This window comes from Humulus lupulus, chromosome 6 (assembly GCF_963169125.1).
Source record: "Humulus lupulus chromosome 6, drHumLupu1.1, whole genome shotgun sequence".
In the NCBI taxonomy this organism is placed as follows: Eukaryota; Viridiplantae; Streptophyta; class Magnoliopsida; order Rosales; family Cannabaceae; genus Humulus; species Humulus lupulus.
This window is the reverse complement of record NC_084798.1, coordinates 64,962,173-65,034,261: the sequence shown is the minus strand read 5'-3', so window position 1 is coordinate 65,034,261 and position 72,089 is coordinate 64,962,173. Positions and strand designations below refer to the sequence as shown.

Sequence of the window (72,089 nt, the reverse complement as noted above, 5' to 3'; positions counted from 1 at the left end):
ATTGACTGGGGCAGGAGGAATAGGCAAAGAGTTTTCTATATCAGAGATGGGAATGAAAGTGGGGTGATCAATAGTAGGCGACTGAGAAGGACTAGTAGTTGGAGAATTATTAGGGACTGGAGTTGAGGCAGGTGACGAGGTGGAACTAGAGGAGACTGTAGGTATAGGTTCAGGATGTTGGGGAGGAGGTGGACAAGAGTCGAGATCTGGGACTGTGTAAACATTTATGGGAGCTATGACTGTGGAAGATTGAACTGATGGAGCCTCTGGAAATAGTGATGAATAAGGGAATTCGGTTTCGTTGAAAGACACACTACGGGCAACATAAATTCGGCCAGATGGATTTAAACATCTATAACCCTTATGATGTATACTATAACCTAAGAACAGACACTTTGAAGATCTAAAGGATAATTTGTGCTGTTGATATGGAGTGAGAAGAGGATAACAGGAACAACCAAATACTTTTATAGTATTGTAATCGGGTTGTTTTTGAAACAACTTGAAGTATGGTGACTCATTTTGTAAGACAGGGGTAGGGAGTCTATTGAGAAGATATGTGGCAGAGACAAATGCCTCCCACCAAAATTTAAGAGGCATTTGAGCCTGTGCAAGGAGAGTAAGGCCAATATCGACTACTTGGCGATGCTTGCGTTCAACTTTGCCCTGTTGCTGATGCGTATGAGGACAAGAGTGACGCCTGGAAATGCCAAGATCAGAAAAGAGTTTATACAAGGGTTTATACTCCAAGCCAAGATCCATTTGAATTGATTTTATTTTAACCTGAAAAGTACGTTCAACATAGGCATTAAAGCTCTTGAATATTGAAGATACATCATATTTAGCATGCATGGGGAAAATCCACATATAACGTGTATAATCATCAACAAAGCTTACGTAATAACGATAGCCATCAAGAGATAAATGGAACGAGGGTCCCCATACATCAGAGAAAATCAATTCAAAAGGAGAAGAAGTTTTATTGATAGAAGATTTAAAGCTAAAGTGATGAAGCTTGCCAAGTTGACAAGCATCACAGAAGCTTACATTATTACATGAAACAGTGGGATCTACTAAAGAAAGAACTCGACTAAAGACTGGCTTGGAGGGGTGACCGAGACGTTGGTGCCAAATGTTTGAAGCCAATGACCTAGGAAGAGCACGATTACTAGTGGTGGTGCAGTTGTAGGCCGAGACATTTGAAAGAGGAATTGACTTAGAGGCATAGGTTGAACTGCGAGTGTCTTGAGGTGGTGGAGGTCGAATGCTAAGCTTGTAGAGGCCATCAGTTAAGGTACCCCTGAGTAGAACTTGATGGGTTGTCTTGTCCTTAATAAGACAGCAAGAAGAGTCAAATTCAAGGATTATATTATTATCCTTCGTAAACTGAGAGATGCTCAAAAGATTTTTGGTTGCATTTGGTACATGCAGTATATCATGCAAATGAAAAGCATTTTTTAAATGTGATGCAGTAAATGAAGTTGAACCAATATGTGAAATATGCATGGAATTACCATTACCCACTAGAACTTTTGACTTGCCCTTGTAATCTGTTTTGGTGGACAAATTTTGAAGATCAGAGGTGATGTGGTTCGTTGCCCCCGTATCAAGATACCAAGAATCAGGTGCATCTTCATTGTAATGTGATTCTGTAATATAGGCCTGAGCATTGTCCGAAGCAGAAGTACTCGGAGAAGTGGAGTCAGACGAAGTAGAGGGGTTAGGAGAAGCACCTGTAAAGTTCACATCAAACCTGTGATAGCACTTGAGTGCAATGTGGCCCATGCGTCCGCAAACTTGACAAATTGGCCGAGGACCACGATGAAAACGATTCGAAGGTGCACCACGAGTACTACGTCCACCAAAACGATTACCTCGACCCATGTTCCTGTTGTTGCCGCGCATAGAAAGACTTGCCATATTTGCTTGAACAGAGTCGAACATTGAAGAAGACTGTTGAGCCAAACGCATTTCTTGACTGTGAAGGCTGAAATGCAAGTCGTGAACTGTAAGGGTTTCACTCCGATTGGTAAGTATTGCAACTGTGGATTCAAACTCCGGGCCAAGTCCGCCAAGAGTATACAAGCAGAGGCTCTCATCCGAAAGTGGTTCTCCAGCAGCAGTGAGGGCATCGGCATAAGATTTCATCTTGAGAATATAGTCATCTATGGAGGAGGAGCCTTTCTTGGTAGACTGTAAAAGACCCTTGACTTGCAAGATACGTGCTTTTGACTTCGTGACAAAGATTCTAGCAAGAATGTTCCAAATCTCTGAAGAGGAGCGGCAATGGATGACATGTCCGAGCATGGAGTCTGTGATGGAGTTTAACAACCAATGCATAAGAAATTGGTCAGTACGAACCCACCGAGAATAGGCTGGATTTGGTTCAAGATCTGGGAGATGAGTGGAGGGTGGGAGATTTGTGCCAAGAAGATAACTATCCAGATTGAAGGCACGAACTGCAGCAAGAACGAGACCTCTCCAGTATATGTAATTTGTACGATCGAGTCGGAGCTGAAGCGGAAGAAGTTGATTACCATGGAGGGCTACTGGATCGGCGATGTTGGAAACGGATGGTTGAACGCCCGTGGACGGAGAAGAAGACGGAGAAGGATCATGAGTTTCCATGGAGCTCTTGATACCATGTAAGAGTTTGTAATAAACTGGAGAAAAGTTTTGACTAAAGTCTCAACCTCTTCAATGAGGTCAGAGAATGTATTTATATTGATTAGAAGTAAAAGATAACAAGAAAAGGTTATAACCGAAAATAACCAATTCAACAGATTAAAGAATTACAGGAAAAGAACAGCTAACTAATCTTTAGCTGACTTTGAGCTAACTAACTAACTAAACAACTGAAAAGAAGTTGTTTAAGTAACGGCTGAGGTAATGGCTCCAATAACACTAATGGCTTGAATGAAACAATGATCGGTGACTATTTGGGTGAGAGAGATGAATTTCCTATGAAAGTTATGCATGCCTATGTGGATTCTTTTAATTTTAAAGGGATAGATTTCGATGAAGCAATAAGGTTTTTCCTACGCGAGTTCAGGTTGCCTGGAGAGGCACAAAAGATCGATCGCATCATGGAGAAGTTTGCCGAATGGTATTGTAAATGCAATCCGAGTTTATAATGATGAGAAAGGAGGTTTGATGAGATAATGATTTTTATTATGGCTATAAATGCTTATGGTTGTGTCCAATGGTAATGGTTGTGTTATCAGGTAAATTAGCATTGGTGATGTGGCGAATAATTTCTTGATACGTGGCTGATGCTTGGAAACATCTGCTAGAGTATCGACCAGGAGACACACCAGAATCATGACAAGCCTATCTTTGCCACGACCAGACTGGTCGGTGGTCCCACTGGCAAAGCAACATTTGTGAGAAGATCTTTGTGAATCCTGAATTTATCTCATACAATCTTCCGAATATCCCACTATTCAGGGGATAATATCTGCAACAATATTCTGTAATCCTCTATGAGCCTATAAATAGCAAGATATAGCTCAAGGGGAGAGGACTTTTCTTTGAACTAGAAAAAACCATAGAGAGAGATAGAATTTCTCCCAAAACACTTGTATTGCTTTAAGTGAAGTGCTGAAACTCATTGAACCCAAGTTCTCTGATCACACTTCTGATTTCATATCAATATAATTCTAAGTGGACGTAGGTCATTACCAGATCCTGGGGCCGAACCACTATAAATTGCTGTGTTTTCTTTACTTTCGTCATTATATTATTCTCTTTATATTTGTCCATATCATTCATATTTTGACTCCGTGTCAGTTGGCCAAATCGTGGGTCAACATTCTGGTGCTTTCGTTGAGAGGACAATTCATTGCTGTTAAGAAAATTGATGGCGAAAGCAGGAAAGAAAGCTGGCCAGACTGCCGCCGCTGCACCGTTGAATCCACCACCTCCTCCTCCACCCGCAAGCATGGTGGAAGATGAGCCGCAACTAGATTTTGAAGAGGAGGAAATGGACGATGCGACGCTGAAGAGCACCCTGGGCGCGTTGCAAGAAGAATTGGCTAGTCTGAGGGCCAATCAAGAGACTGCCGCAGAAGCCATGGCAAGGCAGCAGCAGGAACTCGATCGTCAGCGGGCAGAGTTGAGCGAGAGACAAGCAGAGGTGGATCGCCGCCAGACTGAGGCCATGGCAGCCCTCGAAGCAGCCTTGCTGTTGACAAGAAATCAGGCCACACCTGACCTGAGAATGGGCCACCTCGGGAGGGTCCCAATCCTAGCCCACCAATCCATCCTTCAAGTCCGCAAAGGCCCGAGCAGCCTCAGATGCCCCATGACGACGTCCCACTGGACCCCGAGGCAAATCCACCATCCCAAGCTGCTCGAGGTAATCCCCCGCAGCAAAGGCAGAATAGGGTCGAGCGACAGCCTCGTAGTCCTAGACGCCGTGAGAATGATGGGCCACACCAAGCGAACAGAGGTCACTACCCTCCTGGTAACATGAGGGACTCGGAGTTAGGCTCTGCGGTCCGTGGACCCCCACGGCATGATAGTGCACGGGGACATCGCGACCAGCGCAGGCCACCCTCTAACGCTCGGGGCGTTTCTGCCAAGGACGGGAATAGAGGGAACAACCAATCTAACCACAGCCAATCAAGGTTAAAAGATGGCCACGGATACAACGAGGCTGACTCAGGCAAGGGCAATGCTGATGGGAGGAACGGAAATAGAGGTAAAAGCAGGAGCCAAATACCTCAAGGTGACCAACCAAATAGACAAGACGCTGGGGGGCAACCCAGGCAAAATAATGTCTTCAACCGGCTCGGAGGTAGCGAGCAACGGAGAAGGGAGGAAGACCTAAGGGACATACTCAATGATCGTCGAGAGAAGCATGGTGAGAACATCCCCCCAGCAGCAGAGACTGGAGCTATTCTTACTGCATTGCAAGCCCAGATAGACGCACTGAATCAGGCTGTGCAACAGTTGGTCGGGGGAAGAACCTCTTACATCGACCATGATAGAAGAAAGGGCACTCCTTTTGTCCAAAGGATAGCCAGCGCAGAGACTCCCAGCAAGTTCAAAATGCCTACGCTCCCGAACTTTGATGGATACGGAGATCCCGTCTTGCATGTGAATAAGTTTGAAATCCAAATGGACATTCAGAAAGTGTCCGAAGACGCTCGGTGCAGGATCTTTCCTGCAACACTTTCTGAAGCCGCACAGGAGTGGTTTTTTAAGTTCCCACCTGCAAGCATAGTTTCCTGGGAAATGTTCGTAAGGGAGTTCTACGGACAGTTCTACGCGGGTCGTGTCCACCCGACCGAAGCAAACCAACTGGTCGAGATCCGCCAGCAGGATGGAGAGTCAGTGAAGGACTACGTCCAACGATTTATGAGGGCGGCGGCTGGAGCGAAAACAGTGGGAGACGAAGGCAAGATGATGGCCATTACCGCAGGGGTAAAGCGTTGCTCTCCCCTCTGGAAGAGTCTCCGAAAGGAAGGAGTTAAAACGACCCAAGAGTTCTTGGATCGAGCCGATCGTTACATAAAGCTCGAGGAAGCCATTGCTGACGATGGGAAACCCTCGAACAAGGGTAAAAAGGCCGCCGAACCTTCCAAAGCCGCCAATGGGTCCAAACCTGATGGCAATGGCAAAGGCCATAAAAACGGCAACGGTAATGGCAAAAATGGTGGGAAACGGCCATATAACGAGCCTTCCACCTCTGACAATAAACGAGCAAAGGGTAATCGTTATGAACCTAGGTTCACTAACTACACTGCCCTCATCGAGTCTCGGGGAGAGGTTTACCAGGCCACAAGCTCTAGTGTGCCTTACAAGAAACCTGGGCCCATTCGAAAAGACATTTCGAAAAGAGACACCACCAAGTTATGTCGTTACCATAACGACTACGGACATGACACTAATGAATGCAACCAATTAAAAGACGAAATCGAGTTCCTTATAAGACAAGGACACTTGAGAAGGTACGTACGGGCCTCGGGAACTTCCCAACGAAAAGCTCCAGGTGGCAACGAGCAGACGTCCACACGATAGCGCTCACCACCATTACAGCCTGCCCCCGTAGCCGGAACGCTCTTAACCATCTGTGGAGGCCCGCACCTCACGGGAAATAGCGGAAAGGCCAGAGAACGATATGCTCGAACTCTACGCCACGACCAGGACATCGAGGTGATGACTGTGGAGGACCGCGCGCCAAAAAAGGCTCGCTCAGAGGAGTACGGGATAACCTTCTCTGAGGGCGATGCCCAGCACGTCCGGTTCCCACATTCCGATCCGCTGGTCGTGGATATCCAGATGGCCAATATGATGGTAAAAAGAGTACTGGTCGATACAGGAAGTTCAGTAAAAATCTTGTATAAGTCAACGCTGGAACGCATGAAGTTGTCCGTAAGGGACTTGGAGCCCTGCAATCAAACCATATACGGCTTCTCTGGAGAAGGACTCGCACCAACCGAAATGATCAAACTCCCAATAACAACGGGTACAACGCCTGCCTCAAGGACACTACTCGCCACTCTTGTAGTGGTTGATTGTCCTTCAGCGTATAACGCCGTTATTAGAAGACCCATACTGGTTGAGCTGAAGGCCATCATCTCCATGTGGCACCTAGCCATGAAGTTCCCAATGGACACAGGGGTAGGATGTGTTTTGGGAAACCAAAGGGAAGCCCGGGAGTGCTATAACGCCTCGATCACAAAGGCAAAAAGTGGAGCATCGAGGAGCGCTACCCCAGAACGATTGCAGATGACAGAAGACAGACAAGCCCAATCAGGTGGTAAAGTCACCAAATAGGGTGTTGCCCAAAGTGAGGATATAGATTTGGATCCTCGCTTTGGGGATTTTGAAGAAAATATAGGACCCATCGAGGACCTGGAAGAGGTCCAACTCGATGAAAAAGACCCAACCAGAGTCGTAAGGGTTGGGAAGAATTTAGAACCCGCCACAAAACAGGCACTGGTGAGATTCTTGCAAGAGAACCAGGAAGTTTTCGCCTGGTCGCATAAAGACATGGTTGGGATAGACCCTGCAGTAATTAGCCATGTCCTGAACATAAACAAAGCCTTTCCACCGGTGCAACAGAAAAGAAGGCTGCTTGATAAAGATAGATCAAAGGCCTTAAAAGAAGAAGTCGAAAGACTTAAAGAAAACGAGTTCATCAGAGTAGCGTTTTATCCGTCGTGGGTCTCAAATCCGGTGCTGGTCCCCAAGCCTAACGGCAAGTGGCGGACCTGTGTGGATTTTACAGACCTCAATAAAGCCTGCCCAAAAGATTGCTTCCCACTTCCGAGGATCGACCAGCTAGTCGATGCAACTGCAGGACATGAGATCCTCTCGTTCATGGATGCGTATTCGGGCTACAACCAAATCAGCATGCATCCCCCTGACGAGGATCACACCAGCTTTCGGACCGATACGGGATTGTATTGTTACAAAGTAATGCCCTTCGGACTGAAAAACGCAGGTGCTACTTACCAACGATTGGTCAACCACGTGTTCAAAGAGATAATTGGGATAAGCATGGAGGTATATGTGGATGACATGCTCGTAAAGTCCAAAAGGGCAGAAGGACATGTGAGGGATTTGCATAAATGCTTTGACGTGCTGAACAAGTATCAGATGAAATTAAACCCCCTCAAATGTTCCTTCGGAGTCGGATCAGGGAAGTTTTTGGGGTTTATAGTAAATTCAAGAGGAATCGAGGCCAACCCCGACAAGATAAAAGCCCTGATCGACATGAAGTCGCCGAAGAAAATCAAGGATGTACAAAGCCTGACCGGAAGGATCGCTGCCCTGAGTAGATTCATCTCAAAATCAACTGACAAGTGCGTTCCATTCTTCAATCTACTCAGGGGAAATAAGAAGTTTGAATGGACGGAAGACTGCGAGCAAGCATTCCAGACCTTAAAGGTTCATATGTCGCAACCTCCCATCCTATCAAAACCAATCGAAGGAGAGACTTTGTATATTAATCTGGCGATTACTGAAGTTGCTGCTAGTGCGGTACTAATACGGGAGGAAGAAGGCGTACAGAAAGCTGTTTATTACGTCAACAAAAGGCTCATCGGTGCAGAATTGAAATATCCACCGATTGAAAGATTAGCATACTGCCTAATTCTAGCCTCCAGAAAATTGCGTCCATACTTCCAAGCCCATCCTATCACAGTTCTGACCGACCAGCCCCTTCGGCAAGTCCTCCAAAAACCTGAGGCGGCTGGACGACTGTTAAAATGGGCGGTCGAATTAGGACAGTTTGATGTAACTTATTCACCGCGAGCAGCAATAAAAGGGCAAGCCTTGGCCGATTTTATTGCGGAGTTCACCGAACTCCCCAACAGTGAGCTGCACAAACAACCTGACGCGCCCATGCCTCAAAACGAGACTCCTTCGTGGAAGCTATTCACGGATGGATCATCCAATGAATCCCACGCTGGAGCGGGAGTGATATTGATAACGCCCGAGGGGCATCGATTTCACTGCGCAATCAGGTTTGACTTCGCAGCATCAAACAATGAAGCAGAGTACGAAGCGCTCCTCGCTGGACTAAGAATGGCCAGGGATATGAGTATAAAAGCGCTCGATATTTACAGCGACTCTCAGCTGGTCGTGAATCAGGTCCTGGGAGAGTATCAAGCACGAGGATTGAAGATGATGGCCTACCTTAACAAAACGAAAGATTTGCTAGCCCAGTTTACAAAGTACACCCTCCAGCAGATCCAGCGAGACCAAAATTCGAATACAGACGCCTTGGCCAAACTTGCAAGTGCTAAAGATGCTGACACCTTGAACATAGTCCCAGTAGAAAGATTAAGTAAACCAAGCATTGATGTGGTCGAAGCCAACATGTAAATTCATACAGAAGATACATGGATGGCTCCTTATCTGGAGTATCTGACAAATGGGACATTACCAGCAGATAGAAACAAGGCCAGAACCCTGCAAAGGCGGGCTGCTAGATACATAATGCTCGACGGTGTTATGTACCGAAGAGGATATTCAATGCCACTGCTCAGGTGCATTACATCAGAAAAAGCTAAGGAACTCATGAAAGAGGTGCATGAAGGCTTCTGCGGAGATCACGCTGGGGGGCAGAGCTTGGCGAAGAAAGTGCTTAGATAGGGCTATTTATGGCCAACAATGAACGAGGATTCAATGGAGTACGTATGAAAATGTGATAAATGTCAAAGGTTCTCCAAAATCCCACGAGCAGCACCAAACGAGCTAAAGCAAATGCAGAGCCCGTGGCCTTTCGCAATATGGGGAATTGACTTGATTGGGTCACTTCCAACAGGAAAAGGAGGAGTAAAGTACGCAGTTGTAGCAGTCGATTACTTCACGAAATGGGTAGAAGCTGAACCACTCGCAACTATCACGACCAAGAAAGTTCTCGACTTTGTCATCAAGAACATTGTATGTCGGTATGGTTTGCCCAGAAAGATAGTGTCAGACAACGGGACCCAATTTGACAGCGACCTGTTCACCGATTTCTGCGAGAGGCACGGAGTTATTAAGAGTTTTTCTTCAGTCGCGCACCCCCAAGCGAATGGACAAGTCGAAGCTGTAAACAAAACCCTCAAGGACACCCTGAAGAAAAGGCTTGAAGAAGCTAAGGGAGCGTGGCCAGAACAGCTACCTGAAGTCCTCTGGTCGTATAGAACATCTCATCGAACAGCGACGGGGCATACCCCATTTTCTCTAGCCTATGGATATGAGGCAATGTTACCTGTTGAGCTAGATCCCCCCTCACATCGGCGTTTGAATTACGACCAGGACGCGAACAGCCAGTTGATGATGGAGTCCTTAGACTCGATCGATGAGATAAGAGAAAAATCTCAACTCCGAGTTGCTGCTTACCAGCAAAAAGTCGCCCGGTACTTTAACTCCAAAGTTAAAGAAAGAAAATTCAACGTCGGAGATTTGGTGCTACGATGAGTTTTCTTAAATACCCCCGACCCCACTGTTGGCGTGCTCGGACCTAACTGGGAAGGACCTTACCAGGTTGAAGAAGTCCTTCACCCCGGCACCTACAAACTTGCATGCTTAAACGGAGATCTCGTTCCGCGCTATTGGAATGGAGAACACCTGCGCAAGTATTATCAATAAACAACCCTTCTTAAAGGACTGGCTTGTTTAGATTTTTCTATTAATTTTTACAAGTTTTGCAAAGAGGGTTAGCCACGATGTATGGCTAACTGCTCGTATATGTAAGATTCTGTTTCAGAATCACTCGTAAAGACATGTTAGTCCATTTTTAATACGAGATTATAAGGGACTGTGCTCAGCCAGCCATTCTTGCCAACCTATTGTGAATTTACATTTGCAAGTATTTGTTCATTACGTGTATTGTTTTGCTGTATCACAAGTATCATTTTTTCCGCACGAACAGGAATGTTCGAACAGGCCATAGTCAAGGCAAGTGACCAAGGACCTAAAGCTCCTCGATCACTTGGGGGGCATATAAGGCACATCGATAGCAAAGCATACCCTCAAGGTATGTAAACACATGAACAAAATGAGTGAAAGCATGCTACAGTACTTAGTGTATTTTTCAAAATTTGTGTTTGATAAATCATGGCAAAGTACTATGCTAAGTTCGGTCATACGGACAAATGTTATAATAAGTAAAAATATTATAGCACCAAGAGTTAAGCTTTTACACCGCAAGCATTGCTGCTTGGATGTAACTGTTCAAATAAAAAAGATTTACTGCCCGTGCAGCAAAGTTCAAAAAGAAACTAGTGTCTTTACATCACGACCCGTGGGTCACATGTTCAAAAAGAAAGAAAAATAGTTAATAAAAGTTAAGAGGCCTGGGGGGCAGGAGGGTCTTGGGCAGCATCCTGGTCAGTCACTTCCTCGATGGTTTCTTCTTCCAAACCAACGACGCTTGGGGTTGCAGGAGTCGCAGCTCTTGCCTCCTCTTCAGCCAGTTGAGCAGCGCACCGGGCCAACTCCGCAGCTCTGACTTCCTCTGAAAGGTAGCTAAAGTCAGCACCCTGATTGTGTTTCCAGAAGTTATAGAAACATCGGAGTGTGGTCCTTTTGTACTTTTCTAGATTCTTGGAGTTGTCAAGCTCCAACTGCTGCACCTTTCCCTCAAGAGTGGCAATAGTATCATCCTTAGTCTTGACTACCCCCTCCAGGTGCTTGATTTCGCGGAGATGAGTTTTGTTGTACGACCGGTACCCTTCCCTCAGCTTAACCGCTGCATCTTTTGCAGCTTCGGCCGCGGACAGTTTGGTCACCGCTGCATCCCTCTCTCGGACCATTGCTTCCAACTCCGTGGCATGCCTGGCCTCAGCAGCCGAAAGCTCCTCGGCTGCCTTCACCTGATATTTCTCGATAGCTTTTGCCTCGACCTGCTCGACAAGAACCTGAGCTCGGGTACGAGCAGTAGTGGCAGAAAGCAAGGCCTGTGCACAAAGAAAAAGGAGTTAGGACTTATCACAAGGTTTAAAAACTACAAGACTTGAAGAATAAAGAAACACTTACGCTAGAGATCTCGTTCAGAGCCCTGTTCAGGATCTGGTCGACCGGTAACTCTTCAGCTTGGAGCATGGCGGTCCCAATTTTCTCGCCTTTGCCTATGCGGTCAAGACAATCCTTGGCAGATCTGATGGCACGGCTCACGAGCCTAGCCCCATGGGCCTCTTCACGAGAAAGATGCTCCCTAGCAAGCACAGCTGGAGGATTGAGCCGAACAGGAGTATTTTGTTGTTCGGAAGGAGCAGGAGGAGGAGTAGGAGTTCGCCCAGTTGGCGCAGGATTTTGCCCAGTTGGTGTGCCCTGAGGAGGGTCATCTGGTCGACTCTTTTTGGCCGAAGGACCCCGACTGGATTCACCAGCCCTCTTTCTCGATCTCCGAGAGAGTTGGGGGACTTCTTCTTCTTCCTCGGCCTGGTACATGTCGAAGATGTTGGGAGTTGACATATCTGCATGAAGGTAAATGCAAGGGGCTAATAAGGAAAGAGAAAGGTGAAAGTAAGTAATACAACAGAAAGAAGATAGCAAAGTAAATACCTGAGCTACAACTACTGGTCGTTACATTATTGACTCTATTAATCATAAACTCATTTTCTGGCATGAAGAAGTCTGGCCCTAAATTTGGAGCATATGTAAAGTTACCATCCCCGTCAAACATATGATAGGGAATTGGCAAACCATTTAAAAGCGAAATAAAGTTACCATTGTCATCAGAGGACTCTCCCAAGTCAACTACAGGCTCTGTGGCCTTTTCTTTCCCCTTGCCTTGGGGAGCAGAAGGCCTTTTGGCAGAAGGGCTACCCGTGGGTTCCCTGATCGAAACTCCTATTGGCCTCCTCCTGGGAGAAGGCACAGGAGGTTGCTGCTCGGGAACCCCCTCGGCAGTGGCTTCGTCCACCACGGACCCTCTATTTTCATGGCGAGGAGCCAGGAGGCCAGACGACCTCAAGTTATTTTCAATGATCAGGGCCTTGACGCTTTTCGCTGCGTCAGACATCCTGGCCAGAGCATTGGACCTCAACACCATGTCTAGTGTTGGAGTCGGACGTAACCAGGGGCCTGAAAAACAGGTCAAAATTGAGAAAAAACTGAAAGAATATACTCTGGGGAAAAGTATCGACCAGCGAAAGGCAAGCTCTTACCTCCTCTCGCGAAGGCCAAGTTGTTACTGGCTATGTTCGGAGTGAAGAAGTACTCCTTATTATAATGCCCCACATTCGAGACATGAGTAGTACCACTCAGGAACGACCGGCCGGTTTCCTGGTGACAAAAGTGAAAAAAGCCCGTCCCGTTGTGCTGAGGATTGGACTTGAGGTCGAAGAGGTAGTTGACCTCATGAGGTGAAGGTTCTGACCACTTGTTAAGTTTGTACAGGACATAGAGTGCAGCCAACATTCTATATCCGTTGGGGGTTATTTGGAAGGGGGCGACGCCGAAATAATTGGCGACCCCTACAAAGAAAGGATGAAGAGGGAGATAAGCCCCCGCTTCAATGTGATACCGGGACCAGGCGCTGTGCGCTCCTCCTGGACGGTTAGCCCTCTGGTCCGCAGTAGGACGTGTAATGGTTACCCCCGTAAGGGGGAATTTTCTGAAGCAATTGGCGACCATTCGAGGGGTCATCGAACTGGCCGGGGGAGTGTACCACTCGATATCAGGCGGATTCCTATGACGAGGATGAGCCCTAGTTTGGATATTAGGGTCAGGAACAAAATTCTCTCGACCACTGGTCGAGGGAGCCCCCGCCTGCAAGCCAGGCTGGGCAGGAGAAGTAGGGTTACTCTCAGGTTCGAGCCTTTTCTTGCCAGGAGACTTTGAACGGGCCATTGGAGGAGAAGGATGTGGTCTGGAAGAGGCTCGTGAGAAAGGTATCTGGTGAATGCGATCGGTTGGTTGTTCTTCTCCCTCGAGCAGCTGGGCGAGAAGGTCGTCGTCGATGGGTCTCTCACCTCCCCACAAATCTGGCATTAAAATCTGCAAACAGAAGAATGGGGAGGTGAGGTCAGAAGAGTCTAGAAGGCTTTTAGAATAACGCTGGTCGAGTATAAAAGCTAAGCCTTTATACAACAGCATTCTAGCAAGAAACTAAGTCTTTCTAAGCAAACAGTTTAAAAGGCGGATCAGAGGGTGAAAGTGAAAAGTTTTCCTGAAAAGCTTTTTCGACTCCCCTTAGGGCAAGAAAAATTATTTTCAACTGGCTTAAAAATCAAATTGCTACTTCGATTTTACGTCCCAAAAAGCACTGATCTTGGGTTTTAAACCAACTCATAAGCCTACTCTGCCTACAAAAATATTCTATCTACGGGCGCTTAAAAAAAAAACAGAGGCCAAGAGACTCAAACAGTACGCCATCAAAAAGCATGCACCACGAGAAATTAGAAGCATGAATTTTCAAGAAACTTACCAGGGAAAATGGTCGTGAAGGTGGAAGTGAGAGCTTCGGGAGTCAAGGAGCCCACCGTCTGAGCCTTGAAAGTGCAAGAGAACGTTCGTCGGAGAAGGTAAAGCTCTGGTTTTTAGGGTTTTCGGCAGAGTAGTGGCGTGCGTGAAAAGGAAAGAAATGACTCTGGTGATCTTATATAAGTTTGTCTCTGATATTCAAAAGGCGTGATCATTAATTTTCCCTTTTCGAAGTATGGGGAAACGTGATGGGCGTCAAAAGTGTTTCTGAGGAACTGAAAAGCCATGATTAGACAGGAGTAGTTTGCTTTTTTCAAGAACGCACGAGGGGTCCTGACACGTCAGGAGGGGTTACCGAAGAGTCATACGTTCAAAGTTTATTCACTGTTCGTAGTAAATAAACTTTGGGGGGCAAATGTTATCAGGTAAATTAGCATTGGTGACGTGGCGAATAATTTCTTGATACGTGGCTGATGCTTGGAAACATCTGCTAGAGTATCGACCAGGAGACACACCAGAAGCATGACAAGCCTATCTTTGCCACGACCAGACTGGTCGGTGGTCCCACTGGCAAAGCAACATTTGTGAGAAGATCTTTGTGAATCCCGAATTTATCTCATGCAATCTTCCGAATATCCCACTATTCAGGGGATAATATCTGCAACAATATTCTGTAATCCTCTATGAGCCTATAAATAGCAAGATATAGCTCAAGGGGAGAGGACTTTTCTTTGAACTAGAAAAAACCATAGAGAGAGATAGAATTTCTCCCAAAACACTTGTATTGCTTTAAGTGAAGTGCTGAAACTCATTGAACCCAAGTTCTCTGATCACACTTCTGATTTCATATCAATATAATTCTAAGTGGACGTAGGTCATTACCAGATCCTGGGGCCGAACCACTATAAATTGTTATGTTTTCTTTACTTTCGTCATTATATTATTCTCTTTATATTTGTCCATATCATTCATATTTTGACTCCGTGTCAGTTGGCCAAATCGTGGGTCAACAGGTTGTATATTTATCAACAGTTGCATTGTTTGACTAAATTTCTATTAAAGTGTTAATAACTAACTGTTAAATCGTACCAAAATTTATTAAATACAAAATACTGTTTAATATATAGGTTAGATACTAGTATATATATATTTATATATATATATTTATATGCAACTCTTTAAATAGGTGATGTAAGAAAAAGTTCTTAGATATGTTTATTTCTACTAATCTATTATATCCACCGTTTGACAGGGATGGATAAAGTTAACATTCATTTTTAAACAAAAACAAGGATAAAATATGTGTATACAAAAATATCTCCTTTAAACATATTTACAAATATATTATATTTTTACCACTTATATAAATAATCGTATGTTTTTAAATTAGTTTCATTACTTTTTCACGCACACAATAGTCATTATTAATTTGCAAGTCTTTCTTTGTGTTTATTACCTTTAATACACACATGTGTATTCTATATAAGAATTATAGATTCCATCTAAATCACCAACTGAAAAATAAATAAAGTTAAATGCCCATATAGTGAGCTTTTGTTTTTACCTAATGTGTACGTAGAACTTGTTCGTAAGGTTAGTGATTTGTTTTTTTATTTTAATTTTAACTTAGATTAATTGGGAACGTACGAATTTCTTAAGTTTGTATACGCATAATTAGGTAGCAAAACATTTAAACTTTAGGCACAAATTATGTTATAAACAAGATAAACCGTTATATTATATTAAATATTAATCAAATAATGATATTTTATAATATTTAAATTTATATTAATATAATTAATAAATATCTATTTTTGTTATTTATACATTTTTTATATAGAAGAGATATATATAAATTTCAAATTTTAGAAAATATATAGAAATACATCTTAAAATTTAGAATTTTAAGAGGCAAATACATATTCATAATGTAGATTTTGATTGAAGTGAAATTTGTGCCATAAAGGCTTAGCACTAAATACTCGATCGTACAAAAAGGAATTTTTTTTGCACAAAGTTATAAATTAAACCTAGCATATTAAATCCCATGAAAAAAAGTAGCTTATTAAAAAATTAAATGTTTAATTTCTCTAATTAAAAATATAAGTGTGTACAATTATGTAATTAAAATCATAGTTTTGTTCAACTGATCAATGTAATGGTTAACGCAACTAAATACTTTTGATCAAAGCAGCGTGTTAATATATAGACTTTAAAAAACGTTTTAATTGCATATATGCATAATGAAACTAAACTCCCACAAAGGAACATAATTAATTAATTAATTGATATATATATATAAACTAATATACAATAGGAAAGCACACGCATGCTTTTATATAAACTAAGTAGACTCAACGTGTGATGCATGTTTTGAAATTGTAAACATTGTCTATAATTGTAATAAAAAATAGTTCGTTATTTTTTTTAAATATATATATAATAAAATAAATTATAGTTTTATAGTATATATAAATATTTTATATCAATAATATATATAGCATCTAAACACAATGTTGTCATAGATATATATTAACATGGATACATGACATATATTTAAAAATTATATATTATATGTTTAATAGAATATTAAGTTAAATTAAATTTTATTTAAGTTATAAAATTTAAGGTTATATTATTTTTAAATAATTATCATTGTAAAATATCTCAAAAATATCATATTTTAATTTGTTTAATTATTTATTTATTTAAGTTAGTCATGTTTACAATCTACAGTTAAATATAAAAATATTTTGTTAAATATAAAAATATTCCGTTAAAATTAACAGAAAAAGATAAAAACCTTTTTAAAACTAAGAATTTCACTTATCCACACTTTTTATATAAATATATATATATATATATATTTCTTGTAATAGCAAGATTCTTTGTGTTGATCGGTGACATGGAAAGAACAATTTGAAGTGTGTATATGTCAAGAAGAATCAATAGTTATAATTTTTCGAGTTGAAGAATGGTGTTTGGATTTTTTTTATTGTGTTATGTTTTTTTTTCTCGCGAGTCAATAAAAATTTGGCTTCGGAGGATGGTTGCATTTTCCAAATAGGATTTTCTTCCAATTGATATATTAAATTTGTTAACAGTTATTTTTTTCCTAGAATAGATTTTATTTCTATTCAGATTGCAAATGAAACACAATATAAATTGGAATAATCTCCTCCAACCAACAAAATTCATTGTCTAGCCAAATAACATGCTTAGCTAATCCATGAATCACCGTGTTAAAATTGCGACACACATGATAAAGATGCCCTTAGAGAATTAGACAGTAAAATTTTTATGTTAGAGCAAATTATACCAAGTTCGTTTTGGTTGGCTGAATTATTGTTCAGTGTCATTACAAGAGATGAAGAAACTATATCTGAAGGAAATCCTAAAATTTGAGCCCAGTCAAGTGCCACTAGGGCCCATTTAAGACAACTTTTAAAAAAGTTAAAAGTTGTTGGGGCATGATGCAAAATGGCCCTTAATGTTGTGTGAAAGTAAGTAAATGTCAATGTTTTTAATTTTGTAGTAAAATAGCCTAATCATCTATTTAATATCATATATTACCAAATACACCATTTAACAAATTACTATTTTATTCTAAATATTTTAATATTATGGTATATGTATATTAGTTTTGTTTAATTAGTTTTTATTTTAAAGTTATTTTGATTTTTTTTCGTTTTTTATGGGTTGTTGAATGATATACCATACCACAAAATATATATACTGAGTTGAAAAATAATATACCATCAAAACTTACAAAATTATTATTAAAAAATGTATACACTATGCTAACAAAGTTATATACTACCATTAAAATGTATATACCATAATACAAAATTATATACTACCACTATGTATAATAAAATAGAAATTAAATATCACAAACAAAAAATTATATACCATACCACAAAAAACATATACACTAATTGAAAAATAATATACCAACAACCTATAAAAAACTTAAAAAATCAATATAACTTTAAAATAAAAACTAATTAAACAAAACTAATATACATATACCACTATATTAACGTCATACAGTCCTAAATAAATAAATAAATTATAAAAATTGGCAATTTAGATAATCAACAATGTAAAATGGTCATTTATCTACAATTTAAAAAATGAGGACATTAGCTTCTTGATGGCTTTATTTTGGGTCATTTCCTATAATTTCTCAAAGTTGTAAACAGTCTGAAAACTATTTATCGAAGAATGTGTGGAGAAGCTATAGGTAGAAACCAACTTTTAGCTTTTTTCTAAAAATAGCTTTTTGAAAAAAAAAATTACAATAAACTTATTTACTATATATTACTCAAAATAAACAATATTTAAAATAAATTAATATTATAATAAAATAAACAATATTTAATTCTTACATATTTTTTTGTTCAAAAAATATTTTATTAGATATTATTTTATTTTTGTAATTTTAAATTAACAAACCACTTTAATATAGAGTTTAATACACTATAATAACATTATTTTTGTATCTCATATTATTTTTAAAATTATAATTTATCAAAAAAATATCAATTTCATGTTTAGGGAAAAACAATAAAAAAGAAAATAGTTAAATACATAAAAAGAGTTTTAAGATAACTTAAGTTTTACATATTTGTGATTATATCATGAACAAGATATAATATCATTATCATTATAATTTGAATCTTAACTACATTGACCAGTTATAATATATATATACAACTGTTATCCCCAAAATTTGAAAACGATGACGTTGCAATTGAAGTGACAAATGGCAAGGAATGGCTGGGTAATCTGGCTTAGGAGTGATCTGGTAGACCGGTGAAGATTTTTGACTGACCAGTCAAGTGTCATGACCGACTAGTCAGGTGCTTGTCCGACCAGTCATGTGCTTGTCCGACCAGTCAAGTGTTTGGTCGACCAAACAGGTGTTTGGCCGATCAGTCACTTGTCTTGGCCGACCAGTCACTTGTCTTGGGTGACTAGTGAGGGTTTGGCCGACCGGTGAAGTGTTTTGGCTCTCCAGTTTTCCTTCTGGGTGTGATATGGACCGACTAAACAGATCATTGCTACGCAAGAGATCCCAGTAACATCTTCAGCTAGAATCGGTCATACCTGGGCGGGAATCTCTCATATTTAGGGCTGAGCATAAAATTCGAAAAAACCGTATACACCGACCTTTCGAACACCGAAAAAACCGTCAACGGCGCAAACCACCACTGTTCAGTCGGTTTGAAAATTTTGTCCAGACCGACCGGCGGAACTGAAACCAGCCGAACAATATAATATATAATAATATAATATTATATAATTATTAATTATTAAAATTATTAAATAAAAATAAAAAAAATATATGAAATTATGTTCTATATATTTATGTTTTAAAAATGCACAAAAATATATTCCAACAATCCAAAAATTTTAGTTTTTTAACTAAAACTTTCAAAAAAAAAATATTTAAATTAAAAAAAAATAAGAAATTCGGTTTGGTCGGTTTATGCGCGGTCCAAACCGCAGTCCAAAACGGTCGGTTTTTTCTTTTAACTGGTTGGGTCAGTCGGTTTTTGGATTGCACCAATCCGGACTGAAAACCGAATTTTGGATTTTATGTTATGAAAAAACTACCCAAACCGACCAATGCTCACCCCTACTCATATTATCCCAAAGAATCGTATATTGTTGTATTTTAAATATTATTATTAATTAAATATTGTGAGAATAACAGAAAGGACCCGGTCAAAGGGAATATCTAATGTACGATCTATGAGCCTATAAATAAATGGCTCATGGTATCATTCAAGTTCATCTGATCTTTTTCGACTAAGAAGACTCTCTCGTTTTGAGATTTTGGGGACTGTTACTTGGGGCATTCTTGGGCCATTTTCTAAGAGAGTTTAGCGAGAGAAACTATGTATTTTCCTACTTACACTTAAGAAACTCAGTTGGCTCAAGTTCATCTGATCTTAAGTGTAAGATATATTTCACAACTCCAAGTGGATTAGGCTATTACCAATAAACTGGGGATGGACCACTATAAAATTATCTGTGTCGTATTTTTCTCTTGAAGGTTCATTGTAGTTTTTACGTCTACTCGTCGTTGGCCAAAATCGTGGTCAAAATTTTGGTGCTTTCATTGAGAGCCTAAAAAGAAGAAACACACGAATATCATATCGAAATGGTGCCCAAGAATACCAATGTGGCATCCAAAAAGTCAGGCACGTCAAAAGAGCCTGCTAGATCAAAAGATCCGGGACCGCAGAACCCAGAGACTGAGCACAGGGTGTTTCTCGAGGAGACTACTCCAGAAGTTGAACAACTCCAAGAAGCAATAGGCGCTTTCCAAGAGGAGATGATGCAATTCAATGCTCGGCAGGAGTCTTTCGCTGAAGAGATGGCCAAGCAGAGAGCTGTGTTAGAGCAGCAAAGGCGCGATATGGAGGCCAGAAGCGAAGAGCTCAGACAGCGACAGGAGGAAGTCGACCGGAGACATCATGAAGCAGCACTTGCTCTAGAAGCGGCTACCCAATTGGGCCAAGCCAATGCTCAAGCCGCAGCACGAGCAGCCTCCCAGGGAGCAAGAAATAATAATGTTGATCGGAGGACCACTGACAGAGCCAATTCTCGTGGACCGGACAGAAGCAGGATTAACCCCCCTGGTCGGAAAGATGATGGGGTCCGCTCTAGAACTGCATCAACATAGAGGGAGAACTCTAGAACTCCCTCCAGGAGCCAACGATCAGAAACTTCGAGATCAGAAAGTCACCGATCTGGCAGTAAAAGGACTCCACCCAGGCAAGATCAGACCAGGACTCCTCGAGATAAGAGGACTTCACAATTAAAAGATGGGCATGGTCGTGATGATGCTGATAGTCACCACACCGACCAGTTAAAGAATAAAGAAGACAATGACCAACAAGGAGGAAAAGACTGCCCGGGACGTACCAAAAAGCCTCCACTACACCCCGGCTAGCAGCGTAGTGGGAGAGAGCAAGTCCCGCATAGTAAGCCCTCTGAAAAATCGAAAAGTGTGGTGTTCGATCGGGCAGGAGAGCATGCTTCCCGAAAGGATCTAAGGGATGTTATCACCAACAAGAGGAGGACCGTCCCGGTCGAAGGACAAAATCTGAACTGCCCTGCCAGTCAAGTAGAAATACTTGACAACAGTGCACCAGATGGTAATGCCCAACCAGGCGGTCAAGACCTTAGAACTTCGTCAGTTGCACCAGCCATCCAAGCCCAGCTTGACGTGCTAGCAGCTGCAGTGCAAGGTTTGTCAAAATGACCTTCCGGGATGGATGCGATAGACCACCAGAGCGGCAGCCCATTTTGTGCCCGGATTAGAGCAGCCCAGCCGCCGGAAAAATAAAGCACCGGTTCTGCCAGTATATACAAAAAAGGCAGATCCCATCAGACATGTTGGGAAGTTTGAGGACCAGATGGAATTGCTTGGAGTAAGTGACGATTATCGGTGTAGAGTTTTCTCGACTACTTTGTCAGATACCGCCCAGGAATGGTATTGGAAGTTTAAGCTGAACTCCATTACCTCTTGGGAAGCATTCAGGAAGGAGTTTTGTAGACAATTCAACACTGCCCGGACTCCACCAGTTTATGCCAACCACTTGGCAGATATCAAACAAGGAAAAGATGAGTCTCTAAAGAATTATATACAGAGATTCATGAGAGAAGCCAGTAGAGCAACTGCTATAGGAGGCGAGGGGAAGATGGTTGCCATATCCGCTGGGATAACTTATCGGAGCCCTCTGTGGGATAGCATACATAGAAATTCAATTTCAACACTTCAACAATTTCTTGACCGAGCAGACAAGTATATGAAAATTGGATGATACAATCGAGAAAGAGGAGAATGGCATAAACAATCAGGGCGGATCAACTGATTCTCCTAAGAATGGTGGAAAGAAACGTGGAAATAATGGGTCTGACCACCATGAGGAAAAGAAATCAAAGTTGAGTTCAAACGAAAAGCCAACTAAGTATGAGCCTCAGTTCACTAATTACACCACTCTCTCGGCCACCCGAGCGGAAATATATCTTGCTAGTCATGAAGAAGTTCCCTACAAGAAACCTCCACCCATCAGGAAAGAGATGAGGAAGAGAGATATGAATAAGTTTTGTCATTTCCATGGAGATTATGGTCACGACACGAATGAATGCAATCACCTCAAGGACGAGATAGAATTTCTTCTCCGGTCGAGCAAGTTGAGAAAGTACCGGGCAGAGACACCCCAAGGAGAAGGAGGCAGCAGCAATCCTGGTTTCAAACGACAAAGATTTCCACCCTTGCAACCCGGGCCTGTGGACTTTACCTTAGACACTATATGTGGAGGTCCACACTTGGTTGAGGATAGCAACGAAGCAAGGGAGAGGTATGCTGAGCGGGAGTGCTAGGATCAGGAGCCACTGGAACAGTGGGCGTCTGTGAATATATTATTTCTAAATATCGCTTTCAGAGTGGTAGTTTAATTTCAAGTTGTTTAACTTGTTATTTCATTTGGTTTATGAGCTGGTTATTTGCTGACTAGTCATCTATTTTTGAACAATTTTTGTTGTTTAAGACTCATTATTAGACATGTATTGTCCTTTTTTAATTTACGAGTAATAAAAGAGATTACGCGCAGCGTGGTCGATTCTTGCTACAAATGTGCATGTGTGTTAATTATTCGAACAGTGTTCAACTGGTCAGAAAAATTGGACAGTGTTCAACTGGTCGACACGTTCAAGCAGTGTTCAACTGCTCGAATATTTTCAATATATTCTATGTGTTTCGCGAGTAATTAACTGCTCGAACAGATTCAGTCAAGTAGCAAGTGACTAAGGATCTTACAACCCTCGATCATTTGTGGGGCACATGGGGTATACTTGTCTATAATTTAACACAGGAAATAAGAGCACGAGTAAACATATTTGCTTTTAGGCTGACTTGTAAAATTTTGAAGTCAAAAAATGCCATTAAGCTAACTTGTTTGACAATGCTTAAGTAACTTGGAATTTTTCAAAATTTCAAGTTAGAAGCAAATATTCGTGTGACAATAAACATTATGCTCATAAAATGTTAGAGCAATAAGAGTGTGAGAAATTATACTTAGCAGGGGCTTATGAAATGACTAGAATTTATAAGTTAGAAAGCTAAGTACTCATGCGAAAATATAAGGCATACATCAGAGTGACTTTACTATTCACAAAAATCTTATAACTTTTTAAGTCTAAAAAGACTTAGAATATTTCAAGTTAATAAAGAAAAGTAAAGTATAATTGCCAACAACTCAGCTGTACGAGAAAATTATCAAAGCTGCTAAGCAACAATTGTCTTCACAAGAAAAAAGAGTAAACTACTGGCCAGGTACAGAGTTTAGTTGATCAGGTGCAAAGTTTTCCTGGTTGAGAAAGCAGATACAACTTCCCTGGTCAGCTGAGCATATGTCACTGGTCAAGTAGGAAACTATGTTGTTGAGCATGACTAACAATGATGAGTCCTTGGAGTGAATCAAACAAACATGAACAAATGAATGCAAAGTAAATACTACATAGTGAAAAAATGTCTTTGAGAAGAGAAGTCAATTTTTCCCCAAGATTGATTGAGAGAAATTGATCTCTCAAAATACTTTTGGGAGATTCAAACAAGGTGTTTTGATGGTTTTTGGAGAGATAAGTTTTAGGCATATGCTTGAGTAGCTATGCCATATGCCCGATTGGTTGGGTGATGACCGAGCGGATGCCGAGTGTGCCGAAGCAGGCCCGCGTGCGCGTCCGAAGGTTGGTGTCTGAGCAGCTAGGGGCTGCATTCGAGCGGTGTGTGGGCTGTGTCCGAGCAGCTGGGGCTGCATCCGAGCGGTGTGTGGGCTGCGTCCGGGAAGTTAGGGCTGCATCCGAGCGGTGTGTGGGCTGTGTCCGAGCAGCTGGGGCTGCATCCGAGCGGTGTGTGGGTTGTGTCCGAGCAGCTGGGGCTGCATCCGAGCAGTGTGTGGGGGCTGCATCCGAGCAGTGTGTGGGCTGCGTCCGAACGGGTGTGGGCTGCTTCCGAGTGGGTGTGGGTTGTGTCCGAACAGCCTGGAGTGCGCATCCAAGGAGATGCTGTCTGCGTATCCAAGGGGCTGGCATGTGTGCATCCAAGGGGCCTGGCACATCTGTAGAGTTGTGGTTCGTGTGTCTGATGAGCCAGGCAGGCGTCTGAGCAGCAGGAAACAACGCACCCAAGGGTCAGCAGTTAAGAAATTATTTGGATCTCGATGACCGAATAGGCATTTCCAATCAGCTAAGTAAGCACAAATTTATTCAAAAATATTTTGCTTGAGAAAAAGTTTATCATACAAGTAAATCATATAATAAACTTGGGGGGCAAATGTTATCCCAAAAATTTGAAAACAATAACGTGGCAATTAAAGTGACAAATGGCAAGGAATGACTGGGTAATTTGGCTTAGGAGTGATCCGGTAGACTGGTGAAGATTTTTGTCTGACCAGTCAGGTGCTTGTCCGATCAGTCATGTGCTTGTCCAACCAGTCAGGTGCTTGTCCGACCAGTCAGGTGCTCAGGTGCTTGTCCGACCAGTCAGGTGCTTGTCCGACCAGTCATGTGCTTGTCCGACCAATTAAGTGTTTGGTCGACCAGACATATGTTTGGCCGACCAGACAGATGTTTGGCCAACCAGTCACTTGTCTTGGCCGACCAGTGAGGGTTTGGCCGACCGGTGAAGTGTTTTGGCTCTCCAGTTTTCCTTTTGGGTGTGATATGGACCGACTAAACAAATCATTGCTACGCAAGAGATCCTAGTAATGGCTTCAGCTAGAATCGGTCATACCTGCGCGGGAATCTTTCATATTATCCCAAAGAATCGCATATTGTTGTATTTTAAATATTATTATTAATTAAATATTGTGAGAATAACAGAAAGGACCTGGTCAAAGGGAATATCTGATGTACGATCCATGAGCCTATAAATAAATGGCTCATGGTATCATTCAAGTTCATCTGATCTTTTTAGACTGAGAAGACTCTCTTGTTTTGAGATTTTGGGAACTGTTACTTGGTGCATTCTTGGGCCATTTTCTAAGAGAGTTTAGAGAGAGAAACTATGTATTTTCCTACTTACACTTAAGAAACTCAGTTGGCTCAAGTTCATCTAATCTTAAGTGTAGGATATATTTTACAACTCCAAGTGGATTAGGCTATTACCAATAAATTGGGGTTGAACTACTATAAAATTATCTTTGTCGTATTTTTCTTTTGAATGTTCATTGTAGTTTTGACGTCTACTCGTCGTTGGTCAAAATCGTGGTCAACAACAACAATATATATTATATAATATAATATTGTTATTTATGATTTATAAGTCTCTTACCAAAAACATATTTAATTTAAACATGTGAATTTGTTTTAATAAAATAAAATAATTAAGACATCCTGATACGAATTTTTCGACTCACAACAATTTAAAATCTGTAATTTACCAAACATTCAGCAATGTTTACACACAACACAGCTGCAATTGATTTTTTCCACAACACAACTACAGCGGTTTTTCTCCACTGCACAACTGTACCAAACTGGCCCTAGTAGTGCCTAAACTTCAGTAGTTTCTTTTCTAAGAAAACTGTTAGAGTTTTTTTCAGCTGCGGTCCCTATTCTTTACACTTTGTAACACTTTAGTCCCAAAAATTGATTTTGTATCAATTAGGTCCCCAACTATTTTCAAATCGTATCATTTAGGTCCCTAAATACTATTTTTGTTTCTTTTTTCTTTGAAAATATATAAAAAAAAATACAAAATAAATGGTGAATCATTCTTAAAATATTTGGACATTTAATTTATGACAATAACAAATATGACGTGAGAAAAAAATTATTTTCATGGCATTTTTAAAAATATTTAATATTTTTATAAATTAAACTAATGTTTTATTAAAAAAGTATTTTTACCTATATTGTTGTTTTAAAAATTAATATTAATAATTATATTATCTCGATTATCTTGATATTATCAATTTTTATCCTGTTTATGCTTTTTTATTTCATACATTTTTGTAAAACTTAATAATAGTGTATATAAAGTTATTTATGTGTATATATATATATGATTAGTTACAAGTTGCATTATAGAAAATAATTACAAAATAAAAAATAAATATGTAGATTATAAATATTGATAATCTCGTGATAGTTTAGTTATTAATATTAAAAATTTATAGGTAAGAATTTTTTTAAATAGAAAATTAATTTAATTTATAAAACCATTAAATATTTTTTAAAATGTCATGAAAATATTTGTTTTTCAAGTCATATTTGGTATTGTCATAAATTAAGTGGTCCAATTTTTTTAAGATTGATATACCATTTTTTTTTATATTTTATTTATGTATTTTGAAAAAATTAGAAACTTAAATGATACAAAATCAACTTTCGGGACCTAAGTGTTACAAATTGTAAATAATGAGAATTGTAGCTGAAAAAAATCTAAACTATTATGACTAACAAGTTTGAATAAATAATTGTTCTTCATATTTGAGTGAATAATTATTTTATTTACTCATTATTTTCAATAATATATCTTTTAGTTATCAGGAAAATCAATTATTCTCATATGTAAATATCTTAATTTCAAAATTTTATAAAAATCTTCACATTATTATTTTATTATTTTAAAATTATGTGTTATTTTTTTTCTCAAGTCAAATAAATGATATTGAAGAATAATTCACTTAAGTTCTCATTGGTTGCTTTGGTAGGGACTATTAATATCGCTAAACAATTCAATAATTGTGGTCTTGACATATTTTTTATTTTCTTTTGTTGAATACTTTTCTAAGTTTGATGTTCAATTTGTAAGTGTCCTCAATTCTTCTTCTTTTTTTTTTTTTTTTTTAACAATGAACACCTAATTCATATTTTTTTAATGAATTGATAGTACATACTTTTTACGTAAGCAGAGAATTTCTATGATTAAAAGAGAAAGAACTTCTATTGACTAAAGGAAAGTTTCTTCCTTATAGTTCATGTACAATTATTTTTCTAGAATGAAATTGCTCATTGCTACAAAATAAAAATAAAAAATTATTTTAGGTATACTCGTGAAGATCTGGGCTCAAAACTTGTGCTCCTCATTTGACATGGCTGGCTGTGCAAAAGCTCCAGCATCGACCTTGCACTCAAATGGGCGGCCTCGCCAATAATGGTACCAACATTGGAGTTCTTTTCCATCTCAACAAAGATTTTGATGAATGTTCACTGGAAAAGGGGAAAGGTGGGGTACCATTGTGTGAAAATGATCAAATAAATCACTTTAGAGCTCGTCTCTTCCTAATAAATAATAGGATCTTTACAATAGCATACTTGAAACAAACTTTATTTACAAAAACCACTTCACTCCTAAAATTCCTATATCTTATTTTGAATGAAAAATACATGAAATACTTTATTTAAAAATAATCCATATGTGACTTTGTTAGAAAAAACTTGAAAATTTGGTGTACATCCCACAAAAGGTGGGATTTTTGTCATGTCCACACGCAACCTTTTATCGTGTTTCTTCTAGATTTTTTTACAAGACTTTATTTTTTGTTACCTCCAAGTCTATTTGAAAAAAATGATTATCTTAATATTTCAATTAATTACTTTTAAAACTATAACTTTTCCAATAATCTTCTCTATTGATGGCAAAAAATTTATGGTAGGTCACAATAGTACCAATCTTGAGTCCAAACAACCAATCATGTAGCCAGAAAAAGCTTCTTAAACTGCAAATATGCCCACAAACTCACTAAAAAACACCGAGACCCATGGTGGCTAGAGTTAACTAGAAAAACCATTGCCTTTGAACGGTGCATGCGATGGCATTCGGCAATATTTGACAACGAACTTCCCACCGTGAGCTCGTCAATGAACGACCTTTCGAATTGCAACGCATGTACGAAAATGAGTCACGGTAGTCAACGCAACAAGCTTCCCCGTGGAGAGAGAGAGACTGGACCTTGGGAATTAATTTTTGGGTAAATAATAGTAAATAATGACATTAATCATTTATAATCATAGGACCGTGTATGTTAGGCATCCTCCATTTAGGTAAACGCATTTCCTATAGTTAAAATACTCTCTTACCAACTGTGTAAGCAACGTCATTACAAAGCGAAATATCATAGAAATAAATTAAGAAAGGCTATAAATTAATTGCTCGAAACAATATTTGCTAAATATAATTGACTGCGCTGCAAGACGGCCAAAAGATACAATGAAAAACCATCTCCAACGCATGCTAAAAGTAACCAATATCCAGGAGTCAAGCTAGAGACAACTTACACTAAAAATTTACACTATGTAGTCTTATTTTTAACCACCCATATAAATAATGTAATCTCACTTTAAAAAGAGACGAAGAAAAAGATGAGTGATTTAAAAATATACCACATCACTGTGTACCGCAATGCTGGACTTGACAAAACTTGTAAACTCTTTAAGACTCCAGATATGCCTGTAAAAGAAAAAACAAATTCAAGTAAAGATGGTTCCTGACAAATTTGATCAACTGCGATTGCCTATAAGCTAACATCATTAAATCAATCTTTCAGTGACGCTGAAACATACATTTGCAAATGTACCCCTTGTCCCATTTGCTACATGGCCCACATCTGGCGTGCTTTTAGTTTGAGGAGGCTGCAACTTAGATTGCACCCAAATTGGGGAAGAGCTGAGCCATAGGCCTTCACCAGTTTCTTTGTGCTTGAAGTCTGGAGCTCTTTCGCTTTTCTGCAAATACAAGCAGCAAGAGAAGAGATCGTCTTCTTTTCAAGCAAAAAATGATGTGAATAAAATGAGGAAATTAAAACATGCATTCATGTGCATATGTCTATATATACACGTATATTTATAGGTCTAGGAGTTACCTTGTCCACTCTATTATCCCACCACTTATTGGGGTTTTCCAACAAGTCCTTCCACATCTCATCACCTAAATAATAAGAGTACATTAGAACAAAGGACCACGGTATGTATTTCAGTCTGCAAGACTTGGCAATAACAAAACCAATATTGAAATTAAAAAATCAAGAACAAATACTGTCTAAACGACCTGCTATATAAACACCACCCATGGTACCAATAGGCTTACGCCACGCCTCACACCTTACACTTTTTTGAAGCCTATGCCTCGATGCACCTTGAACCTTAGACCTCGCCTCACAAAAATAAAACGCTTAAGGCTTAAAAACAATTTTTTAAACATTGAATTTCTAGTTATTTTTACGTTTACACTTGTATTGGAGACGGTTTTATATCTCAGTTAATAAACAACCGAGATATCTTAAATCTTAACACTCCACCTCAAGCTAGGTCATAAAACATTAAACATCCTAAGTTTACTTTCTTTCTAACAAATGTATTCCCAAGCTGTTCTTAGTCAGAGATCTACAGTTTGCTTGGAAAATGTTACATGAGACATGGGTTGTCCCACCATCAATTTTGTCTTTGATAAAGTGTCAATCCACTTTAATGGAGTACAAAGTTATAAAATATACTAATAATATGCCTTGTTGTCTTTAATTTTAACCATATTAACTCACTAACTCTATTTCTCTAAAGATCAAAATTCAACCTGAACATTGCTCCTAACTACAGTTTACATCTTATTTCCCCAAGTTACCAAATTAACCCAAACAAAAGTACATAAGCATCGTATAAGCTTCTAGACTTCTAGATTCATCCTTTTGAAAAGTACAAAGCATTAGACAAAAAAGGCATGGTCTTCAAACTTGACTTCGAAAAAGCTAAAGATAATGTGGAGTGGTCTTTTCTTGAATTTATTCTATAAATAAAAGGATTTGGGGATGGAGATCTTGGATTGGCAAATGTTTATCTTGAGTGTCTTATTTAGTGATTGTGAATGGGAAACCATGAGGTAAATTAAAGGCTCGAGAGGCTTGCATTAAGGGGACCCACTTTCACCTTTTCTATTTACTATAGTGGCTGACAGATTGTGTAGAATGGCGCATAAAAAATTAAAGGAAAAAAGGTGGCCTTTTTAGAGTTTGAGATTGGACGATATAATGGGAAAGTGTTCTATTGGTAGAATGCACCAATGATCAATGAAGCGCTCACTTGTTACAAGGGATAACTCGAGTTAGGCCTTTGTGCATGTGGGTGGAACTACGAATTTTGGTCCAATGATGATTTTGCCCTCTACCAGTGGCTCGGATTGTGCAAGAGAATTCAAGGTTGACAACCATTGAAATGAACCCACAACACGGGTTTGACAAGGAGGCATTGTCACCTTCGCTAAGGGTGAAGAACGTTACCAAAGCATGATACTGCTTTGCTAACACTTGAAACCTGTAAGCAACAAGAATCGGTCAAACCTTGCAAGGATAGCTTCCATTTCCTTGTGTCGTTCCGTCGATTGCTCTATCAGTGAAAAACAACTTTGAAATTTGGATATAATCACTAGCATCCGTAGGACTATAATACTACTTAATATACCACAAGTTGTTATGATTGGTTAAATACAAAAAAATAAGTGTTAAAATACAAGTAAGGTATAAACTCTAATTGAATTTCACATTGTGAAGATGTGAAATTTGAATTTCAATTGTAGGCACTTTAAAATTGTGTTTTTCAATCCAAAGTGATGCATGAAGGTATCTAAGAGTCCCAAAAAGCTTGGTAGTGTTTGGAGCATTTTTTTGGACCTTTGGAGGGGTCCAAAAATAGAGAGGGTGGCGATGCGTCACCACCCAAGTGGCGTAGCTCGCCTCATGCTTAGGGTTTCAAAAACCCTAGCAGGCAATGCATCGCCTACATGTAGACGACGCATCGCCTTGTAGGCAATGCATCGCTTGCATGCAGGCGGCGCGTCTCCTACTGGAGTCCGTACAAATTACATAAATTGCTCTAAATGACGTGTTTTACAAGTCTAATTCTATTGGATAGACCTAATGACAATGCCTACTCTATATAAGGGTCAAAATAGAATTTTGGAGACTTGATCACTCTCTCCAATCTCTCTCACTCTCTAGCACTAAGAATATCAAGTTTTTTCCAAGAACTCATAAAGAAAGTGCTTGAATTTGTGAATTTAAGGCTTGTTCAATCTCAATTCTCATTTCCTTCTAGAAAATGTCCCAAGCATCAATGGTGGCTAGGAAATTGAGTATTAAGACAGCGTTAAGAAACATGTATAAGCCTTGGATTTGTGGTTTTGCATTGATCTAAGGATTTGCTCAAAGTGGTGGTTCTCCAAGGGTTTTGAAGGTTCATCAAAGTTGAAGAAGATCATTCACCAACTTGGATTTGCATAATCTTTCTCAATTTTTATTTAGTCTCTGTCAATCCATTTTTTGTGTAGATTCTAAATTTTCAGGTGGTGTTATCTCACTCTCCCCCATCACAAGTAGGGATCCTCAAATCAATAGCAAAGACAATAGGCAAAAACTTAGAAAATTTGAAAAAGGAAATGGAAAATAGGCAAATATGAGAACGGATGTTTAATTGAACGAAATGACAACACACTAAAACAATGAGGTATTCAAGGGACCTTAACTCTCCCATAGAACAATGAGGTATTAGAGAGACCTCAACTCTCTCAAGAGCAATATTTTAATGACAATATAATTCTCATGATCCTCTCATTCTTTCTACTCTCTTATATATGCTACTCTATTCCATCTCATTCAATACCTACCACCACAATTGCCCACATAACCTTCTATTATCTATATTCTATTATTTATCCCACTTTATCCCATCTATAGGTGTCTATTAGCATCAAACTTGGATGGCAAATATCTCACTACCTTAGCCTTCAATGTGGGTTGTAGGGTGGGCAAGTGGCCCATTAAGTTCCTGATTTTTTCTTTAGGTGTAACGTGCTATGTGCAGATTTTTGAGATCTAGTGGAAGAAGATCTACATCTCAAAGAGGTAGGAAATTAACCTTAATGCAATATGTTCTACAAGCTATGTCAATTTTTCAAAACCCTAGAGGAGTAGTAGATTAATTGGAGAAAAATGAGAAATTTTGTGGAAAGGATGGGATGAGTCAAGAGAAGACCACTTGGCCATGCAGGGGACATTGTGCAAACCTAAGTACAGGTGGGATTAGGTAAGGTAATATCTTGTCTCACAAGAAGTCACTAATTATGAAGTGGTTGCAGAGATTACCTTTGAATAAATATTCTATTAGGGTTATGAAATGTAAGAATGACCTTCAATAAAATAGCTCAGTTGTGAAAAAAGCTTTTGGAACCACTGTCATGAGCCTTTATAAGTTTATTTCTTGTAATGATGAAATCCACATCTGTCTCTAATATCGGATTTTGGGAGAATATTCTGATGGGAGACTCATGGTTAGCTGATAGGTTTCCTATTTGATATAGATTGTAAAATGCTCTTAATACTAGTATTTCATCTATTCACCAATGAAAGAATATTATAGAGATAGCTCTTCTCGAGACTTTAAAATCTTTAGAAATTTAAATGATAGGGAGTTAATGCAGCTTTCAAATATGATCGTGCTGCTTGGTTAATTATCTTGTTTATAATTAGAGGCCAAAGAATTCTGAAGCTAGAAAGGGTATGGATTGTTCTATTGCAAATCCTTACTACAATAATTAGTTTGACGAAAGCTAGTTGCATTTTATTCTACTGTTTGTGTTGTGCTTGTTTTAAGCTCATGCAAAACAACAAAGTGTATTCTATTTAGTTCTGCAAGCAAGAACAAAGGGGCGAAGTTCGACCAAAATGAGAAAGACCCCTACTCATAGTAAAGGAATAGTAAGCACGAAGAGCAGAGCTTCAACAAACTTCAAGGCACAGAAACTTCTGAGAAGAGTGTTCAATATGGTGCGACCACAAGCAAAACCTCTCTTCGAACAAGCTCACAGGATCTTTAAAGAGAGGCCATCGAAACAGAATTAATTGCTTAATCAATTCTTAATTATGTGTTATAAAGAAATTGACAAAAAGAGCAATGAAGGTTAATTGGTCAACTATGTATAAGTTTGGGGAACGTAAGATATTATTCTAAATATCTAGTTTTCCATTTTGTATTTCAAATTGAATTTATTACAGTTGTAGCAAAATAGGTAAATATCCTATGGATTACGGGATATTAGTTTAAGCTCCATAAATGGAGGTTGTTGCATTGTAGAAAACAGACTTATGTATGCCAAAATGTTGCAACTTTTGTAACACAACTAGAGAACAGTGAAAAGACTCCTGTAAATGTATGCTAACTTTTTTTGAGTCGACCCACATAGCCTTTGCCTTCTTGAGCATTCACAACCTTAAATACAAAATCACCATCGTTTTATGTAAAACTGTCGTTGACTACCAACAGTTCAAGACACATGATGGATAAATAACTATACCATAAATGAGCTTGCCAAATTACTTATAATTTTGATATGTGAAAATCTCTTTCCATCATTCATTAAAAGGATTAATCAAATTGATTAGCATGCATTGTCGAGTTTAAATGTGAAAGCCTTGGATTGACAAAGTATTTCAACAACAATACTAAAAAAGCACCGTGATTGAAGTAAATATATTTGGCTGTTTCAAGAAAGCAAGCACATGAATTTCAGAGTGAGATGCATTATTATATAATAAATGAAAACACAAAACTCTTTTTCTTCGTTCCTAAGCCTCAACCAAGAAAGTGGCACATTGCAAACTATTATGGCCTCACCACAATCTACCTACCCTTAACTTAAATCCTTTTAGGCTCCCATTCAAATTACCTATACACAAGAGAATTGCGGGAGTGATATTTGTTCTAGAAACAATAGGAAATGTGAGAAATTTTCTAGAAACAATTAATCATACCCTATAATGGTTCAACCATCAACTGGTTTCGAGGGAGCTGCTGCAAGGACTATCATAGAATAAAAGGAACTTGGTCGCTATATACGAAGAAGACCTAGTAAGAAGCAATAAACTTGAGATTTGAAACAAAAGAAGATTTTGAAGAACTCCTTGATTTCACTCTCTACTATTAAATCAGAGTACAGGGGAGTATAAATGATTGCCTAAAAAAGCATTAAGGTTTATTTAAATGGGGGAATGGTGTGGGGAAACGTGTGAAGAATTCAGTTTGGGAGAGAGAGTGATTTATCGAATACTACTGGTGCTTTTTATTCTCTCCCTTATCGGCTACCTGTAAGTAAAAGTACTACTCCCTATTTCCTACTATTCTATAGAGTTGTGTTTTATCTTCTTGTTAGTACTATGAGTGGAAGTATTGGGTTGGTTCCTATCCCAGATATACATGTATTGGGGTTCTAATTTGGTGGAAAGATCTCCCGGCGTACGAGGACTCTGGGAGCATTTTGAGGTGATTCACGATCAATTTCCTCATTTCAACCTTGAGGACAACATTCATCTTCAGAGGGCGCGTAACATTAGCCCCCCACGCAGACTACCTATACCAGGCGCAAGAGATTTAAAGGAGTGTTATAGTTGTTCTAGATACAATGTGAAATGTGAGATTTTCTAGAAAAAATTAATTATATCTTATATTAAATTAAAGTATAGGGGAGTGCAAAAGATTGCCTAAAATAGGGCAATGTTTTTTTTTTTGTGGGGTGGGGTATGTGATTGTGATTGTGAATTTAGTTTGAGAGAGGAGAAAAGTTCGTCTCTTGGGTACCACCAATGTTTGTATTGCTTCCCTATTATCTTAAACAGAAAGTATTACTCCCTATTTCCTTCTGTTCTATTGAGTTGTGTTCTATCTTCTTGCTGCTACTTTGACTGAAAGTGTCGGTTCCTATCAAATCCCTACCTGAGCTGAACTATTATTCTAAATTAGGTTCCATTAATTTCAATTGCCATGTTTATCCTAGATCAGGTTTCTGATTTCCTAATTGTGTAGCAGTGTTTATCAATAAATAGGGCTTGTTTAGAGTTAATGAGTTTTCGTATTAATGACTAACAAAATTATTTCCTACCTCTACTTCTCTTGTTTTTTTCTCTCTCTTGGTCCTTCGTCACAAAGACTATGAGAATAGTGCACAAACTCACCTTTATTCCCATTTACTTCTTTTGATTTTGGAATTGGAACATCAAACTCTAGACTTTTAAGCTTTGATGAAAGCCATAGTGGAGCACTACTAAGCCAAAGTGATTGGCTGCCATCCTTATGCTTGAAATCAGGGTATTTTGGATTCACCTAGATAAAATTTTGAAATAAATAAAAAATTAAACAATTATATGATAAGGTAAAACGAAAAATTAATCAAAAGGAAGCAAACCCACCAGTCCATTGTGCTTGCAATTGCGGTAATCCCACCATTGTTTTGGATTATCAACAAGGTTATTCCATGAATTTATTGCAGAATCCACATCTTTCTTCACACTATCTAAACAAAAAGTTAGTACCCACTTTGTGGTAGAGCATACCATTGATTACTTAAAAACTCTTTAAAATAGTATTTAGTCCAAAACCACCAATCGTACTATGCTCACTGCATATGGCTCTCCAAATTCTGACATAGATCAGGTCTCAGTTTGGTTAAACTCTCTAGGAATCGAGCATCAAGACAAGTAAATTTTGCAAATATCTCAGTAAGTTAAAATATGTAATTAGAGTATGCCAAGTACTTGGCAAAAATCCCATCAAAACAAAAAAACTTGGCGAAGACTGAAAGGCAAAGTAACATGATAAACTCAATAGAAAACTTGTGTAGTCTCACCTCCAAACTGCTTTACTTCATTTGAATTTTGAGATGAAACGTCAAACTCCAGTGCTGAGATTTTCTTTAAAACCTCTTTTGGTGCTCTGTCAAGCCAGAGTGCTTTTTTATCATCCTTCCGTTTGAAATCAGGATATTTTCGACTCACCTGCAAACAAAATAACAACTCAGAAAATCAACTAATGCAACAAGTTAGACAGTGAATCTACATAAAAAAAAAGTAAAAGGTTCCAAATCAAGCACTCATCACCAATCCATTGAGCTTTTTATCACGACAGTCCCACCACTCTTTTGGATTATCAATAAGGTCTGACCAGGGGCCAAGAAATGAGTCCAATTTTTTTTTCACATTATCTGAAATATGAAAAAAAAAAAATCAGAGTTCCAGTTAGCAATAATATGAATTTTACAGAATGAAATGAAGAGAGAGTAGGAGAAATATTTCTTGTTATTTTTATCAGTATACATCGTATCCTATATATAGGAATTATACAGAATATTTACAATAAATAATAAAGAATAAAAATCCCATAAATCAGGAACTAATAAAGCTACAGCTCATCAATCATATCTCTGACTTTATTTGCTAGCTGTCAACACTCCCCCTCAAGCTTGACTGTAGATATTAATAAGTCCAAGCTTGTTTGTGAGAAAGTAGAACACCTGTTCAGATAGTCCCTTAGTCAGAATATCTCCTAACGGTTGATTAGAAGATACATAATGAATGTTGATTATCCCTCCATCAATTTTTTCTTTGATAAAGTGGCGATCCACTTCTACGTGTTTGGTTCTATCATGATGTACAGGATTATGTGCTATACTGATAGTGGACTTGTTGTCGCATAATAGTTGTATAGGTGCTTCATACTCTATTAATAAGTCCAAGCTTGACTGTAGATATTAATAAGTCCAAGCTTGTTTGTGAGAAAGTAGAACACCTGTTCAGATAGTCCCTTAGTCAGAATATCTCCTAACGGTTGATTAGAAGATACATAATGAATGTTGATTATCCCTCCATCAATTTTTTCTTTGATAAAGTGGCGATCCACTTCTACGTGTTTGGTTCTATCATGATGTACAGGATTATGTGCTATACTGATAGTGGACTTGTTGTCGCATAATAGTTGTATAGGTGCTTCATACTCTATCTTTAGTTCTTCAAGCAGCCGTTTTAGCCATATAACTTCACATACCCCATGGGCCATAGCTCTAAACTCTGCTTCTGCACTGCTTCTTGCAACAACATTTTGTTTTTTACTTCTCCAAGTAACTAGATTTCCCCATAATAAGGTACAATAACCTGATGTGGATTTCCTATCATCAATTGATCCTGCCCAGTTAGCATTTGTAAAAGCTACAACCTTTCTTTCATTTTTCTTCTTGAAGAATAGTCCTTTTCCTAGGGTTTGTTTTAGGTATCTCAATATTTTATACACTCTGTTGAGATGACCTTGACAGGGATTGTGCATGTACTGACTTACTAGACTTACGGCAAAAGCTATGTTCGGTCTAGTGTGAGATAGATAGATGAGCTTCCCAACTAGTTGTTGGTATCTTCCTTTATCCACAAGGTCTCCTTGAAGCATTTTTTCTTGTCTCCAAGTTCAATGGGAGTTTCACTCGGCTTGCAACCAAGCATCCCAGTTTCTTCTAGGAGATCAAGAGTATATTTTCGTTGAAATACAAAAATGTCTTTTTTGCTTCTAGCAATTTCCATCCCTTAAAAATACTTCAAAGCTCCGAGATCTGTGACTTGAAACTCCTTTGCCATCATTTCTTTCACCCGTCTTATTTCTTCAATATTACTTCCAATCAAGAATAGTCCTTTTCCTGGGGTTTGTTTTAGGTATCTCAATATTCTATACACTATGTTGAGATGACCTAGACAGGGATTGTGCATGTACTGACTTACTAGACTTACAGCGAAGGCTATGTCCGGTCTAATGTACGATAGATAGATGAGCTTCCCAACTAGTTCTTGGTATCTTCCTTTATCCACAGGGTCTCCTTGAACATTTTTTTTCTTGTCTCCAAGTTCAATGGGAGTCTTACTCGGCTTGCAACCAAGCATCCCAGTTTCTTCTAGGAGATCAAGAGTATATTTTCGTTGAGATACAGAAATTTTTTTTTGCTTCTAGCAATTTCCATCCCTAAAAAATACTTCAAAGCTCCAAGATCTTTGACTTGAAACTCCTTTTCCATCATTTCTTTCACCCGTCTTATTTCTCCAGTATTACTTCCAATGATAATAATATCATCGACATACACCATAAGGATAGTGGACTTTCCTTCCTTTGAATGTTTAATGAATAGTGTATGATTGGTTTGACCTCATGTGTACCCAAGATTTTTGACTGCCTTAGGGAACCAATCGAACTAAGCTCAAGGGGATTGTTTTAGACCATACAATGACTTGTGAAGTTTGCAGACGACTGTCTCATTATGAATTTCTTCAAATCCTGGCGGTTGACTCGTAAAAACCTCTTCTTCGAGTTCACCGTTTAGGAAAGCATTTTTCACATCTAGCTGGTGTAACTCCTAATCTAGATTTGATACAAGAGAGAGGACCCTAATAGTATTGAGCTTGGCAACAGGAGCAAATGTCTCATTGTAGTCAATTCCATGAGTCTGTGTGAATCCTTTCGCTACCAACCGTGTTTTGTACATTTCAATAGAGCCATTGGCATTGTACTTGACTGTGAACACCCAATTGTACCCTACCTGATAAGCCTCCAATCCAGGCCGTCTACACTAGGAGGCCCCGAAATAATTAGGCTATTATGGTGTTAATTGTACCCTGTTTTATTTAGTTTTATTCTGTTTTACTAGTTAATCTAATTGGCTGTTTTAGGGCTGAGTTGTAATTGTTGTATTGGGTCTTTCTTTTTCCTAGCTGGCATTAGATTGTTTTATTGTAAAAGGACCAAAGCCTATAAATAAGGCAGGGGTCTCATTTAGAAGGCAGCTTGTGATAGAGAGATCTAGACTTAGGAGAGAGCAGCCCTCTCAAAAAGTTGTAATTGGAGATACTAGCATCTCGAAAGCTAGACTGTATTTCTTTTCTCACCATTAATAAAGAGGTTTTCTGTGAGGGATTTCATTCTTGGTGTTACTGTGTTGGTAGAAAAATTCTATTCTCTAAAATTGTTCTATCACTACCACACTTTTATCATGAGGTAACTCCACTAAATTCCAAGTGTTATTCTGTTTGAGTGCTTTCATTTCTTCTAGAACAGCTGCTTTCCACTCGGGAATTGTAAGAGCTTCTTCAATATGTCTAGGAATAAAAACATTTGACAGGCTAGAAGTAAAAGCATTAAATGAAGATGATAGTTTCGAATAAGATATGAACTTGGAAATAGGATGTTGAGTGCAGGTTCTAGTTCCTTTCCTTAAAGCTATTGGAACATCTAGGTCAGAACTAGTATCAAATTGATGATTACTTGACTCAATTGAAGGTGTCGGTTCTATCATCAATTCGGGTTCTTGGTTGTGTTGTAGATTCATGATAGGATTACTTTTCTTTCTCCTTGAGTACACACACAATTCTAGTTGTTGAATTTGTGGATGACTTGTTTCTTCTTCGACAATATGATCAAGAGTATGAGTAGAAGGAGGACTTATAGGAGGATTATTTTGGAGTGATGAAATAATAGTAGGTTGAGTTATGGGTAACTCTAACCCCCATGACCACTAAGCTTCTTGCTCTTGATGACCATTGTTCTCCCCCTGAAGTGAAGTGGAGGAGAAATATGGAGTTTTTTCAAAGAAAGTGACATCACTAGAAACATAAAATTTTTTAGTGATTGGACAATAACAGTTATAACCCTTTTGAGTTGGAGAATACCCCAGAAAAACAGTTTTGATAGCCCTAGGATCAAGCTTGCTAGGACCCTGGGCGTGAATATGGACAAAGGTAGTGCAGCCAAATGTTTTTACTGGAATAGTATTTGTGGAAATGTGAGAATAGATACTTTGAAGAATGGAATAAGGAGTTTTAAACTGTAGTGGTCGACTAGGGAGACGAATAATAAGATAGGTAGCAGTGAGAATGGCATCTCCCCAAAGATATTTAGGAACATTCATGGTGAACATGAGTGCTCTAGATACCTCTAAAAGGTGGCGATTTTTTCGCTCGGCAACCCCATTCTGTTGGGGTGTATCAACACAAGAACATTGATGGATAATACCATTTCTAACAAGGACTAAATTGGTATTAAAGTATTCTGTGCCATTATCTGTTCTTAGGACACGAATAGATGTTTTAAATTGAGTTTGAACTATTTGGTGAATATTTTGAAAATTTTGATGTGTCAGATTTATGTTGAAGTAGGTAAACCTAAGTGATTCGTGCGTGATCATCAATAAAGGTGACAAACTATCGTTTACCTTGAGAGGTAGTGATTTTGAAAGATCCCCAAATATCACTATGAATTAGAGAAAATGGACTCGAGGGTGTATACGTTTTTTGAGGAAATGAGCTTCTTGTATGTTTTGCAAGTTACACATATCACAATGAAACAAGCCGGAATTTTTATTGATAAATAAAGTAGGAAACAAATACTTTAAATAAGAAAAACTTGGATGCCCAAGTCTGTAGTGTCATAACATTATATGACTAGAATTATTAGAGATAGAAAACAAGCCAAATGTACTCGGCTAGTGCTTTATTTGAAGTAGAGATTGAAGAAAATAAAGCCCATCATGAAGTTCAACACTGCCAATCATCCTCCCCGATGATAGCTCTTGAATTTGGTACGAATTTGACATAAATTTAGCAATATAGTGATTATCATCAGTAAATTTGCTAACAGAGATGAGATTGCATGATAAAGAAAAGAGGGCACATAGAGGACAGACTTAAGAATCAGATTTTTTGACAAGTCGAATAGTACCAATACCAGCAATAGTAGATAAAATTCCATTAGCAACTTTGACACTAGGCTTACTAGAACAGGGAAGATAGGATTCAAATAAATAATGTAAACCTGCCATATGATCTGAAGCACCAGAATTAATAATCCAAGGTGTAGAAGAAATTTTCAAAGCTGAGTAAGAATTACCCTAATGTGCCATAGAGCATGTTGCCTTCTTAGATTCAGATATAGAAGCAGGGTCCTTAGAAGTCTAAACAGTTGTTCAATATTTCCTTACTGAATGATGGTGGAGGATTACTTGATGGTACAGGTGGTGCGTCGGAGTTGCCCATACTCTGATTTTGGTATGCCTTTCGATCATTTTGACGAGGAGGAGTCCAGTTGGCTGGTTTCCCATGAATCTCCCAACAAGTAGAGCGAGAGTGTCCATGTCGCTGACAGTGGTCACACCATGGCCTTTCACCCTTTTGATTTGGTCGTGGATCTGGATTTGACTTGGTTTCGAATGGATGATTGTATTAGTTTGCGACCAAGGCAGAACTTTCAGTTGTTTGGGAATTTTAAAACTCAGCATCAGTAAGCATAACACGGCGATGTGCTTCTTCACGACGAACTTCTGAGAAAGCTTCCTTAGTGTCAGGGAATGGTCAGCGACTGACCAAACGCCCACGTACTTCATCCAGGTTACTGTTTAACCTAGTGAGAAATTCAAACACTCGTTCCTTCTCAAGTTGTTGTCTTTATTTCACACTGCAGTTAGTACATAAAGGTGTGGTCTCGAGATAGAGGTCGATTTCCTGCCACAAATCTTGTAAGTTTGAAAAATCTTGAGTGATAGATTGAGTACCTTGCTTGATTTCTTTAAGTTTTGTATGAATCTCAAAGATTTGTGAGGCATTACCGAGGTCAGAGTACAGACCACATGCAGCATCCCAAACTTCCTTAGCCGTTTTAAAAAACAAGTAGCTACGACTGATTTTTGGATCCATAGAATTAATTAGCCATGCTAAAACAATTGAGTTTTCAGCCCTTATGATTGGGGTCGGTGGTTGGAGAAGCAGGGAGATCTCTGGTGATATATCCAAATTTACCCCGCCCACAACTCACGATTTTGACAGACTGTGCCCACTGTAAGTAGTTCTTGCCTTCAAGTTTGTGAGTTGTGATGTGTAGAGAGCCATTATCATGGTTGTAGAGGGATCCAAGGGAACCATCGAATGGATGGTGAGAAGTAGTGCCTGAGTTCTGGAGAGACTGAGTAGAGCCGAAGTTAGCCGCAGAAGAGGAGTCTCCAGTAGGAAGGGTCAAGTCGTCCGTCAATGGGTTCTTGTCAGCCATCGTTGTCGGAGAAGATGAAGACCAGTACGCCGGAGAGGAGAAGAAGGAAGAGAAGTCTTACGGCTCTGATACCATACAGAATGAAACTAAGAGAGAGTAGGAGAAATATTTATTTTTATTTCTTGTTATTTTGATCAGTATACATCATATCCTATATATAGGAATTATACATTATTTACAATAAATAATAAAGAATAAAAATCCCACAAATCAGGAACTAATAAAGCTACAGCTCATCAATTATATCTCTGACTTTATTTGCTAGCTGTCAACAAATTTCCAAAATGAAAAGAGCAAGTAACCAAACACTAGGCTCGATGCATCAAGTAAATAACAAGTCAGTTCATAAAGGAGTGCTAGTTTAGTAAATCAAACATTTTATGCACTGTCATTCCTTGACAGATATACAATAAAAATCAAAACTGCAATACCATAGTCATGGGAAGAATTTGTTAACAAAAGAGCAACATTGATATACAAACAAATAATAATAGAATCAGCAAAGGATAGATCATCCCCTGGGTATGTCTCATCTCATATTTACCAAGCTTCAAAAGTTTCTTGGGGCAATTTTGTATGAATACTTTGAGCCTCCACATAAATAGAATCACATCCACAATTCAGAATGATGAAAGCAAAAACATTTATCTAGAGTCAACAAATTTCATATGGAAGCATATGGTGAGAGAAAGCTTAACACCAGAATCCATGAAAATGTTCACGCAGTGCAAATTGACAGAACAAAACACTGAGATATAAACCAAAAAGAGAATTTACCATAATCATTTAAGGTCCCTTTTTCTATTTCTTCGATGAACGAGGTCCCTTTCTCTGGTACACAAATCATGGAGCTTTTCTTCGTTTGAACAGTTTCCTCAACAAAGTTGAGATCATGCACGATAACCTAATGTTGACATATATTTGATATACAATTTTCAATCAAACAACTTTTCACACATGTTGACATATATTTGATATACAATTTTCAATCAAACAACTTTTCACACATGTATTCACAAGAACACTAAAGAAAATCCATCCTTCATATCAACCTTGCATTTAAGGAGTATATTCCCAAATGTAACTCCAAGTTCAATTCAGGATACCAAGCTCTTGAAGGTAACCATAAAATCAATTTAGATAACTATGATATTAATTTTAAAAAAACTAGATTTTTTTTTCAAGAATTTGCAAGACTAAACTAATAATACTTCTACAACTAGCCCAGACCTACTTTCCACTCTTCCATGGGTTTTTCCATTTGGCAACTCAAACTGATGCTATATCTCCAAAGCTTCTCGTGAAGCCACATTTTAATAAACACCAACACAGAAAAGATTATGCTTCAAATAATCACACCATAACACTTGCTTGATCAATACCCTGAGTTCTCCTAATCCCGTTTAATAAAAAAATATGATAATAGATTTCCATAGCATCATATGCCACATTTTCTCAAAAGCCTTAATTGAAAGAACAACTTTCAGGGTTTAACTAGTCATGACTCATACCTGAACACTGGCTTGAAACTGGTTATAACTCAAGTGAGGCAGACTTGCACTGAGTTTTCCAGCTATATAGACCCGATCATTTACTTTCAAATGGAAAGCAGCAATGTGAGCCAGGTCACCCTCAAATACTGTTGGGACCCTAACATGACAAGGAACTTTATTTAGAAAAGTTTGGATACACAGAGAGTACCATGAATGTAGTCCCTGCACTCCCTTCTACTAAAACAAATATGTTAACGATGCGCAACCGTCACATAACAAAATCAAAAGTTCTTGAAACTCATTCATGTTTGTGCCAGTTTGTCATTTGTCTATTTATTTCATAAATCAAATTTATCAAACGATAGAGTCCATAGAAAACGACCTCTGATATGATAATAATTTGCAATCAGTAGAGAACCTAAAGAGTTCAAACAATTAAAGAGGTTCAAGAAAGGACAAACTTACACATCCATTTGTCCCCTTCGGCTTATGTTGTGCAGAGTAAATCTTTAATCATCTCCTATTTAAATTCTGAAATTACTTTTTTAAAAAGAGGTTTACTTGTTGGATGAAGCTGATTTAGTATAGAAAATCTCTCAGAATTGTACTTCATTAATTTTTGGGGAGCTGAAATGGACTTTGGGTTTGACAATAGTAAACAAGTTGTTTTGATTCTTCTTCTTGGTTTATTGCTAACATGATTGAGAGAATCGAATCAGTCAAGACCTTCATTTTCTCCAGGATATGATCAAATCAAATTCTAGTATGTAACTCGACCCATTTCAATAATAAATCAAGATCTCCAGCTTGCCAAATCTAGAATTATGAGTGAAAACTAAAAACCAAATGAAAAACTAAATGTGATCTTTCCATACAAGAAATTAGAAGCCTCAGAGAACATGAAAATTGACCAAAATTATTTTAAAATGTTTAACAGACTCATTTGGGTTATCCAAAACAAGCTCCAAGTTATTTTCTTTTCATTTTTTGTAAATAAAATAAATAAGAAAATGAAACGACCCCAACCGACATGCAGTGTCTATCCACACAATTGAAAGAATTTCAAATAATAATACTAAGGGAATAATATTAACAAAATAAAAAAAAATAAAACACTAGTGAAAGTAAGAAGTAAGATTAATGACGAGTTTAGAAGTACCATAAAGGAAGATCATCAGAAGACTCGTTTTCGGAAGAAGAAGAAGAAGAAGAAGAAGTGGGGTTCTGAGTGATAACCGTGGCGGCCCAAAAGGAACCATTGGAAGAAGTTTCGAACTGAACCGGTGCGTGCACGTAACCGATCAGGTGCACCGAGTTGGAAACCTTGACCTGGAACGGAACCTCGCTCGGCCTCTCCGGCGCCGGTGGAGAAGTTTTTTCCTGTTTTAGTTCTCCGGAGGGCGAGATGGTATTCCAAGAAGGCGAATGAGAAAGGTTGGGAGGAATGGAGGGGGTGGCGGCAGTAGTAGAAGGGTTTGAATAAGTGGTTTTGGGTTTGGCCTTGGCTTTGGTGGCGAAGTATGAGTGCAAGACGACAAGTCGTTTTGTAGGGCATGGCCTTTGTGAGATGTACCGGAATACAGAGTTCATGGTACCACCCAGACCCAGTTCCTTAAATCCCTAGCACAGTTAGTACCTTGGCTTAGCCCTGCGCTTCGTAATAAGGTGGTCTCCTCTCTGGGTTTTGACCACGATAAATTGCTCTCTCTGAGTTCTATTGTTGAGAAAACAGCTCTTTTCTTTCAAATACAACTTTTTGTTTTTGAATTTTACACTTTCGAGCTCTACATTTCGGGTTTATTTCGGTTGCGGCCGTTGTTTGTGGGGTTTTTTATTTTACCTAAAAAAAATTAAAATCCGTTTTCACAAACTACCAATATTTAAAAAGCATTTGCTGCAAAAAAAAAATGTAAATTTCAATTAATAATCATGAGAGTACAGTGTTACAAATAAGAGGATGGTAAGGATTGGAGCCATTCCAAATCAATTCATTGGCTACCCGTAAAGCTTTCCTAGCTAAGTGATGAGCCTAGGAACATAGGAATGGTTAACCCTAGGAAAGGAAGATATTGAAATTCTAATATCATGAATTAGATTATACAATTGAGATAAATCTGACCAAGAAGATTTAATTTTATTAACTACAACAAGAATGTCAGATTCTATGTGGGAGATAGGAAGCTGAATGTAATTACACCAAAGGAGGCCACGATATAAGGCTTGAGCTTCCATAACTGAAGAGTTAAAGCTGCCTAGCATAGGAATCATGAGGTCAGCCACCATGGATCTTTGATGATCTCGAACCACAGCCCCAAGACCAATTTTACTCTTGTCATAATCTATAGCAGCATCAACATTTAGTTTAAATCCTCCTTCTGGTGGCGGTTTCCAAGAGACATTAGCCCTTGAAGCTTTCACAGGTGGAACTTGGTGAAAGATCCGACTATTCTGAGCATCTTTTTAATCCTGAAGGAAAGGAGACCAATCTGCAATCTGCAACCTGCTTGGGATTAATGGATGGTTTCTTGAACAAAACAACATTTCTATTATTCCAAATGGCACAAATAACAAAGAGCAAATTTTCAAACAAGTTAGTAGACAAATTATCAAATGCACACTTAATGAATTCCTTGACATCTAAGTGCTTGTGCTTAAAAAATAAATATGCAAAGGGTGAGTGTAACGCCCTACTACCCAGGGACCATTACGATGTGCATTTTAAACAGTGCTAAACTCGTTAATCGAGTCATTTGGTCATAAACATGTAACTAAGTATGATTAACGATTAGGGTTAAAAAATTTGGTCAAAGATACAACGTTTCACTAAAACGTTTACTGTAAACATTGGAATCCCAAAAATATAATTTAAAGGTTAACTACAATAAAATATTTACAACCAGCCGACCTAAGCGGCAAAATAGGATTTAACCTTAGTTCCTCTTTAAACCATCGGTCGTGGTGGTCGAGCAGCTGCATATGTACACATCGTCACCTAAGTTCTCCAACTCAAGGATGATCCAGCTTTCTTTTGCCTTTACCTGTGCCACATAGCACACGTGAGCCGAAACCCAGCAAGAAAACTCAATATGCTCATGAACAGTAATAATTTGTTACTAAATCATAATAGGCATGCCTAGCAGTAATAATCATACCCATGCATGCATGCAAGTCCAAATAATGACTCATGGGCCATGCCCTTTGTATAGATGGCTTATGGGCCTTGCCCTTTGTATAGATGACTATCAAGTCATATTGAGAATAGATGGCTAATGTGTCCATCTTAAAATAGGTGACTAATGGGTCACATACTTGGGCTCTGCATCCTAATCAGATGAGTGACTATGGAGTCACGAACTTGGGCTCTGCACCCTAATCAGATGAGTGACTATGGAGTCACGAACTTGGGCTCTGCACCCTAATCAGATGAGTGACTATGGAGTCACGAACTTGGGCTCTGCACCCTAATCACATGAGTGACTATGGAGTCACAAACTGTGTAGGTGACTAATAAGTCAACCTCTAAGGATATGTTCCCTGTATAGATGACTAATAAGTCCATCTCTAGGGTTTTGTTCCTTAAATAGATAGATAATAAGTCCATCTCTGGGGATCCGCTCCCTAAGCCATGTGACATGTCGGTCACCTTAGCCTTTTGACTCTGGCTCTAAGTAACTAGCCTTTAGACTAGACAAACGCTTTTATTTTCATCGAACTTAAGGTCGATCAAACATTTCATGCTTATGATGACAATGCTTATGTCGATTAGATCTAATATTTTCGGCTTGCGTTAAACACACTAATACCGTTCTTGACTCATAGGTCAATTCCATACGACCAGTGCTTAGTACTACTGTCGAACTTAACTAATAAGTCACAAATTCATAGTCAATACTGACACCATTGCCGATTCTGACTAATAAGTCAATTCCATTCACAGATAAGCAAGACTGCTAAGCATTTAATATGCAATCAATGTCCACATATAGAGCACTCAACATGCCTCATTAATAACCATGCATGTCACATACTAGGTGCAGTTTTCTTATCTCTGGTTCAAGCGCGAAATAATAAAAGAACGGCCCTTTGAGAACGATCAATCCTTTGGTCCCTTAGCGGTCACCTAGTCATAACCAAATATGAAATCTCATTAATAAAATAAATGATAAAAGGTTCATGATCTAAAACCCCGCTCCCAGGACCACTCCCGAGCTCTCGGGACTTCCAAACCATCCAAATGGGGTAGTGGAACCATAACCGAGCCCCCAAAGTCCTCCCAAACCCTAAAAATGGGCCTTGTTGAAAATGACCTAGTGCTGGGGCGCTGCTAGGTAGCGTTGGGGCACTGCCCCAAGTCGGAGAGCACCCTTGCTCTCATCTGCGTAGCGCTGGGGCGCCACTAACAGACCAGAAAAATTCTGATCTTTCTCCCCTGCGATTTCCTCTGAATACCAAGCTTCAAAATCAACCCAAACATCATCTAAACCTATAGTTTAATCCCAAAACTTCATCTATACCTCAACCTCATTAATACCCAAGCAAACTTTCTCAAAAACCTCATTGATTTCCCACAACTAGCATCAAACTATAAACTTTGTAAAAGCTGAACAAAAATAGAGGAAACTTAGGATCAAAGCTTAGAGTATCATTACCTCAAGAACTCAAGGGCTTCCTATCAATCCCCAAAGCAATTCCCTAGCTTAAACTTCTCAAATCCTAGCTTTTCCACCAAAGAAATTCAAAGAAAAGAGAGGGAGAGAGATGATCGAGTGAGTGAGTGAAGAGCCCTTGTTTTTGCCTTAATCTTCTACAGCTTTTTGGTTTTTAAATATAACCCATGGTCAAAAGACCAAAATGCCCCTAGGTCAATCTAATTTCCTTAACAGCCCCCAAGGGCAAAATTGTCCTTTCCCGACTATCCCGTTAATTATAATTAACGTCCTCCAATTCTCGTTATTCCCAATATTCTCAAATACTAATAAATCATATCTCATTACCCTTTAATTCCCGGTAATGAACTAATCATCATATTACCCCGAGACTCACCCCGAGCCCGGTAAATAACCTCATTATGACCAAACTGCTAACTTGCATTCAAAGATCGTCTCATGCCGAATAGCTCGAACAAATTCACATTATAATGTGGCCTCATCATAAATCACCAACATGCATGAAAATATACAAATATGCTCTCAACGGGCCAAATTACCAAAATACCCCTATAATGAAAAGGGGACCCATATGCATGCATTTATCATCATATAATAATATAACTCACATAATAATGCATATAATCATTTAATGGCATAATAAATCAATTATGGCCATCCCGACCTCCTAATAAAGATCCTAAGCCTTATTAGGAAATTTGGGTCATTACAATAAGTTTTTCCAAATCTTTTGAGCTCTGGAACATACTAGAAGGGCATGTGAAATTGTTTCATAAGAGCAAGCACGAGAGGAGCATGCATGAGAGGGAATGATATTCTTCCTAAAAAGTTTAGAGGTTGATGGCAAGGAGTGGTTATATGTTCTCCAGGTGAAATGCTTAACCTTAGGAGGGATTTTTAGGCGCCAAAGAGTTGACCACCATTGTCTAACAAGGGAAGGTTTGAAGAAAATGAAACGGGAGCTTCAGCTGAAAGGGCTAAGTGATAGGCAGATTTAACAGTGAATAAACCTGAGGTAGTTAGGCTCCAAACAAGGCAATCCGGTTTATGAGAGGGGAGAAGCTAGATGGAGAGTATTGCTGGAACCATTTCAGGAGGGAAATAGCCATTCAACTTTTGAGTATCCAAAATCTCAGAATCTGTGATGAAATAAGAAACCAAGGTAGAGGGGAAGTCAACTGAGTTTCATAATGAAGAAGCCTAGTATTAGGAATCCAATAGTCATTAAGGACCTGAACTAAGTTGTTATTTCCAATTTTCCAAATCAAACCTCAGTTGAGTAAATTTCTACCCCACAAGTTACTTTGCCAAGAGAATGAAGGGGAATGACCCTTCTTTGGCTTGGAGGAAACCAGAACTAGAGAAGTTCCTAGCACAAAGAAGTTTTTGAATAAGGGAGTGGGGATTTTTGAGAATATGGCAAGCTTGCTTAGCAAGAATGGCTTAATTAAAGGAGATTAAAGAGTGGAACCCCATACCACCAATTTTTTTTTTTTTTAAAGAACACAGAAATGACCATTCTTTCCAATGAATCTTAGACTCGTTACCCACTCAACCTCACCGAAACTTAGCCATAAGAGACTCAATTTTGCAACATAGGCTAACAAGGAGCCTAAAATAGGACATTGCATAGAAGGGGATGACTTGAATGACTGATTTTAAAATGACCTCTTTACTAGCTCAAGAGAAAGATTTCTTGTTCCAAGAGTTGAGAGAGGAAGAATCATTATCCAAAATAAAACTAAAGACCTCTTTTTTGTATCTACCAAAGCACTGGGGAAGACCTAGGTATTTGGTGATAAAAGGTTTGTTGTCTAGGCCTAGGGTTTGTAAGAGGAAGAGAAATTTAGATTGAGGGGTGTTAGGGGTGAAAAGGATAGAAGGTTTTGAGAAATTAACAAGTTAACTCGTGGCTCAATGGTAAGTCTGAAGTGCATCATTAATGGCCAAAATGGACTGGGAGTCAACAATAGAGAAAATGAGACTATCATTAGCAAAAAGTAAGTGACAAATAGCAGGAGCATTTCTACAAATACAGATTTCATGAAAAATATTTCCTTATTCTTTAATCCTAATGACTGAAGACAGACCCTCTGAACACAAGAGAAAAAGGTAGGGAGAAAGTGAGGCCCCCTCCCTAATACCTCTATTAGGATGAATGCAACCTGAAACTTGACCATTGATGACAAAGCTAATAGAGATAAAAGACAAACAATGCATAATTAAAGAAACAAAAAGATAAGGGAAGTTGAACCTCAACATAATAGACTCTAAAAAGGACCACTCTACCTTGTCAAAAGCTTTGGTCATATCTAGTTTCAAAGCAGCCCAGCCAACATAACCAGTTTTATGATGATTAATAACATGGGTTAATTATTTTGCAATCAAAATGTTTTAAAAAAATGAGTCTATCAGACAAAAAAGCACTTTGGGAATCAGAAATTAAGAATAGTAGGACAAGCTTAAGACGGTTCACTAGCATTCTAGAGATAATTTTATACAAAGTGAAACACAAGCTAATGGGTTTAAAATCTTTAAGTTGGACAGTGTTCTGTTTTTTAGGAATCAAAACTAGCAAGGTGGAATTTATGCTAGAAATATCCTCACCATTATTCAAGAAAGCTAAGACAACCTTAACTAAATCCGGTCCTAGGACATGCCAGTTTTTCTGATAAAAATAAGCAGTAAAACCATCACTACTTGGGGCCTTATCACCTGAAAGCTGAAATAAAGCAAGACGAACCTCTTCCAAAGAGTCAGATTGAGCTTGAGTAATCCTTCTTGTGATCCCTGAAAGGACAAAAGAAACATCCTCCTACGAGACACCTTGAGAAGTAAACAAAGAAGATTAAAAGTTAGTTACAACCTTTCTAATTTGAGAAAAGGATGAGACATAAGAGTCATCCTCAAGCATTAGTTTGTGAATGATGTTAGATTTATTCCTACTAGAAGTAATTCTATGGAAAAAAAAAGTTGTGTTTTTATCTCCAGCATGTAACCAATTCACCCTACAATGTTGTTTTCAATAGAGCTGCTCCTTGTAGAGTAAGGCATCTACTTGAGAGTGTAGAGATTTAAGCTGAACAATATCATCATCATGAAGAGGGGTTTCGGCATTCAACTTGGCAATGGAATTCTGGATCTAGGAGATCCTAAATTTAAATAGATGAAAATGCTTATTACTCCAGGTTTTAAGGGATTTAGTACACTTAATTTGTTTAAGGAGGAACAAATCTAACTCATTATAATTGTAAGGAATGGGGGCCTCTATGGTCCATGACTTAGTTGTTGGATAAGCTTATACATGATCTTTATTTATTTTCATGTATATATAATGTTATCCAAAAAACAGGCACGGATGGCGTGGCAAGTGATTTCTGGACACGTGGTTGACACCTGGCGGAGTTCTGCTAGGGTATCGACCAGTAAAGACATTGCAAGCAAAAAGCAGTTGAAGTTTACCTGCGACCAGTATGATCACAAGTTTCGCGTGTCTCACGATAATCTTATAAAGATCTTAGTCAATCCCAAGATTGACTCCCATGATTTCTTGAGTATCCGATTATTTAGGAAAGAATATCTGTAACAAATTAATGTAATCCCCCTTGAGCCTATAAATAGAGAAAGGTAGCTCAAGGAAGGGACTTTTGGCTTTTGAATTATCTGAGATTAGAGTTATCATATTTTGATATATTGTTTTGTTCTTCAAAAGTTGGTGAAACTCATTGAACCCTAGTTCTTTGATCACTCCTTTGAATTATATATCAATAATAGTTCAAGTGGACGTAGGTTGTTACCAGACCCTGGGGCCAAACCACTATAAACTCTTGTGTTCTTTATTGTTTTTTGTCATCACATTCATTTCAACGTATTTGTCCAAATCAAGCATATTTGACTCCGTGTCAGTTGGCCAAAATCAGGGTCAACATTCTGGTGCTTTCATTGAGAGCTTGATATTGTATCGTTGAAATATCAATGGCGAAAACTACTAAGAAGACTGGACAGGCGGCTGGCGCTGCACCATCTCACCCGCCTCCTCCTCCTCCAAACATGACTGAGGATGAGCCACATTTGGAATTCGAAGAGGAAGAAATGGATTATGAGATGCTGAAGAATACCCTGGGGGTATTGCAGGATGAACTAGCCAATCTAAGGGCCAGCCAGGAAAGTGCTGCCGAAGTCATGGCGCGGCAGCAACAAGAGATTGAACGACAGTGCCTGGAACTGAGTGAAAGGCAGGCAGAGATGGACCGTCGCTAGAGGGAAGCCATGGCAGCCCTCAAAGCAGCCCTACAGCTGGCTAGGAACCAGGCTGCACCTGCATTGCAGCCTGATCAACCTTTGAATGGCCCGCCCCAGAGGGGTCCTAATCCTAGCCCGTTTATCCAGCCCTCGAGCCCACAAAGGCCCGAGCAGCTGCCAGTGCCTCAGGACGATGTCCCGCTAAGGGACCTTGAGGCACAGCCTCTATCCCAAGCTGGTCACGGCAATCCCCCGCAGCAAAGGCAGAATAGGGTCGGGCAGACGCCCCGCGGTCCTAGACGCCATAGGGGCGACGAGCCAAACCCTCCGAGCAGAGGACAGCGTCCTCCTGGTAACAGAAGGAACTCAGAGTCAGGCTCTACGGTCCGAGGCCCCCCACGACATGATAATGCCCGGGGACCTACCGACCAACGTAGGCCACCCTCTAACGCTCGAGAGGTTCCAGCCCGAGAAGGCAACCGAGGGAACAGTCGATCCCACCATAGCCAACCAAGGTTTAGAGATGGCCATGGTTATAACGAGGCCGACTCAGGCAGAGGAAACGCTGGTCGGAGGAATGAAGAAAGAGGTGGGGGCATGAGCCTGCCACCTAGGGATGACCAACCCGAAAGACGGGACGCTAGGGGGCAGCCCAGACAAAATAATGTCTTCAACTGGCTCGAAGCTAGCAAGCAGTGGAGGAGAGACGAGGATTTGAAAGATGTACTTAACGATCGCCAGGAGCGGCACGACGAGTACGTCCCTCGGCACCAGAGGCCCTGGCGATTCCTGGTGCCATACAGGCCCAGATAGATGCCCTCAACCATACAGGCCCTGGCGAGCCAAGGGTAATCGTTATGAACCTCGGTTCACTAACTACACTGCCCTTATTGAATCTCGGGGAGAGGTTTATCAGGCCACAAGTTCTAGTGTGCCTTATAAGAAACCTGCCCCCATTCGAAAGGATATTTCGAGAAGAGATACTACCAAGTTCTGTCGTTATCATAACGACTACGGACATGATACCAACGAATGCAACCAGCTGAAGGATGAGATCGAGTTCCTTATTAGACAAGGACACTTGAGAAGGTATATACGGGCCTCGGGAAATTCCCAACGAGAAGCTCCAGGTGGCAACGAGCAAGCGTCCACACGCCAACGCTCGCCACCTTTGCAGCCTGATCCCGTAACTGGCACATTGTTAACCATCTATGGAGGCCCGCACCTCGCGGGAAACAGTGGAAAGGCCAGAGAACGATATGCTCGGACTCTGCGCCATGACTAGGACATCGAGATGATGACTGTGGAAGACCGCGCACTGAAAAAGGCTCGGTCAGAAGAGGGCGAAATAACCTTCTCTGATAGCGACGCCCAACATGTCCGGTTCCCACATTTCGATCCGCTGGTCGTGGATATCCAAATGGGCAATATGATGGTGAAAATAGTGCTAGTTGACACAGGAAGTTTAGTGAACATCCCGTATAAATCTTCGCTGGAACGCATGAAGTTGTCCGTTAAGGACTTGGAGCCCTGCAACCAAACAATATACGGCTTCTCCGGTGAGGGACTCACCCCAGCGAGGTCAATCAGACTTCCAGTGACAGCAGGTGCAACGCCTGCTACCAGGACATTACTCGCTACTTTCATAGTAGTCGATTGTCCCTCAGCGTACAATGCGGTCATTGGAAGGCCTATACTGGTTGATCTTCGAGTCGTCACCTCAGTATGGCATTTAGCCATGAAATTCTCGACAGACACAGGGGTAGGACGCGTGTTGGGAAATCAGAGGGAGGCCAGGGAGTGCTACAACGCCTCAGTCACGAAGGCAAAGAAGGGAACGTCAAAGAGCACTCCCCCAGAAAGGTTGCAGATGGCTATTGATACACAAGCCCAATCTGGTGATGAAGTCACCAAATAGGGTGTTGCCCAAAGTAAGGATAGAGATTTAGATCCTCGCTTTGGGGATTTTGAGGAAAGTGTTGGACCCGTCGAGGACCTAGAAGAGGTCCAACTTGACGAAAAATACCCGACCAGAGTCGTGAAGGTCGGGAAAAACTTAGAGCCAACCACGAAGCATGCACTGGTGGAGTTTTTGCGGAAGAACCAGGAAGTCTTTGCCTGGTCGCACAAAGACATGGGTGAGATAGATCCTGCAGTTATCAGCCATGTCTTGAACATAGACAAGAGTTTTCCACCCGTGCAACAGAAAAGAAGGCTGCTCGATAAAGATCGGTCAAGAGCCTTAAAAGAAGAAGTCGAAAGGTTAAAGGAGAATGGGTTCATCAGGGTGGCGTTTAATCCATCGTGGGTCTCTAATATAGTGCTAGTTCCCAAGCCTAACGGCAAATGGCGAGCTTGTGTGGATTTCACAGACCTCAATAAAGCTTGCCCGAAGGATTGCTTCCCACTCCCAAGGATCGACCAGCTGGTCGATGCTACTGCAGGACATAAGATCCTCTCCTTCATGAATGCATACTCAGGTTACAATCAAATTAGTATGCATCCCCCTGACGAGGATCACACCAGCTTTCAGACCGATGCGGGATTATACTGTTATAAAGTGATGCCCTTCGGACTGAAAAACGCAGGTGCAACTTACCAGCGATTGGTTAACCACATGTTTAAAGACTCGATCGGAGTAAACATGGAGGTATACGTGGACGACATGCTAGTAAAGTCAAAAAAAGCAGAAGGACATGTGAAGGATATACAAGAGTGTTTCGATGTATTGAACAAGTACCAGATGAAACTAAATCCTCTCAAATGTTCCTTCGGAGTTGGATCAGGGAAATTTTTGGGGTTCATCGTTAATTCAAGAGGAATCGAGGCCAACCCCAACAAAATAAAAGCCCTGATCGACATGAAATTGCCAGAAAAGATCAGGGATGTACACAGTTTAACGAGGAGAATTGCCGCCCTAAGTAGATTCATTTCCAAGTCAACGGATAAATGCGTCCCTTTCTTCAATCTACTTAGAGGCAACAAGAAGCTTGAATGGACAGGAGACTGTGAGCAAGCTTTTCAGGCCTTAAAAGCCCATATGGCACAACCTCCTATTTTATCAAAGCCTATCGAAGGAGAAACTTTGTTCATCTACCTGGCGATCACCGAAGTTGCTGCTAGTGCGGTACTAGTACGAGAGGAAGAAGGCGTACAAAAAGCAGTTTACTACATAAGCAAGAGGCTAATCGGAGCAGAACTAAGGTATCCTCCCATCGAAAGGATAGCTTATTGTTTAATCTTGGCCTCAAGGAAGCTACGTCCTTACTTCCAAGCCCATCCCATTACAGTTTTAACTAACCAGCCTCTTCGGCAAGTCCTCCAAAAACCAGAGGCGGCTGGGCGTTTATTAAAATGGGCAGTCGAACTAGGGCAGTTCGATATTACATATTCACCACGAGCAGCAGTAAAAGGACAAGTCTTGGCTGATCTTATTGTGGAGTTCACTGATCTCCCAGACAACGAGCAGTGCGAAAAGCCTAGTGCGCCGAGCCCCAAGATGAAGCTCCTTCGTGGAAGTTATTCATGGATGGGTCGTCCAACGAATCTCACGCAGAAGCAGGAGTGATTTTGATAACGCCAGAAGGGCATCGATTTCACTGCGCCATTAGGTTCGACTTCACAGCGTCAAATAATGAAGCCGAATACAAAGCACTCCTCGATGGATTAAGAATGGCAAAAGACATGAGTATAAAGGTGCTGGATATTTACAATGATTCACAGCTGGTAGTGAATCAGGTTCTAGGGGAATATCAAGCACGAGGTCTCAAAATGGTGGCCTACTTGAACAAAACTAAAGATCTGTTGGCCTAGTTCAAGAAGTATACCCTCCAGCAAATACCTCGAGATCAGAATTTGAACGCGGATGCCTTAGCCAAACTCGCAAGCGCGAAAGATGCTGACACTTTGAATATTGTGTCAGTAGAAAGATTGAGCGAGCCAAGCATACGAGCAAATGAAACCAGTATGGAAATCTGGATGGGAGACACATGGATGACGCCTTATTTGGAATATCTTACAAATGGTGTACTACCGACAGATAGGAACAAAGCCAGAACTCTTCAAAGGCAGGCTGCTAGGTATATACTGGTCGATGGTGTTCTATACCGAAGGGGATATTCCATGCCACTGCTTAGATGTATTACACCAGAGAAAGCTAAGGAGCTGATGAGAGAAGTACATGAAGGCTTCTGCGGGGATCATGCTGGGGGGCAAAGTTTGGCAAAAAATATTCTAAGGCAGGGCTATTTCTGGCCGACTATGAATGAAGACTCAATGGAGTTTGTGCGAAAATGCGACAAGTGTCAGAGATTTTCCAAAATCCTGCGCGCAGCTTCCAACGAGTTAAAACAAATGCAGAGTCCTTGGCCTTTCGCAGTATGGGGTATAGACTTGATTGGATCCCTGCCAACGGGAAAAGGCAGAGTGAAGTACGCAGTTGTAGCAGTCGACTACTTCACCAAATGGGCCGAAGCTGAGCCACTCGCTACCATAATGACCAAGAAAGTTCTTGACTTTGTCATCAAGAACATTGTTTGGCGATATGGTTTGCCTCAAAAAATTGTCTTAGATAACGGCACCCAGTTTGATAGTGACTTATTCACGGACTTCTGCGAAAGGCACGGGATCATTAAAAGCTTTTCTTCAGTCGCGCATCCACAAGCAAATGGGCAGGTCGAAGCAGTGAATAAAACACTTAAAGATACCCTGAAGAAAAGACTTGAAGACGCTAAAGGAGCATGGCCAGAACAGCTGCCTAAAGTACTCTGGTCGTATAGAACTTCTCATCGAACAGCGACAAGTCATACCCCGTTTTCCTTAACATACGGGTATGAAGCTATGTTACCTGTCGAATTAGATCCCCCCTCACACCGACGCATTACATACGACCAGAGCCAGAATAGCCAACTGATGATGGAGTCCCTAGACTCAATTGAGGAGATACGAGAAAGAGCCCAACTCCGAGTTGCTGCGTACCAGCAAAAGGTCGCTCGGTATTTTAACTCAAAGGTGAAAGAAAGGAAATTCAACGTTGGTGATCTAGTGCTACGACGAGTTTTCTTAAATAACCGCGACCCCACTGCTGGAGTACTCGGACCGAACTGGGAAGGACCATACCAGATTGAAGAAGTCCTTCATCCAGGCACCTACAAACTTGCACGCTTGAATGGAGATCTCATTCCACGCTACTGGAATGGTGAACACCTGCGCAAGTACTACCAATAAACAGTCCTTTTTAAGGAACTAGCTTGTATTAATTTTTACTTTTTACAAGTTTCGAAAAAAGAGTTAGCCACGTTGTATGGCTAATCGCTTATAAGTGTAAGATCTTTTTAAGATCACTCGTAAAGACATGTTTAGTCCATTTTAATACGAGATTATAAGGGACTGTGCGCAGCCAGTCATTCTTGCCAACCTTTGTAAATTTATTTTACAAGTATTTGTTCATTGCGTGTGTTATTTTGCTGTATTACAAGTGTTATGTTTACTATTGAGCTGTAATGTTTGCACAAGTCGTGGTCAAGGCAAGTGACCAAGGACCTAAAGCTCCTCGATCACTTAGGGGGCATATAAGGTACATCGATAGCAAAGCATACCAAAAGGTATGTAAACACATGAACAAAATGAGTGAAAGCATGCTACGGTACTTAGAGTATTTTTCAAAATTTATATTTTGTTAAATCAAGCCAAAGTACTATGCTAAGTTCGGTCATGTGAACAGATGTTATAATAAAAAGAAATATTATAATATCATAAGGCATTCTTTTACACCGCAAGCATCATTGCTTGGATGTAATTGTTTAAAGTAAAAGGAAAAGTTTGCTGCCCTTGCAGCAAATTTAAAAGTAAAATGTTTTGTCTTTACAACACGACCCGTGAGTCGTGTAACTGAAGAAAAATAAAAAAGAAAAAAGAATAAGTTTAAGGAGCAGGAGGGTCTTGCTCAACAGTCTGATTGGTCGCATTCTCAACAACTCCTTCCTCCTCTACCTCAGCGGTCGGCTGAGTGCTTGGGGAAGCAGGAACTCTTGCTATTTCTTCTTCTTCAGCCAAACGAGCAGTGCAGCGGGCCAACTCAGCATTCCTGGCATCTTCTGGAAGGTAGTTAAAGTTGGCACCCCGATTATATTTCCAAAAGTCATAGAAACACCGAAGCATCGCATTCTTGTACCTCTCCAGATTATTGGCATTGGTAAGCTTCAGCTGCTCCACCTGGCTCTCAAAAACAGCTATGGTCTTGTCCTTAGCAAGGAGCTCCTCCTTAAACCTCTTGACTTCACGATATTGGATTCGGCTGGAATCCTGGTAATCGTCCCTCTGCTTCTTCAAAGCTGCCTGAGAAGCTTTAGCCTCCGCCAGCTTTGCCACCACAACATCCTTCTGTTGAGTAACCACCTCCAACTCCCCAGCGTGCCTGGCTTTTGCAGCCTGAAGCTCCTCGGTGGCTTTCACCTGGAACTCCTCGACGGCCTTTGCTCGAGCCTGGTCGATGGTAGCCAGGGCACGGGTGTGAGCGGCAGTTATTGTCAGCATGGCCTGCAGTCAAGGAAATAAAAGTTAGACTATACTACAAAAGGAGAAGTAAAATCCAAGAGGAAAAATACTTACACTGGCCACTTCATTAAGAGCCCTGTTGAGGATCTGGTCAACCCCCATGCTCTCAGCTTCAGCCATTGCATCCCTACAACGGTCGTGCTTCAAGATATGAGCAAGGCGATCTTTAGCTGATCGCAGGGAGTGGTTCGAGAGCTTGGTCCCAGGAAATTCTGCTTGCGGGGTGTGCTCCCTTTGGGCCGCAGGCGGAGGGTTGGCAGCAGGGGCAGCCTCCTTCTCAGCAGGAGCAGAGGGCTGGGCAGAAGCTTGTCCAGTAGGCAAGTCCTTGGAAGGATCTTCTGTTCGACCCTTCTTGGCCGGGGGTCCTTGGCTTGATTCGCCATTGTGCCTCCTGGATGTTTTCCGTCGAGCCAGGGGAACTTCTTCTTCCTCCTGAGCCTGGTACAGATCGAAAACGTTGGGAGTAGCCATCTCTGCGTATAAAGAAAAATATGCAGATAGTAAGACAAAGGTGGATGAAAATTTATGGTAAAACAGAAAAGAGGTCACAAAGTTTAATACCCGAGCTACAACTACTGGTTGCTATACTACTGACTCTATTAGTCATACACTTACTATCTGGCACGAAGAAGTCTGGCCCTAGATTTGGAGTATACGTAAAATTGTCGTCCCCGTCAAACAAGTGACAGGGAATTGGCAAGCTATTTAAAAGCAAGATAACAATACTGTTTTCATCTGAGGACTCATCCAGGTCTATGACAGACTCTGTTGCCTTTTGTTTCCCCTTGCCTTGGGGCGCAGAAGGCCTCTCTGCTAAAGGGATGCCAGTGGGTTCCCTGATTGTAACCCCCGTTGGCCTCCTTCGGGGAGGAGACGCCGGGGGTTGCTGCTCGGGATCCCCCTCGGCTGTGGCATCTGCTACCATAGGTCCTCTTGTTTCATGGCGAGGAGCCAGGAGGCCAGATAGCCTCAGATTTTCATCAGTGACCAGGGACTTGACGCTTTTTTATGCGTCTGCCATCCTGGCCAGTGCGTTGGACCTCAACACCATGTTAGGTGTTGGATTCGGGCGTAACCATGGTCCTGAAAGGCACAGTATACTTTAGAAAGGTTCAGGAGAATTTATTAAGGAAAAGTAGTGACTAGTGAAAATAGCGTTTACCTCCTCGAGCGAAGGCCAGGTTGTTCGTAGTCATGTCTGGCGTGATGAAGTACTCTCTACTGTACTTCCCCACGTTAGAAATGTGGGTAGTGTCACTCAGGAACGTTCGGCTAGTTTCCTGGTGACAGAGATGGAAGAAGCCTGTCCCGTATTGTTGAGGGTTGGACTTAAGGTCGAAGAGGAAATTGACCTCATGAGGGGTATGTTCTGGCCATTTGTTAAGTTTATAGAGGATATAGAGTGCGGCCAGCATTCTATATCCGTTTGGAGTAATTTGAAAGGGGGCAACACCAAAATAGATGGCCAGCCCCTGATAGAAAGGATGTAGAGGGAGGATAGCCCCCGCCTCTATGTGATATTTGGACCAAGCGCTATAGGCACCCTCGGGAAGGTTAGCTCTTTGGTCAGCAGCTGGGATTGTGAGATTGACTCCTGTGAGAGGATACTTCCTGCGATAATTGGCAAGCATCCGAGGAGTCACTTGGCTGGTGGGGGGGAGATACCACTCGACATTAGGAAGGTTTTGATGTCGAGGGCGGGCCCTGACTTGGATACGAGGGTCTAGGGCGGCATTTTCTCGACCACTGGTCGAGGGAACCCTAGCCTGTGAATCAGGCTGGGCAGGAGAGTTTGGACTATTTTCAGAGTCAGGTCTTTTCTTGCCTAAGGACTTAGAGCGGGCCATTTGAGGTGGTGATGGATGAGGTCTAGAAGAAACTCTGGAAAATGGAATCTCGTGAACTCGGTCGATCGGTTTTTCTTCGCCTTCGAGCAGCTGGGCAAGAAGATCGTCGTCGATGGGCCGCTCACCTCCCCACAAATCTGGCATTAAAGTCTGCAAACATAAGAATGGGGAGGTGAGGATGAAGAATTTTGAAAGTTTTTTAGAATAACGCTGGTCGAGTACAAAAGTTAAGCTTTTATATAACAGCATTCTAACAAAAAACTAAAAAAATTCGCATGAACAGTTTGAGAAACAGATCAAAAGTGAAAGCAAAAAGTTTTTTGAAAAAGCTTTTTCAACTCCTTTTAGGGCGGGAAAAACTTGGTTTTTCAGCTAGCATAAAAATCGAATTTTTACTTCGGTTTTACGTCCTAAAAGTCATTATCTCAACTATCAAACTAACTTGTAATTCCTTAATGGCAGAGAAAAATCATTTGATACATTATCACCCATTAAACCCCCTACTAACATGCATCTCAACCCAGAAGCGAATGAACCCAACAGTCGGTCTCCAGAAGAAAACAGGGGCTCTGGTGTTAGGGTTTCTTGAAAGAGTGATGGCTTGCGTAAAAAGAAAAAGGAGACTTTGAAGAGGCTATATATATATTTTTGTCCGTAGGCATTAAAAGGAGGTAATCATCAGCTTCCCTTTTCTCGAAGCATGGGGAAGGGTGATAGCTGTCGAAAGGTTACTTGGGAAGCGAAAAGCCGTGATTAGACAAGGGTAGGTTGCTTTTTCCAAGATTGCACGAAGTGTTCTGATAGGTATGGTGGGGTAACCGAAGGGTCGTTTCCTCAAAAGTTTATTTATTGCTCGTAATAAATAAACTTGGGGGGCAAATGTTATCCAAAAAACAGGCATGGATGGCGTGGCAAGTGATTTCTGGACACGTGGTTGACACCTGGCGGAGTTCTGCTAGGGTATCGACCAGTAAAGACATTGCAAGCAAAAAGCAGTTGAAGTTTACCTGCGACCAGTATGATCGCAGGTTCCGCGTGTCTCACGATAATCTTATAAAGATCTTAGTCAATCCCGAGATTGACTCCCATGATTTCCTGAGTATCAGATTATTTAGGAAAGAATATCTGTAACAAATTAATGTAATCCCCCTTGAGCCTATAAATAGAGAAAGGTAGCTCAAGGAAGGGACTTTTGACTTTCGAATTATCTGAGATTAGAGTTATCATATTTTGATATATTGTTTTGTTCTTCAGAGGTTGGTGAAACTCATTGAACCCTAGTTCTTTGATCACTCCTTTGAATTATATATCAATAATAGTTCAAGTGGACTTAGGTTGTTACCAGATCCTGGGGCCGAACCACTATAAACTCTTGTGTTCTTTATTGTTTTTTGTCATCACATTCATTTCAACGTATTTGTCCAAATCAAGCATATTTGACTCCGTGTTTCTAATATTGAACAAATTTAATATTAAACAAATTAATACGAGATAGCCTAAAACATGTTTCTAAAATTGAATTCAAAGAGAAACAAATAATAGAATACTTACAGTATACGCAACGGAATGAAACAGCCCATCCTTCAGTTTCTCTAACTCTTGTATCCTCTCTGTCGCAGAGTATTATCAAGAAACTAAACCGATCTTCTATTTTCTTCACAATCTTCCAATGTATCCTTAGAACCACCTAGACTAGTGTGGACAATTCTCAACACATGAGATAGATATAGAGAGAAGAAGAGAAAATAACAAAGAGGCTTAGAAAATGACTTGTGTTTAGGAGAATATAAAACTATCAGAAAACCAATGATTAATCTTATGTTTTGACTTCTCTCTAAGCACTCCTTTTATAGACTAAATTAGGCCATTTAATTTAATTAAAAAATCAATAAAATAATAGTCATTTTGAAGCCCTAGGTCGAAATTATCATGGGCTATAGGCCCGTGAAATTTCCCATTTGATTATAAGCCCATTGGACTTAAAATCATGGCCTGTATTATTTTCCATTGATTTAATTAATTAAATAATTATTTAAATCCTTTATCAAATTAATTATTTATAATTTGAACCTTGATTTAAACTTATTTATTAATTTAGATACCAATTTATCTTAATTAATAAATCTGTCATAATTTCTCTTTTCTTCTCAAAATTACACAGCTCTGTGAAATTATCCAAAATTGACCTGGTCAACTTTGATAATTCTAATTGATGATTAAATCAATTAATTGAGACTATCTAGATGATTTTATCCAAGGTACAATGGGGACCATGGGCATATGAAATCAAGCTCCAATAAGTTATCATAAATCTAACAAATAAATTTATTAACTTATTAATTCCTCGTGACTCCACTATAGACTCGGAATTGCACTCTTGAATTCATAGAACGATCAATAACAAATATAAATTTGCTATTAATTATCCATTGTTACAACCATAATTGTCACTCAATCCTCTATAGACGGTCTACAATGAGATAGGACTAAAATATTGTTTTACCCCCCATTGTATTTTATCCTTAAAACGCTTAGTTCCTTGTAAATGATATTTCAGTAAACTAATTTAATTACTGAAATGAGATTTCTATCATTTAACACCTTGAACTGAACTAAAAGGAAACCATCATTTCACTTCTTCATCAGAAGCTATAGATGTTCATATCTATGATTAACACTCCCACTCAATTATACTACCGAGTTCCCAAGATGTAAGTATGGGCTAGTCCGTTGGGTAAGCTGGTAACGAACAAGTCAAAGAACTCAAATAATACAATCAGTTAGAATGCTAACCACTCAGAATTGAGATTGAATTGACCTATGGTCAACTATATGATATGACTATAATAGATAATAACGGTATGTTTACTTATCTGATCAATTGTCAATATCGGTCCAGTCCGATGTAACAAATACATCCGATCTTATTTACTTTGCTAATGTTCTGGAAAGAACATAACACTATAATATGTAAGTAGATCATATCGTAGATTGGCAAGTCAGTGTAAATCTTGTGCACTAACTAATCTTAGGACTAACTTATTTTGAACATATAATCATATTTATATTCCACTGTGATTATGTCACTATAAATAAGATTAGCTATATGCTCGGGATTTTATAGAAGTTTATATTAAAAAAATAATCATGAAAATAAAACATGTGAGCAAAGTGATTGACCAAGTCAAAAAATGATTTCTATTCTTTTATTAATAATAAAATGAGATTACAAAGAATTTGAGTTTTAATTAGGGCATAAAACCCCAACAAACTCCCACTTGCACTAATTGAAACTAATGCCTTAATTCTACTAATCTCATTTCCTTGATATGCTTATCAAATGTAGCTTTTGGCAGTGTCTTTGTAAATGGATCCACAAGATTGTCTTCAATTGCAATCTTCATAACCTTCACATCTCTCCTGGCCACACATTCTTGAATAATGTGATACTTCCTTTCTATATGCTTACTCCTCTTGTGACTTCGAGGTTCTTTCGAGTTGGCTATCGCTCATGTATTGTCACAAAACAACACAAGCAGTTTATCCATTTCTGGAATAACACCAAGATCCGAATAGAACTTCTTTAGCCAGACTATTTCCTTAGTTGCCTCTGACGCGGCTATGCACTCAGCCTCCATGGTGGAATCTGAGATTGCAGACTGCTTTACGCTTCTCCATATCATAGCTCCACCCCCAAGAGTAAACACCATTCTAGAAGTAGACTTCCTGTCATCGACATCAGTCTGAAAATCTGAATCGGTGTAGCCTACAGGGTTCAGAACACCACCCTTGTAGACTAACATATAATCCCTAGTCTGTCTCAAATACTTCAGGATATGCTTAACTGCTATCTAATGTTTCGGTCCTAGGTTTGACTGATACCTGCTCACTACTCCCACTGCATAGTAGATATCTGGTCTAGTACACAACATGGCATACATCAGACTTCCAACTGTAGATGCATAAGGAACTTTTCTCATTGCATCTTCCTCTTCAGGAGTCTGGGGAGACTGCTTCTTTGAAAGATGAATTCCATGGCAGGACGGTAGACGCCCTTTCTTGGAATTTGTCATTGAGAAACATTCAAGCACTTTATCTATGTAAGCTGCTTGAGATAGAGCTAAGAGTCTGTTCTTTCTATCCCTAATGATATGGATACCTAGAACATAACTTGCTTCACCCAAATCCTTCATCTGGAATTGAGTGCTCAGCCAATTCTTCACATCTGATAATTTCTTAACATTGTTTCCAATGAGTAAGATATCATCTACATAAAGAACCAGGAATATCACTATTTGATTTGCCTTCAGTTGGTAAACACAGGGCTCATCAATATTTTGTTCAAGGCCATAGGTCTTGATTATTTCATCAAACCTAAGATTCCAGGAACGAGAAGCTTGCTTAAGTCCATAGATGGACCTATTCAACTTGCAAACTTTTCCTTCTTGTCTAGCTACTTTAAATCCTTCTGGCTGATCCATATAAATGACTTCGTCAAGCTTTCCATTAAGAAAAGTTGTCTTGACGTCCATTTGCCAAATCTCATAGTCGAGAGCGGCTGCTATGGATAGGAGGATGCAAATGGATTTAAGCATGGCTACCGGACTAAAAGTTTCCTCATAGTCCACGCCTTCTCTTTGGGTATAACCCTTTGCCACTAATCGAGCTTTATAAGTCCCGATATTTCCATTAACACCTTGTTTCTTCTTATAGATCCACTTGCACCCAATGGCCCTAAAGTCACTAGGTGCTTCCACAAGATCCCAGACGAAATTTGAGTACATGGACTCCATTTCCTGTTTCATGGCTTCAAGCCATAGTTCCTTTTCAGGGCTAGCCATTGCCTGTTTGAAAGACAACGGATCATCATCACTAGTGTCACCAACAACCATATTGGTTTCACCATCCAAACCATAGCGAACTGGGTTCCTAGAAACCTTCCCACTATGACGAGGCTCCGTGACAGTTTGCTCAGGAACAGTGGTACTTTCTTCATTTAAACTGACTTGTGTCAGTTGGATGTGAAGAGTGGGATTTCATCATCAACTTACGTTGATGATGTTGGAGCATTGGTTGGAGTCAATTCTTTAACCATCTCCTCTAAAACTACTTTGCTGCGAGGTTTAAAATTCAGGACATAGTCATTTTCCAGAAAAGTAGCATTTGCTGATGTAAACACTTTCTTTTCTGAATGACTATAGAAAAGTCCACCTCGAGTACCTTTAGGATAGCCAACAAACATGCAAACTTCCGTTCGCGGTTCTAGCTTTCCCTCCTTTTTCCTCAGGACGTGAGCGGGACACCCCCAGATTCTATAATGGCGTAAACTAGGTTCATGACCATTCCAGCGTTCTAAAGGTGTTTTAGGGATTGATTTTGACAGCACGACATTGAGAATGTCATTCGCGGTTTCAATTGCATGTCCCCAGAACGAAGTTGGTAGAGTTGAGTAACTAAGCATGCATCTAACCATTTCCAATAAAGTTCTGTTCCGGCGTTCTACTACACCAATTTGTTGCGGAGTACCTGGGGCAGTAAGATGTGATAAAATCTCAAGTTGAGTTAAATGATCTTGGAACTGCATATCCAAATATTCTCCACCCCCTATCAGATCGCAAGATCTTTAATGTTTTACCTAATTGGTTCTGAGCCATTGCTAGGTATTCTTGAAACTTTGAAAATGTTTCTGATGTCCTATGCATTAAGTAAAGACATGATTATCTAGAGTAATCGTCAATGAAAGTGATGAAATACTCAAAACCACCCCTGGCTTGTACATTCAAAGGTTCATAAACATCTGAATGCACAAGACCAAGTGGTTCTTTGGCCCTATCACCCTTTGCAGAGAATGGACGCTTGGTTAGTTTGCCTTCTAGACAAGATTCACAGACAGGTAATTCACCTAAGCTGAGTTCCCTCAAAGGTCCGTCCTTTGTAAGTCTTTGAATCCTATCATAGCCAATGTGACCTAGTCTCAAGTGCCATAAATACGTCATATTATCGTTATCGGTCTTTTGACGTTTATTGGTCCTAGGTTTAACTACTTTGATTAAATCATTGTTAAGAGTGAGGGGTTCGTTAGGTCGCAGAATATAAAGCCCGTTTTCCAAACATGCAATACACAATTATGATCCATTGAAGGAAATATATATATTAGAACTTGTGAAAGTCATAACAAATCGTTCTAATTGCAACATGGAAACTGAAATTAAATTTCTACTAAAATCCGAAATAAAAAATACATCTTTTAAAATTAAAAATTTATTTTCGAACTTCAGACGAGCTCTTCCTCTAGCTTGGACCGCAACGAACGCTCCATTCCCAACTCTAAGCTTTAAGTCGCCTTCGTTCACTTTCTCCCACGATTCAAGAAGCTGTAAAGAGTTACAAACATGGTTAGTAGATCTAGAATCAATAATCCAAATAGAGTTATCATTCTCTAAAACACAAGTTTCCAAGATAAATGAACTATAATCATTACCTTTGTTTTTATCTGCTAGAAACTTGGGGCAATCCTGTTTCCAATGCCCCTTCTCTTTGCAGTGAAAACATTTACCTTTACCTTTCTTGTTTTTCTTGTTTTTCCCCTTAGGCGTCTGTGCACTTGGTTGTGCACTCGCCTTTGCAACCTTTGCAGGCTTGGGGTTGTTGTTTTGCCCACCTTTCCTCTTGTTTCCAGCTTTTGAAGACGAAGCTTGGTTAGCTTCAACCTTAGCTGGATCAGCAGCAGTAGTAGTAGTTGTCTTCTTTTCTCCTCCCTTACTAGGTCCACCCATGATAGACTCAAAAGTCTGAAGCTCATTCATGAGCTGCGTCAGACCATAGTTGAGTTTATTCAACACATAGTTGATGGTGAATGGAAGGAAAGCTGAAGAAAGACTGTTGAGGATTAAGCCAACTTGAGTTTCCTCATCTATTATGGCTCCGTGCAGTTCAGCTTCCTGAAAGTAGTTTTTCATCTTGATCAGGTGATCACGAACATGTTGAGAAGGTGCCATTCAGGCATTGGCATATTTCTTGGGGGCCTCAAAATGAGTCTGTGCTGACTTGGCACCAAACATGTCTTGGAGTTGATCCATGATTTCGTAGGCTGTCTCGACATTCTCCATCTTTGTCTTGAGAGTGTCGACCATACTAGTCAACATGTAGTACCGCGCCTTGTTGTTAGCCGCCTGCCAATGCTCATACTTGTCCCTCACAGACTTGGTAGCTCCTTCAGCTGGAACTTCCGGGGATTCCTTAGTATGACGAACTTGGAGTTGTCACCTATCAACACAATGTTGATGTTTTGCTTTCATTTAAGGAAGTTTTCTCCAGTGAGTTTCTCCATCGAAAGTTGAGAAAGGATGGGAGTAGACACAACCATAACTCAAAACTACAAATTACCAATAAAATAGAAATCAATCACATTTGCTCAATAAAACTTCTATTCACACAAATTTCAAGAAATAGCACAACATATACCAAAAATATGTGAGATATGAGAAAAAAATACCAAAAACAATCATATCTCTATTTCTTTAGGTTTTTAACTAATCTATGATATCCTTGTCCTGGTTGGCGAGAGTAAAAAATACCACTAGTTAAATAGAGTTGCAAACTCATTTAATAATGGACACCACTATTAACAACCTACTATTCGATCAAAATAAGAAAACAAAATCTCTTATTTTATGAGCTAGACCCATGGTTTCAATAATCATAGATTTAGTCCTAGTAGTCACTATAGGGGTGAGTCTAGTAGAATTTGACCTATAATTATCTATCTTTCGAAATCTAACATTGTCAAAATAACTAATGAACACCTTCCGTAGGGGGACGAATTAAAGCGTCTCGATGCTCCATTAAGCTATTGACTATGTTAATCCAACGGTGGAGATCGAATAAAATCCTTAAAATAAGCTCATTATAAAATTAAAATAGTATTTTTATTATTTATTTTTAGAAAATTAATGACTATGGTTTTCCCCAAAAAATTAAACAGATTAAATTTTTTAAAACCAAAGTCCTATAATTTCTTATTAATTCTAAAGTGTCACATTGAAACAAATTTAATTAATTAAGAATTAATTTGTTGCTAATCAATATTTAGGTTTAACTAATATAATGATCCTATACAATTAAGTCAAACTCAGGTAAATGGGTCTTAACAATTGAGGTTGTATGGAGGAGGACTGAGTCCAGTATGTCATTCCCACTACAAAGGCTCCCTATCTTCCATACAAGGTCCAAAAGACAGGAATTTAAACATTCGTTTTATTAATTGTTATTAATTGATTAGACCCACTATAGTCATGCAAAACAAATGAGCCTTCACAAGTGGAATCACCCACAAGAGAGGAATTTAAACTTTACATTTTCTAATGGGCCCAAATAAAACCTATAATTTTATGAATATTTTATTTGGCAAAATACCATATATCTAACAAACATATGGGCCACTATATGCATCTAAGCCCAATTGGAAAAATACCACATATAGTGCAAACAGACATGTTATAATTGGATGGGCCTAATCATGTTACTATATATCTAACAAACATAAAATATCATATATCTAACAAACATATGGGCCACTATATGCATCTAAGCCCAATTGCAAAAATACCACATATAGTGCAAACAGACATGTTATAATTGGATGGGCCTAATCATGTTACTATATGAGCAATTTTATGAATTTATGCAAAAATACCACAATTTATTTCATTTGCAAAAATACCACAATTAATTATCTAGAATTTATCAAAAAATTCAAATTAATTAAAAAATTTACAAAAATAAGTCAATTTAAATGAAATTTATCAACAATTAACAATAATTAATTTAAATTTCATTTATCAACAATCAACTTGGTTTAGGTTAATTTGAAGAAAAAAAATATTAATTTAATTTAAATAGGATTTATCAACAATTAACCAAAGTTAATTTAAATCCCATTTATTAAAAAAATATTTTATTAATTGGCTGAAAAAAATGATATTTTTCAAAATTTAACTAATTTTAAATTTTAAAATCAATATTTTAACTATTTTCCAAAAATATTTTGTGTTGTTACAACTATTAGCTAATGTTTTAATTTAAAAAAAATATATAAATAGTTATAACAACCCTAAAATATCTCAAAATAGTTAAAAAAAAAAATCAAATATCTATAAAAATATCTAACTAATAATGTTCAAATTTCAAATAATTTAAATATTAAAAACTATAGAATAAAAATATATTTATATTTTTAAATAAAGATTTAATAAAAATATCAAGAATTTAAATGAAAATATCTTAAATATCTGATATCATAATTATAATATTTTAATATATTAAATTTTTTTAAATTAAGTTGTTAGTCTATTTTTAAATCTGAATTTGAATGTATGTAGAAAATATCTAAATATTTAAATCCCAACTAACAAAAATATCTTATTTAAAAAAAAAAAATAAATGATAAAACAAAAAAAAAAGATATTTTTGGTTTTGATAATAAATAATGTATTTTCATAATTTTAATTTTTTTTTCAAATTTTTTTTGGATGAATAGTACTCGCGGTACTGTTCATCGTGTGCATGCGCGCGGGTGACGCGGGTGCACGCGTGGTCGTGTCATGGGGCGCGCATGGCAGCCAGGCAAAAATTTTCGAAATTTTTTTTGTGTGCAATTTTTCAAACCAAAACAATTTTCTAATTAATTTTTAACATGTTTTACAAAAAAAAAACATATATAAAATTTAATAGCATAGAAAACACAACAAAATAACCTAAAAATTGCTAATAATCACATAAAATCAATATGCATCATAAAAACATGAAAACCATCCAATTATTCAAACCCATCAAATAATCCAATTTTTAACATGTTCATGCATGAAAATAAAGATTACCAAAGGCTCTGAGGCCAGTTGTTAGATAAGCTTATACATGATCTTTATTTATTTTCATGTATATCTAATATTAAACAAATTAATACGAGATAGCCTAAAACATGTTTCTAAAATTGAATTCAAAGAGAAACAAATAATAGAATACTTACAGTATACGCAACGGAATGAAACAGCCCATCCTTCAGTTTCTCTAACTCTTGTATCCTCTCTGTCGCAGAGTATTATCAAGAAACTAAACCGATCTTCTATTTTCTTCACAATCTTCCAATGTATCCTTAGAACCACCTAGACTAGTGTGGACAATTCTCAACACATGAGATAGATATAGAGAGAAGAAGAGAAAATAACAAAGAGGCTTAGAAAATGACTTGTGTTTAGGAGAATATAAAACTATCAGAAAACCAATGATTAATCTTATGTTTTGACTTCTCTCTAAGCACTCCTTTTATAGACTAAATTAGGCCATTTAATTTAATTAAAAAATCAATAAAATAATAGTCATTTTGAAGCCCTAGGTCGAAATTATCATGGGCTATAGGCCCGTGAAATTTCCCATTTGATTATAAGCCCATTGGACTTAAAATCATGGCCTGTATTATTTTCCATTGATTTAATTAATTAAATAATTATTTAAATCCTTTATCAAATTAATTATTTATAATTTGAACCTTGATTTAAACTTATTTATTAATTTAGATACCAATTTATCTTAATTAATAAATCTGTCATAATTTCTCTTTTCTTCTCAAAATTACACAGCTCTGTGAAATTATCCAAAATTGACCTGGTCAACTTTGATAATTCTAATTGATGATTAAATCAATTAATTGAGACTATCTAGATGATTTTATCCAAGGTACAATGGGGACCATGGGCATATGAAATCAAGCTCCAATAAGTTATCATAAATCTAACAAATAAATTTATTAACTTATTAATTCCTCGTGACTCCACTATAGACTCGGAATTGCACTCTTGAATTCATAGAACGATCAATAACAAATATAAATTTGCTATTAATTATCCATTGTTACAACCATAATTGTCACTCAATCCTCTATAGACGGTCTACAATGAGATAGGACTAAAATATTGTTTTACCCCCCATTGTATTTTATCCTTAAAACGCTTAGTTCCTTGTAAATGATATTTCAGTAAACTAATTTAATTACTGAAATGAGATTTCTATCATTTAACACCTTGAACTGAACTAAAAGGAAACCATCATTTCACTTCTTCATCAGAAGCTATAGATGTTCATATCTATGATTAACACTCCCACTCAATTATACTACCGAGTTCCCAAGATGTAAGTATGGGCTAGTCCGTTGGGTAAGCTGGTAACGAACAAGTCAAAGAACTCAAATAATACAATCAGTTAGAATGCTAACCACTCAGAATTGAGATTGAATTGACCTATGGTCAACTATATGATATGACTATAATAGATAATAACGGTATGTTTACTTATCTGATCAATTGTCAATATCGGTCCAGTCCGATGTAACAAATACATCCGATCTTATTTACTTTGCTAATGTTCTGGAAAGAACATAACACTATAATATGTAAGTAGATCATATCGTAGATTGGCAAGTCAGTGTAAATCTTGTGCACTAACTAATCTTAGAA

The 72,089-nt window shown here is 39.0% G+C and overlaps 1 protein-coding gene across 4 annotated transcripts; it reads right to left on the bottom strand.

The window, feature by feature from the left end:
• Positions 1-28,022: 28,022 nt before the first annotated feature.
• On the bottom strand, positions 28,023-45,125 carry LOC133782229 (protein OSB2, chloroplastic-like). 4 transcript variants are annotated; one of them, XM_062221466.1, is made up of 10 exons: positions 44,428-45,117; positions 43,287-43,425; positions 42,553-42,679; positions 35,811-35,914; positions 35,561-35,708; positions 35,124-35,227; positions 34,890-35,037; positions 28,761-28,825; positions 28,462-28,623; positions 28,023-28,348 (listed from the first exon to the last, which is right to left on the bottom strand). In XM_062221466.1, exons 1-10 carry the CDS (start codon positions 44,856-44,858, stop codon positions 28,331-28,333), a joined length of 1,446 nt encoding a protein of 481 aa, XP_062077450.1. In that variant the 5' UTR covers positions 44,859-45,117; the 3' UTR covers positions 28,023-28,330. The 4 variants fall into 4 exon arrangements, with proteins under 4 accessions (XP_062077450.1, XP_062077452.1, XP_062077453.1 ...); XM_062221468.1 differs by having other exon boundaries at positions 43,287-43,414; positions 44,428-44,668; XM_062221469.1 differs by lacking the exon at positions 44,428-45,117 and adding an exon at positions 43,734-43,752 and having other exon boundaries at positions 43,287-43,414.
• Between the last annotated feature and the right edge of the window lie 26,964 nt (positions 45,126-72,089).

Coding starts and splice junctions, on each gene's coding strand:
- LOC133782229 (XM_062221466.1), bottom strand. CDS start 44,858: ATGAACTCTGTATTCCGGTACATCTCACAAAGGCCATGCCCTACAAAA. Junction 35,709..35,810: donor ATAAAAAGCTCAATGGATTG/GTGATGAGTGCT, acceptor TTTTGTTTGCAG/GTGAGTCGAAAATATCCTGA. Junction 35,038..35,123: donor ATTGCAAGCACAATGGACTG/GTGGGTTTGCTT, acceptor AATTTTATCTAG/GTGAATCCAAAATACCCTGA.